The sequence below is a fragment of the Argentina anserina genome, chromosome 1 (assembly GCF_933775445.1).
Source record: "Argentina anserina chromosome 1, drPotAnse1.1, whole genome shotgun sequence".
Lineage (NCBI taxonomy): Eukaryota > Viridiplantae > Streptophyta > Magnoliopsida > Rosales > Rosaceae > Argentina > Argentina anserina.
Window position 1 is genome coordinate 18,479,881 of NC_065872.1, and position 71,782 is coordinate 18,551,662.

Genomic DNA, 71,782 nt, shown 5'->3' on the forward strand with positions numbered 1-71,782 from the left:
TATTTATCACATAGCAGACCAGATGTTGCGTATGTAGTAAGTGTAGTGAGTCAGTCCATGCATAATCCCAGTGTGGATCACATGAATGTTGTTGTAAGGATTTTGAGGTACTTGAAGTCAGCTCCAGGGAGATGAGTAATGTTCTCTAATTACAATAATATCATTGAGGTTTATGGCTTCACAAATGCAGACTGTGCTGGAAATATTACAGATCGGAGATCCACATCAGGTACTTTACCTTTGTTTGGGGTAATCTTGTTACATGGAAGAGTAAGAAACAAAAAGTGGTAGCTCGATCTAGTGTTAAAGCAGAGTACAGAGATATGGCTCAGGGAGTGTGCGAATTGTTATGGCTTAGAAATTTGATACAAGATTTGGGTATTAAGCCTATGTGTGTTATGAAGTTGTACTGTGACAACAATGCAACTATTGATATCTCACAGAATCCTGTGCAACATGATCGTACAAAACATGTGAAAGTTGATCGTCACTTTATAAAGGATAAGCTAGAGGCAAAAATCATTAGTTTTCATTTGTTCATACAAAATAGGAACTTGCCAATATGCTCACAAAATGAGTGTCTAAGAAGACATTTTATGACTCACTTAGCAAGTTAGACATGGTTGATGTGTATGCGTCAACTTGAGGGAGAGTGTTAGCGTGATTTAAGGAGGAAATCACTTGCGTGATTCAAGGTTGTGGGGGTGATTTGTTGGATTATATATAGAACAAATTATGTGTAATTAAACATCTATCAATATACAATTTTACTTTTGAGGACCTCTCTCCTTACCAATCTTGACAAAGGGCAATGATCGCAGATTAGTCAATCTTCCCAATACCGGAGCTGGAACTTTAATATATTTTTCTGTAGAGGATGTCTGGACTTTTGTTGTATATTACATTATTACTATAGATGAGAAGAAGCGAAGCAGGTCGTTAAGCTGAAATGCAGGGGTCTTATTTATGTACAGGAAGTCGATGTTGGTCATGAGATATTCAGTACATTGTGAGGGTTTCAAAGAATTGAGGGGTGCAATATCTTTGGATAATATGATTTTCAGAGGTAGTAGAAGTTAAATTGTAGCATTAGTTTTCATACTGCTGATGAGATTCGATCATATTAAGCTATCGCGATTCGTGCTGAAAAAGAGATGCTTTCGTTATGGCAGGCACACTCCAATTAGCTAAATAAATATCTGCATTGCGGGTCTGAATCTTCCTTACTGCCAAGCCAACCTGAAGATCAAGTTCCCTTTTAACAAAAGAAGCTTTCAGACGTCTGCCTCCTAACTGGTGAAATGGCATACTCAGATCGATCTCAAGTTTTTTTACTATTGTTTCTATTCGTACTCATGGTGGATGATCGAGAGAAGATGAATTGTCATCTGACTAGAGAAAACTTGAGTTTGAAATCCCATCGAGCAATCGAGTATAGTTCAACAAAACTCCTACCGACAGAGGCTTCAGGATTAAAGTCACAAAATGATCTAGTAAAGCGACTAGTTCCACCTCAGAATTACAAAGAACTCGATATATTATTGTCAAATTTTGCAAATTCACCATCTGTTGGTGGACCTTGCATATTTAAATCTGTATGTGGATAGTCCACTTATAACATGTATAGCAAACCCAACATCAACGATGTGTCAGAAAAGGTAAATTTACATCACCGAAGCCTTGTGATTTCATTTGGTCTTGTTATCATATGTATTCATTGGCCTATTTTAGCATTAACACAAAAGAATAAAAAAATGGTAAAGAAATTTGCAGGTCAAACACACGCCTATCATCATACTCTAGTTCCAATTATCAATGTTACATTACCAGAATCATTGTTCGAATTCTCAGTATTGCCAAAACTACACATTTATTTCATATAGGGGTAGAGTTTTAGCTGATATTTTCTGCAGAGCTGAACAACAACATACTTGCCACGGTTTGAAAGTAAACATCTTTCATACAAATTGTATGTGTCCATGGGTAGCAGGCTACATAGGATATCACATAAAATGGATATCAAGATATTTGCACTCCTTTCCCTGATATCACTCCGCACGTAGAACTGAATTAGGTTGTATCCCCATGCAGGAAATCCACCAGTTCCATAAGCATAGTCCGGAGAGCACTGCAAAACCATAATCAATATTGAATAAAGTCTAATACCTGCAATACAAGACACATTTAAAAATAAATGGACCGTTCATCTTAAGCAAATACTTTTGAAATGGCAGCAGACAACAGAAAAATTATTAAAACCAGGACCCAGAGAACTTCAACTAGTCAATGTAAACTTAAACAAGATAACTAAGTTGGATCTTGTAACGAACTTCCAAGCTTCAGTGATGTAAGTTTGTGAGAAGTGAGAAAATTTCAAAATCAACTCTAGCAAACTTAGACTGCATACTGGAAGGGCTAATAATCTTCCACAAAAGGAGGTTGTCATTCTTCAGCCAGAAAAGAACGACATTAACAAGATGATGAGTACTCAGTGCAACTAATGGAAGTAATTAGGTTGCATGAGTTCAACATCTTCTGAAGAGAATGAGAAATTCCTGAACTTTGAGAAAAATCAGTCAAAACACACAAAATGAAAGCCAGGTTAGTACTACACAGAAGCTCTGATACTATACTTCAATTGAGTGACTAGTTGACCTCTCGAAAAGATACCAAGTAAGGAAAGACACTAAGGACTGCATCTGACGCACTTTCTCATATAAGATATTAATAAGATACATTGTCAACCCAAATCTAGTTATGGCAACTGAGCCATGTGGGGATCAGCACTCTAACAATATAAGAGATTATTAGAATCAAGAGAGTACTGGTATAATGTATTGCAGATAAACTGTGGGATAGAGGAAACATTTTTGCTTTAGACACATTCTATGACAGTAGATGTTGGTTGGTTTTTTGGGCTTACCTTGTTTGTCATTTCAGACCTTTTTTACAATTTACCCAGATTTTGTATTGGGGGTGCCTTACACTTTGTTCGTTGGTGTTAAAATTCACTATGAACATTACAGAGAGTTCTATAGCTGCATTTGAATCACTTTCCCTGTATGAACAACATATACAGAAAGAAAAAAACAAGTTGATGTCCAATTCCCAATGTGAGAGTATATGATCTCCTCTAAGTTCATTGTACGTCAAAATCTAATGAATTATTTGATGTAAATCTTGATAAACTCAAAAGGTAAGAACCGAAGTTGAATAATACCCGCAGACGAGCAACTTCTCCAACTTGCATTCCAAGGACACCTTCATCCCACCCTACAAAATGGATTCCAGAATAAAATAAAATAAAGTTTAAAAAAAACACATTTATACATATACATATAACTAATTAGATAAAGTGCTAAACCCATACACACCCATATGCATATATCTACGTAGAAAACAAAAATTATATACCTTTTATAACCTGGCCTTGGCCAATTTTGAAGCTGAAAGGCTCCTGACCTGGGTCCTTAGTGCTTTGCAAAAAAAAAAAAAAAAATTTTCCCCAGAGACTCCGAAATTAACTATTTCCTTGAAAAAAAAGCTCTCACCTCCAAAACTTGAGATTGAGATCACCATTCTTACCTACAAAACAGCACCACAGTTAACAACCGAATCAAATCAACACCCACAGTTAAATCCATTTCTTAACGAAAGAAAAAGCGAAGAAGAACTTACCATAACCAGTGCAGTGAACAGTAACCTTCTGACCTTTCACCGGTTTCGGACCAGTCCCAGCCCTCAGAACCTCCTTCTCCATTCCCATCTCTTCTTTCTCTCGCGCTTCGATTTAGGGTTCAGCTCTCTGTATCCAACTTTACAAATGGGCCTGGACACCAGGCCAGCCCAAGATTACGTCATCAGCCCATTTCCAGCTTCTTTTATATATATATATATATATATATATATATAGTCTCTATCCAAAGTGAAGCTTCACTCTGAAATTACAGAATGAAGTTCCAATTTTGACACATTTTTCGGTCAAAATTTTTCACCATAAGCGATTCAATATTGAGGTATGTTATTCAAGATCATCTCTATAAAATTTCATCTAATTCGGACATCGTTAAGGTATTAAAATTAGATTAAATCAATGAATAAATTAAAACTGTTCAACGTGAACCGTTCATGTAAATCTCAATTTTGAAAGCTCAAACCATTGTCAAATTGGATGAAACTTTGTAAAAATGATCTTGAATACCATACCTAAATATTAATCGCTTATAGTGAAAAATTTTGACCGAAAAATGTGTTAAAATTGGAACTTCACTCTGTAATTTCAGAGTGAAGCTTCACTCTGGATTGGGACTATATATATATATATATATATATATATAAAAGAAAGAAAAAGATACTCCCAGACTCGCAGTTGCTCTCTTGTTCTTCGTTTTTTGGTCTGCGAAATTAGAGAGCAGTGAAGCTGGATTGGCAGGGGGACCCACAGCAGCAGCAGTCCCATCCCCACGGGACTTGCTTCGATCCTCACTACATGGCCCACCATCCTCCTCCTCCTAACCACCACCACCACGATCCCACCGGCTTCCCCAATCCGGTTCCCTTTTCCGTTCGCAAAAGGGCTTGGCTACACTCCAACCCTAGAGGTCTGATTCTCTCTTCTTTTCACTTGGGGCTGTGACTAGTTCAAGACTGGAAATAATGCTCTAGTGGTACTGTTGTAGCTGCATGTTGATTGTTTTGGCTGTTGCAGATTGCTTTGAGAATCCCAATCATGCTAAGCTTTATGTGAGACAACTTTCCAGAACTGCCACCGAGGACGTTGTGAGTGTTTGTTTGCCTGTGATTTTCTGTGACTGTTGATTGTGCATAGCAAGGTTGTTACTTTTTGTTTAATTTCGGTGACAGATTCGATCGTTGTTTGGACAATTCGGAGACATTGTCGAGGTTGTTATGTTGAAGGATAAGCTGACTGGCCGCCAACAAGGTAGCTTGGTTGTCGATATGTCTGTCTGTCTGTATTTTGCTGGTTATTGCTTTTGTTTCGTACCAACTGGATATGTTTGTTTCTTTATTCTGGTACAAATGTGGGGTAGTTGCTCGGTACCAACAGTGTTGTTTGTGGTAGTGTGTGAGATCTCAAGTAAGAATGTCGAATCAGCCTTAGTGTTTCTCGTGCAGGACATTGTTTTGTCAAGTATTCGTCAATAGATGCAGCAGAGAGTGCTATCAGAGCTTTAAATTGTCAGCATTATTTTCCTGGGGTGAGCAAATTTTCTGCTACATTGTCTAGTATGATGTCATCATATTAACGTGATTAATGATTTCTGTTTGTTGTCTTCGTTTTTTCCAGGAAGGTAATCCTATCATAGTCAGATTGGCTGATGGTGAAAGGGAACGCCTCGGTAATTTTCTAATGCTTATAACTTTTAATGTTGTTTGGGAGGGAGAAATCATGCATGCTCACTTTTTTTTCTTATATGATGCTGAAGAAAAGAAAGAGACTTATTTGGACTTGGATAATGAATTAATGATGAAATTATGTGTGTGGTGTATTGTATGGTTGTTGGATATAGGGTGTACTCCGGACTAAAAGTACTTTTGCAGCACTCATAACATGACTTTAATATCTGAGTTGTTTTCCATGTTTGATTGGTAGGGGTGCAAGACAGATTGTATGTTTGTGGTATTCACCTAGATGCTTCCAATGAAGACATTGCAGAAGTACGGTCTACATTTGTTTTTGTTCTTAAATTTGTTATTCCCCAGCGTAGCTAATAGCTGATATATGTATGTATCACTTTATGTATCATGTGTGCGTGCACATTGAACTATTATGTGTGCACGGTATTTCTTGTTAATTCTACCTTCATGGAATCATACTCTTGGACCATTTTTAGTTACGTGCTTTGTCAACTCTTTTAAATTTTCTGATTCATATGGTACTGTCCATGACAGATATTTTCGCCTTATGGTGTTGTTGAAGACATCTACATTTTGAGGCCCAATCGTGGTATGTCCAAATTGCTGATCCTTCAATCCTTAATTTGAATATCTGTGCGGCATATCAGTTGATGCCTCAAAATTTCAGTTGCTATTCATTTATGATGGCATGAGTACCTGTTTCGACTGGCTGTTGTGATGTGCTTTGCAGAGACAACTGAATGATTTTTTATACAAGATATTGCTAAATGTATGTTTTGACAATGTAGTTCATTACTTTCCATTTTGAAGGATCCGGTTTTGTTAAATATTCCAGTGGAGATATGGCTCTGGCAGCAATCAAAGCTTTAAATGGAACCTTTGTTATGAGAGTAATGTTTTTCAATTCTTATCTAATCTTTACCAATTATCCCATTGTAAGGTATGTACATTTGATTCACCTTTGTGATACTACTTCAGGGTTGTGCTCAGCCATTGGCTGTTCGATTTGCAGATCCCAAGAAACCAAGGGAAATAGACCGAAGGTTTTTGTCATTGTAACTCTGGTGGACTCGGTTTGTGTGTATATATAGGGAGATTCAAGTGTATGATCCTTAGATTTAAAATGAAATTAATGCCTGTGAGCCCCATCATAAATTGTTATCCAACGACCCAAACCATTTATACTATAGGCCCCATTTCAGTATAATCCTTACTAGATCATCAGCTGAACCAGGATTGCATTAGCCATCTAACTATGATCAGATACTAGAAATAATGAATTTATTATGATAATTAATTTGGGTTGACAATCTGTGATTTAGTTGATGTGTGTGTGCTTTATTTATTTTTTTTCTTCTGGTGCCAATGAACCTTGGTAGATAACCTTAAAAGAAAAGGACTGTTTGATCAAAGGACCACATTCCAGGGTTAATCAGATGGAGTTCATTTTCTTAAATGAAAAAGATTTAAAAAATGGCTTTGAATTTAGTCTCTCTCTCTCTCTCTGTATATATGTGTGCATATTTGTACTGAAACATACACCCAAACATATATGATTTCATGTACCTGATAGTCTTAGTTCAGTTGTTGGGCTGTCTTGGTGATCATGCTTGATTCCCTACTCACCCTTTCCCATATATGGTATGAGTAACAAAAACTTTGGATGAAAATTGAAAAAGGCATATGCAGTAATGTATGGCTGATATTGTTGTAGCTCTGGCTAGTTATTTCCAGAAATCAGAAGGTTTAAATATATAACTCCTCTTTTCAGGGGTAACTATGTATATAGCAGTGCAGCTGGTGGTCTGTATTCTCACGAACCAGTTAGGTACAGTTCTGTCTTAGAAGATGCTTCCTCTCTCATAATTTTGATCACTGTAATTGAGTATTCATATTTTGGCTTTTCATGCTGCAGGCTGGTACCTGATCATGTTGGAGGACAGAATTTTCCAAATGCACCTTATCCTCCCCAACAAATTTCACAACCCCCTATTCCCTATCGGGCCAACCAGGAACCACAGGTTTCTACTGTGATGCAACCAACGTTTCCTCCATTACAACCACCTTTACAGTTGTGCAGGATGCCTATACAACAAACCCAGATTACTCCAAGAAGTTCTCATTCTTCTTTAGCGGCAGTCACGGAGACACATAAACAGCATCTGAAACAATCATCTGGGCAAATTCTCGGGCAGCAACAGAGTTCTCAGGTTAGTAGCAACACTGATAAATTCTAAAACTGTCAAATGGTGGATTGAGGAGTTAAGCATCTGCAGGGTAGTATCATGAACATGTTTTGATAATTTACCGTGTGGCCGCTTCTTGTGACACTATGTTTTTGGATAAATTGTTTTCTCAAGAACTTTTTATGAGTATAGGAATGATGTCTATTTTCTGAAACAATAGACTATCGAGCATGTCTGAGGGAGTTATGATGTTAGCTTTGGTAACCCTTAGAACCATATAATAGAAAAGCTCTTACTGGTTGATGAAATGTTTGCATTGGTTGATAGAGCTGCTCTGGCTGTATGCTTCACTGTTCAGGGCAGACTGTGTAACTAAAATTGATGTTGTTACTTTGTGACATGTGCGACTTATTTTCTGCCATGGTGTGATACGGATGTCTGCGCAATTACCTGGTTGTTGGATGTTTTTGGCAATCTCCTGAAACTGTGATATGGATGTCTGCACAATTACCTTGTTGTGGGATGTTTTTGGCAATCTCCTGAAACTGTGAGTACACAGCAGACATTTTCTGGCAATTCTATTGTTGCGTTGCCTTCAAGTAATGAGACAACTACTTCTCTAGAGTGTGACTGGAGCGAACACACCTGCCCTGATGGATACAAGTATTATTATAATTGTGAAACTTGTGAGAGCAGAGTATGTTTCAGCCTTTGACCATCTTTTTAATATTCTATATTGGTTTTAAAAGATGTGATCAATGTAGTTTATAAGAAGAAACATATGATCACTGACTATGTTTTCTGATCTGCAGTGGGACAAACCTGAGGAGTTCGTTTTATTTGAGCAACAGTTGCAGACAAAAACGCAACCAAATAATCCTTCTCATCATCTTCAATCTGTGTTGGTTCCTTCTACGCAAATAGTTTGTCAAAACCAGCAGGTATATATATAGTCAAACATATGCCTTGCATCAGATACTCCAATTTCAGATGATTCAGCTAATTATGATCTTTGAAGGAGTTAGATAAGGTGCCCGGCCTTGTTGATTGTGACTAGCATGGTGTATTGTCTAGTCTTTGTGACAGTTTAGTCTTTACAATGTACTGTTATGTGATATTAGGTATTAAGAATATTTAGCTCACGTATCTTCCTCATATGAGCTGGACTAATAATTTCCCAAGTAGAACCAGTAATATTCACTTTACTAGCTTTGAGTATCAAAATTCAATGGTTACATCTTTGTGGTAAATTTGATTGATAATATTCAGTTTTATTGATTTCACTTACCACTATTGTAAGAATGGGAGAATTCCTGATTTTAGCCATATTGGGCCCTTCATTATGTAAAATGTAAATTTGGTCATACAATATGCTGTGATGTTGTAAAACTAACATGAAAGTGTTAATTGCCTGTGATTTTTTAGGAATCGAATCAGGTGCAGTTGCAGTTGCAGTCGGAAACAAGTCCTGTTGTAGGCCCAACATGTGTTTGACAGGTATGGTAATATAATTTATAATTTTCTGAGGTAATCACCAAAATGCACCTTCTAGAAAGTGGCATTTTTAGTACTTCACTATGTTTAGCCATTTCTTGTTTTGTTTTGGTTGCATTTTGCAGAGTGGTTAACATCGCACACAACCTGTTCATGTACTATGGTTGGGTTAGAGCATCAGTTGGCTGCTGGTATATTTGCCAAATTCCAACGTTATTGGTTAGCTCCTACCTCTGAATTCTGCTTCGATTGAGGAACAAGTAACTAATTGAGGAGGAATTAGACCAGCTATAGGAAGGTGGCGATGAATACTTTCAGATGGTATTAGTGCCATCTAATCAACTTGTTCTTATAAGTCAGTTATGTAACAAGAAGAGATGTATCAACTGCAGTTTGCTGACGTAACTTTGACAGTAGTTTAAACAAGACTTTCTTGCCAAGCTACTGCTATGTGTTCTCTGGGTTTAGATGTATGCAATTCAGAATTTCCAGATGGAGTAGTTCATCATGTGGTCGTTGTTGAAGCAATGACCATGAAAATGCAGCCATTTAACAATCGGAGTCGACTCTTGTTTTGTTTCTACTATCCAAAGTCTTTAGTACCCAAGCCCTTCAACTTTGAGTTGCATATTCCGTTCAAACTTCGAACCTCTTTGTCCTTTCAGTTTTTGTTTCATGATGGCTTTGCGACTGGGTTACACAAGTGTAGACACCACACGAATCAAAGGACATATTCCAACATGTCGATTAAACCATATGCCTAATGTGAAAGGGTGGTGCAACTTTGTTAGCTAGTTTTGTTTGGAACATCATATGCGTTGGATCCGTAATGCCTCCTACACGCTCCGGAGTCAGATTCCAATTTATATATTCAGAAATGAACAAGGTTCAGTGATCAAATATGGAGGATGGGCTCAATTCAATGGCGTGAAGATAACAAAGCATTTACTGAAGAGGCTCAAGATGGGTCGGTAGATATTATTCTTGTAGCATACGCAAGCATTACATATTTGAGACAGGGCATTGGATTTGCCACCCAACATCATAATAGCCTCAAAAAATCATGACTGAGCCCCAGTACCAAGTACTTACCATCTCTCTTTCTCTCTCATTCATACAAACACAATGAAATGAATGCATATTCCTTCTACCACAAAAACAAGGATATAGGACAAATGAGAGGTCAGAAGTCAGAACTTGGAAGATTTAAGGAACCTATTTTTGTGTATATACCTTTCCAGTCTTTATTTCCTGCATACCCACTCACCTCATTTTCCACCTAAAATGATGTTGAAAAGAAGAAAGCTATAAACCTTACAGAATACGATTCTAGCAAGAACATCTGTATTTTAAGTTCAACAATACTTTTCTCTAAAACAAAGTTAGCAAGCTAAATTAGTACATTAATGTAGTAATAATGCAACGGGAATATCAAATCATGATAAATTGGTAATCAACATTTCTATCTATCTGCTACCCTTGCTTCAACATATTAGAGGGGACTATGTCTTGAAGAAGGCCATGGTCTGTCATCAAAGCTGAACTTCCTCCGGGGCAGCAAAACCGCCGCTCGTTAAGATAACTCCAGCTTCTAGCATTTGGTGTCGAAAAACCCGAATTGCTGGTTTGATTATCCTCAAATAGCTGCAGTCCTTGTTGCTGTTGATAGTGGGAGAATAGGGTTCTTGGCATGAGAATGCTGTTCAGTGCAGTAGTTGGCGGAGGAGGAGGCATCATAAGAGGACTTAGATGCGTATGTTGGCCTTCATAGGTCGTCACAACTATGCCTGGATCGTTGACGCATCGCTCCACTCGCTTCTTCACATTACATGAGGCACTGGTGCACCGAAAGTAGCTCCTATTATAACAGCTTTGATCAGTTCCAGGTTAAATATATAGATAGTAACAATGAAATCTTGCTTGACATGTCCATCAAAGGTGCAGTGTAAAATGGTTTATATACCTGGGAAAACGGCTGTTTTTGACGGCTTTCTGGCCGTACTTTCTCCATCTGTATCCATCTTCTAGATGATCAACCTCACTCTTTGTCAGGAAGGCGAATCTCGGCTCTCTTGGTTTCTTCTCTGTTGTCTTCTTCTTCTGATTCGCTTTCAACCTTTCATATCACCAATATCCCAATCAATAAACACAACAAATCACCAGGCAAATCTTCTATTTCATAGATAGTATACAAAATCCCTATTTTTATCAAATTTGGAATCAGTGCTCTGAAACAAAAAATGGGAATTAAAAAACCATGTTTAATTTCTTGATCTGTTAGAAATGAGTCTCTCTCAACTAGTCAAACACTCAAACATAAAAGTTCTATAAGCAAGAAACGAACGTACTAAAGACTCACCCTTTCTTGGGCTCTGGTGGGTCTTCTTCTTCTTGTTTTACAGGGGCTTTAATATCAGTGTGCGGTTCCTCGTTCACAGCTTCACTTGAAGCAGATGAAATGGACGAGGAGTTTGGTGTTGAAGGATTGACAGAGTAATCTTTCCCCAGATCAATGGATTTAGTCGGCAGTACCTGTTGTGCACTGATCTGTGGCAAATCAAAGAGGGAATCAGCAGGACCAAAGTAGTCCTGGGTACCCAAAAGCTCCATAAACCCTAACGAGTCCTTCTGATCGCCTTGAGAGAAATCAAACATGCCTGAAAATGGGTAGCTGTAATCTGCTGTATCGCCCTCCATCTTCATCATATATTCCTTCTTCTCCATAGCTCACTCTCATAAAAGTCTAGGGAGAGAAAGTGGGTGTATTTTTCTGAGAGAGAGAGAGAGAGAGAGAGGGTAGGGTTGCCTCTGGTTTATAAGGTTTGAGAAAGACTGACTGTGGGAGCGGGCATGGGTTGGGCCTCAAAGATTGACCGGCAATTGCAGGTCAAGTTGGCTGACATTTAGAATGCATGGTTCCGACAAAGTGGTCGAGGGTTTCACACTGTGCAGGTTTGACTGGTTTAATACTTCGCCGGTTTAAAATGTGAACGGAGCTGTATGAGTGACGTCTTTCTTACGCCTTCAAACTTAAGGCTACTGAGAAAGCTTGTATGACGTCGAAATCTTCACGTATGACATACAAACATATTCCTCTGCATCATCATCATCATCATCTTCTTCTTCTTCTTCTTCTTCTTCTTCTTCTTCTTCTTCTTCTTCTTCTTCTTCTTCTTTAAAAACAAAAAAAAAGTTAGGGTGAAATGACGATTTAATATTGTGTGCGACTAAAAGGTAGCCTGTACCCAAATCACCTAGAAGAAGTACGTATTTTGTACAGTTTTCCGATTCAAACTACTGAATTTTACAATCCGATATATAGTATTATCTCTACTATACATGTGCATAATCACCGAAGACCTAGCTAGCATTCTCAAAAAAAAAAATCAACGAAGATCTAGATGATGGAAATCTAGATCATCACCATTTTCTTTTTGGGTCAATGAGATGCAATATTAAATACTAGTATGCGTAGCATGATCTATGGCCCTGTATCCTTGATCATGGAGTTATAATTATCTATCTAATATCTAACGATAGTGATGGTGTTAATTATGTAATACTAAAATTAGAGATAAGATGAGCTAAGAGCCTAAGATAGTTTCATTCACACATAGTTCACTCCAAGGATATCGATTTGGTTTAAATTCGAAAGAAATTCCCACCGACTAGATCGATATATAAGTATATAACGCTATATGTGGTATGTGCATGTAAGTTCGGTGAAGTATTATACCATAGCATGATGCAAAGTTGCAAACCCATTTTTCTACTTGTATCATTCTTCTTCTTTTGCTTATATCCTCTAGCTAGAAAATGCATCGCATGGTCCACTTGATTTCTGAAATCTCTACAGTACTCTATATTTCGGATCCAAACTTAATACTCGACACATCCCTTTAATCTTTATGCATCTATAAGACAGTGATTTTGTTTTATTTCCCATAAGATACCTCAATGGACAAGACAAGAACTTTAGAGATAGATCTACAATGTAGGGTTCTTGTTATAGTATTGGTTCGATGAATTTGAATGTAACCAAATATATATGTGCATGATAGCTAGGAGGATCAAATATATATATATATATATATATATATATATATATATATATATGTATATATACATTCATTGTGTGAAATCATATAAAATGTGTACTGCCCTACATGATGGCCCCGGCTTGCTTTTCTATCTTTGCACGCACCGAATGAATGAAAATCAAAATCTCTCTATAGAAAAGGGATCGAAAGGCTTCAAGCCACAATCGTCTTTAAACTTGTCTTCTATCTTTTGCTGAATTATATTGTGTGCGTGGCAAAGTAGGGCAAAGGTGACACACGTGTGGGTACACGTGCATGACACAATTTCCGTGTAACCCTAACTCACTTTTGCATGCGCCCGATCGATTTGTAATCAGGGTGTTTCCCGGCCAACTTCTGTTCTGTCTATTTGGCGAAAGCAATCGAGCACTTGTTCTTTGAGAGTTTGAGGAGTATATTTGTGGTAAAAAGTTCATGATAAATATATATTCTGGTTAATATTATTGTAGTGAATGATATTCATCCCGACGAAAAATAAAAAACAAAATCATTGATGCTGGCTACTGATCGATCGATCCTTCTGCATGATTTATCATTTGATACTGATCATACAGTACCCTCAACCATATAACAGGTATGGAGATAGATCAATCGCTGAGGTCATTTCTCTGTGCGAGCATGGTTTTTGCAAGAAACCATGATTGTAGTGTCCCAGTGAGCTTTACTATTCACCATATATATATGTCCTATCTCATACTGTAGCTGTTATAATTTACAAACCTTGTTAACGATCGAATATGTAGCAAGTTGATCGATTTAATCGTTTATCTCTAGATACTTAGAGTTTAGAGTTTAGATACCTAGCTAGAGTGTTATCATTTTTGATTATTTGTCACTCGATCTTCTTTTAATCTGTTTGGTTTTTGAAAATATATATCTTATATGTTGTGAACTTGTGATGGCGTAGTACGTGGTCCAAGCACAGGGAAGCAAGTCATACAACTGGATTGGTACTGTACATAATTTAGTCATGGCCGGGTGGTCGATCGATCGATTTAGTCTGTTTTTTTTTTGTCTCAACCGATTCAGTGATCAAAAGGAGCAAAAGAAGGCTGAACTCGCGATCGAGCCGACATCGAATTCTAGCTATTTTCCCGCAGAAATACATTTTTTTGCGTATATATAGCACAATTATCAGAATAATTCAGAGTATTTTGATCAACTAACTTTCATTAGAGGAGATATCATATATATCCTCAGCACAAGTGACTAGTGAGTCTATCAGGCCGGTTCGCCTCCAAGAATCAAGTAAAAGAGGTTAATTACATGTAACAAGAAATGTAAGAAAAGTAATTAATAATTAAGAGAAAGAAAAGTAAGTGCCTCAAGGTAAAATATTAACGCGGCATTGGAATATTTTAGATATCTTATAATACACGCTTTCGAGATCCTGCATTGCCTCCATCAGTGGAAGATGTTGATATGATATATGATCTATACAAACATTTGTAGGGTACTAGATGATCAAAAATAATATAAAGATAAACACTGGTTTGACCAGTGCTGCCTTCTTTCATACGTTTGGGAGCTCCAAATTAAATAAAGAATTAAACTGTTCCATATTTCGGGAGAATTACTATTCTTTCATTGTGCGTGTCTTAGCCTAATAGGTTTTGTAACGACCCTAAAATTCCGAGCTTAAAAACTCAAAATTTCAAAGTCGTTAAACACAAAATAATCTCAATGAAATCGAAATCATTTAAAATGTCACAGTGGATCAATTCTGAGTTTTCAATACAACTCAGACAAACCAATTATTACAAACCATATTTATAATCCTTACATAAAATGGAAATGTAATAATCCTCACAATCACTCACAATTCTCACAAATAAAACCACGCTGAAAACCTCACCACAAGTAGGATTCGAACGACTTCGATGCCTCCGGAGTTGTCACTCAATCTCCACTAATTAACACCTGCGGAATTATCCCCTACACCATCGGATTGGTGCACCGGGATTGTAAACACAACCCGGTAAGCTTATAACTCGTATGAGTAAAATGAAAATATAATCGCATATCAATATATACGAAAAATCACAAATCATCAAATATAAATACACTCATGAGTCAATGGACGGCCCATCTGGTCGTCCCAAAGAAATATGAAATAAAACGCTCATGAGAAATTAAGTAACCCTTCTGGTTACCCAAATGCATTTATATTACGGGTACCAAGAACGTTGGTACACATATGTTATCCCTCTCGTAATACACCGGCGATATTGGATAGCCACCCGCTACCCAACATCCAAAACAATCTGAGTACCCATGAGCAGATAACCACCCGTTACATCACATGCAGTACTAAGGCAGACAAACTAGAGCTCTAACTGTATCGTAACTTTTGCCCGGCCAAAGGCTAGGTTTCGACTTGCCAAACACGTACAATAATCTCACATCATATTGTACCAAACATCATGTCCGAAGACAAATCACATTTTAACAATCTCAATGTTAAAAATCACGTACAATATTCTCACATCATATTGTACAAATCAAAATCACATGCTCGATATATCTTGTCATCAAAATGACATCATCACAATAAAATCATAACAGTATATTATATAGCAAACTATATATATATATATATATGTATTTATTTACCATTTATACGATATATATATATAATCCATTATATCTTATACATGTCATAATTTATAAACACGTCCGAAGACAAAACGTTTAACAATTTCCATATTAAACTCACATGCTTGTCATCGAATTGACCTAATTCAGATGAATTCATAACAGTATATAATATAGCAAATTATATATATACGTACTTATTACCATTTATACAATATATATAAAATCCATTATATTGTATACATGTCGTATTTTCAATATTAAAAACTCTTGCAAATATCTTAGAATCACCACAAGGGTAGATTCGTAAATATGTGAGATTTTACTCACCTTATCGACTCGAGCGTAATTCCACAATTTCCGAAGATAATTCTTTTCCTTGATTTATCGATCACCTTGAAAAGATAAGAAAAGAATTTAGAAACATTTCGTAAACCTTTAAATGCCGAAACAGTAATAATCAGTTACTGTTCAGCAATGTTCGGTTTTACGAATTTACTGTTCATTGGTACTGTTCATGTACTGCTGTACAAATACACAAATAATACGTATTTTCTGTACGTATACATACTGTTTCCGTATTTCTGTACGTATACATTATATTCAAAATGTAAATACAATCTCAGTAAATAAAATTTACTAAATTACCTTTTACAAATTACTTTTTACAATTACTGAAAGTAATTTATATTTACATTTACCGTACGTAAAATTTAATTTACATTTACCGTACGTAAATAAAATTTACATTTACATTTACCGTACGTAAGTAAATTACCAAAATACCCTTCTGGAATACTGTTCACGCCGCCGCACGTGGCGGCGCGTGCGATACACGCGCTACCTCCGGCAGGCCGCGCGTGGGGCCCACGCGCCGACTCCGACACCGGAGCGTATCACGTCACCTCCGCCCTAAAAACCATCCTCTCCTCCTCCTCCACCTTCCTACGGTCTCCGATCACTCCTAAGCTACCCCACGCACCCCCACGCGCTGCCTCTAGGCGGCGGTAACCCTCTCCTCCATCCACCTCCGATTCTCCACAAAAAAAACCTCCACAATCAATCCAACAACATCACAACTCATTCAATTACACAACCCTTACCTCTATCACGCCGTGGAAGCACCGGAGGATCGCCGACGAGCTTGAACCAGTCGATCTGGGCTCGGTGATGTGCAGTGAGTCTCCACGACGGCGAGAGACAGTGCGTCGACCTCGGGGTCGACTGCAGGAGGCCGTGCGACGCTCGTTGTGCTGGCGGTGTGGCTCACGGACGTGCAGTGGTGGAGAATCGGCGAAGGAGTGAGATCGGTGAGGGAGAGGGAAAGAGAGAAAGGGAGCTCGGCGCGAGAGAGAGAGAGAGAGAGGGAGGCGGAAGTGAAGAGAGAGATAGGGTTTTCCAATTATGGAAACCCTAATCTCATAATTACTCTATTTATACTAGTTTCCAAATCGGAAACTAACTTCCGACGTTAATAACTTTTACGTACGACGTCCGATTCGAACGCGTCACATACTCACGAACTCGTATCGACGAGCTCTACAACTTTCGTGAAGAAAGTTTTCGCAAACGATCGACGGAATAAAAGTCGATATATACGTTGCGGAAATGTAACGTTTTTCGAATTAAACGTTCCCGTTTCTCGTTTTATAACGTCGCAACCAATCACACTCATTCTAATTAAATTTCACAATTTTATAGAATTCAAATCAAACTAAAGTATTATTTGAAGAAAAAAAATGAGGGTTATTACAGGTTTCCTGTTAGGAGATAGATTAGCATTTTCGTAATAGATTAGGACTCCGAATCGTACAGGATTGTGGTTTTGTAATGCCTATATATAGGCCCTCATATCATTCAGTAATACACAATTATTTTATCCTGAAACACGTTATCAGGCACTTTGCCCTAAAACCCTGAACTTTTTAGAGCCCTAGAAATTTTTTTTCTTCTCCACCGCCGGCCGCCGTCGTTCTCTGGCCTCCGACATCTTCCCGTCGGCGTTCCTCGTCGGCGCAGCCCCTGCTCGCCGTCGCTGCAGCCCCCCCCCCCCCCCCACTGCTACCTCTGCAGCCCCGCAACGCAGCTCCTGCAGCCCCGCTACCCCTGCACGCAGCCCTACATGCTGCCCTGCAGCCCCTGCGACCCCCCTGCAGCCCCACACGCAGATCCTGCCCTGCAGCCCCTGCGACCCCCCAGCTGCCCCTGCATGCAGCCCCCGCAGGGTCTCTTCCGCATTCGCTCCGCAAAAATATCTTTTTGCCCCGCAAGACCCCGCATCAAAGGATTCAAAATTGCTCCTCCCGCATATCTACGCAAGAAACGCGAACTGTACAAGCAAACTTTTCGCTCAAGAAAAGCTACTCCAGTCTTCTCTACCCTTTTGGGCCTATGGCCTGCCGAGTACAATAGCCATTTGGGCTTCATACTATATTTTCTTTTCCTTTTCCTTTTCCTTTTTCCTATTTCATTATTTAAATGTTCATTGGCACGTTTTTATTTCTAACGATATTTCACGTGCTCTTATAGGTAAAATCATTGCTCATCGTACTATGGTGATGACATTCATGCCGAGATGGACGATACTTTTGTTATCTACATACGATTTCGATCGTATCCTCCCAAGATTTTTATGTCATCGGACGAAGATCGAAAAAGAATTCATCAAGCAACTTCATGCATGACGATCGATTTGCAGAGCACTTTAATTATATGTGGTCTGTTTGGCAGACCAACAAGTATGTTTTTCTTAAAGTTGCTGCTTTTGAACATATATATATATATAAATTATCGGGCGCTATTAGCCTTTTTCTTGTCTTCTTTTCCGGCCTTTCTTATAACGTCGATGAGACCAAAGAGGGATATGATTCCCCTCTTGGTCGACTTTTTCGTGTGACGGTCCTGGGGGAGTCACGTTATTATTTAAAAGGAAGAAATCGATTTCATGTGGTTGCCTGAGTACACCGCTGTTTTTGGTGCGATCATGAGAATCACCGTTATGCATCGATTATTTTGTGACCATATACATCACAACCCTCCTAATTCCGGTTACATACTTGAATATTTCGATTATTCGAAACCTATATAACCCTCGTTTCTCATGTATGAGTCGTCATCGCGACTGTTATTCGAATGTTTGAGTTTTCTTAAACTCATGTCTATAAACGATAATCTCAATGTCTACGTACTCATTTATTTGAGTTGAAATTCATTACTCTGAAGCGGCACTATTTGCTGACAAAGATCCAAAAAATAACACATTCTATGGGACACACTTAAAGTGATTCAATAAACGTCTATGACGTTGTATTACCAGAGTTGACCTTGAAACATGCTCCACATCCGAGAAACACATGTCATTTTTGGCACCTGTATCTATTTCTTGAGCGCATTTTGGAGATGGAAACGTAACATTTTTCCATTCTTAAGTAAGCACATTTTTGAGCCTCAGGTTAGGCTCCGCCCAATCCGATATGCAAGATTTTGTTGCTACTGACTTTTGATTAGTCACTCTATTTTGACTATGTCTTCTGCTTACTATTTTTCAAGTATGACGTTGGCATTTCCATGATTATTGCTCGACTTTAGCTTAAGTCGTCTATTGGAATTGGAAGCTTACTTGTGTTGTATTAAATATTGGCATATTCTATAAAATTTCTCGTATTTCTTGTTTACAAGATTGACTCGTGAGAATTTTATTTGCCTTGGCTTAGCATGTATGGTCAACGTTTGCAACTCACGTGGTTTTTAAATTGGCCGCTTTTGGGTTACATGGGACCCCAATAGCACTACATTTTGATTTTGGACCTTGAAATTTAGAAAACGGACCTCGGAACGTCAAAATTGACGTCGTTTTCCCCGTTACTGTTCCGGCGTTTCCGGCAATCGGTGCCGCCGGCTTCCGACGATTTTCTTTTTCGTCGTTTTTCGTCATGTTTCCGGCATATTTCAGCAGTTCTTTCTGCCATGTTTTCCTAGTCCAAATTTCACCCAGTTTTGAGTTAATTTGACATGGTTTTCCGGTTAATTTTCCGGTTTTCTCCAAGTTGTTTCATAGCTCAAATGATTTTATTATTATTGGTGACCACCCGCACCAATTGGATGGTTTTTACCACCCAAATTGTTTGGTATTCAACTCCTCCAATACCATGTTTTTCCAACTCTTAAGTTGAAGAATGTAGTTCTATTGCCATGTGATACACTCGATGGGATTGCACATTTGTTTCAATCCCCCCTCTTACAATATCCTACGGCGTATTGTGTAGAGAAGTTCACCGTGTCGTTGACTCTCTTAATTTTCATTTTGAGAATGTCCCGCCGTGAAATCGAGTGTCTTGCTAATTGCGTAACTACCCACACTGTCCTACGGCGCATGTAGTTGTTTTACGGATCTCGTGCGGAGATTGTATTCTATATCTTCGTGCCTTGCTAAGTTTTAAAGGCCATACATGCCAATGATGGATTTTCATCTTGATATTTGTGTTAAGAATGGAGAGGAATAAATCTGTCAGATTTCATTGACAGTATCTTTTTCAAGCTTCGACAGTAGCTTTGTTAGCTTGCAGACATAGTTTTGCTTTCCTGCAGCAGTAGCTTTATGTAACTCAAGATTTTTTGAATCATGGGTTCGGTTTTACTGTCTTCTCGGTTTTGACATGATCGTTTGTTTTGGTCATTTTGAACAAGATATGATGATTCGAGTTCTTTGAAATTCACATTATCATCTATTTTTCATGTTCACGAAGCGATTGGAGGACCACCTCACCCATGCTCCACACGGTGAGGCCGAGCCTATCCGTGCCATGCACGGCGAGGCCGAGCCTGCCTATTTCGGCGGCTCCATGGCATTAAGGCCGTCGTTGGCGGCATCCCCTCATTCACAGGAGCTTGTGATGCCTCCCGTGTTTTCTAATGCCTCCATGGTAATCTCTGATGCCCATCGCTCATTTTGCAAAGCTTGTTCTTTTGCTAGATTTCAAGGAACTCCTTATTTGCTAAGGCTCCAACCGAGAACATTCCATTCTTACGAAGTATTTAAGGTGACATTAGTGGACCCTATCCAACCGAATGCGGACATTTTTCGGTATTTTTATGGTATAGTTTAAGAGCATCGACGCGTTGGTCACACGTCGCTTTGCTTTCCACAAGAAATGCTGCATTCGCTAAAGTTTTTAGCTATGATCATCATCCTAAGGGCTCACCACCCTTCCTATCTTCTCAAATCTATTTGAATGGATACCATTGGAGAGTTCACCCCCACGAATTTGATGATTTCGTTTTGCATGTCTACTGGGATCGTCGTTGAACATATTATTCCTCATGTTCATTCACTGCACGATCTAGCAGAGCTCGGACTTGGTTATGGGTACTAACCTGCCGATTTTTGCATGGGGATAAGTAATGATGTTGCATGCAGCGACACTTATTCGTTTCAGACCCACAACTTGCCAAGCGTTTAGTGCATACCATATGGTCACTGGATACGGTCCTAACGTTCTTTTCACTAACGCCAATTTGGTTAAAGTTGTTTATGTGCCTCTATTGTAGTTATCTCAATGGGTCTACTTGAAACGATTAAGTATTCTGGTTGGTTATGATTTATGAATGACCAACACTTGTCCGTTATTTCCAATCTACAACCGTTGATCTCTATCCTGCGATATTAGTAGACGGTCACTTTGATGAGACATACTTCCCGTCGTTAGGGGGAGATATGGAATGCTCCCATTCCGGTTTTAATGCCAGGAATTGACGTGGTGTGGCACTATGTCTCACTAAGATCCCGCACTACTCAAAGTAAGCAAATGTGCAATGCATTATCTACCTCCAGAAAGTCAAAGATTCGATGCTCAATGACTTTACCGATATTGCGAAAGTGACGAGATCGCACATAAATGCTGTGATATGCCGGTAAGGTTGGAACTCTCTGAATATGAGAGAATTTCATATGACCTGGTCCTAGCACTGTTGGCACCATCCCTGATAGTGGGAAGGAAGCCATCGATGGCACCATCGTACGCTGTGGTGTTGTCGGCGTCCGTGGTATTGCACCACAAAACAAGGGCGGCAAACGCAAAGATGGACTAGTTAGGGTCATAGCTTCGGTCTTGGCTCCGACCTAGATAAGGAGGAGACCATTATTCTCTGGAATCAAAACTAGAAAGAAGCGAAGTGCGTAGGCACAAGTATTTCGCCTATCATCAAGAGACATTCTCTAAACATGTGTATCAACTAAGTTTCTATGGGACGCTACAGACTCCTTTTGTTGATGTTACAGAAGAATAGAAATCTCACGAATTGATTGTATACAGCGCACGCATGTCTTTAATGGATTGATCTCCCATGATTGATGATGTATTCGCTTATGCTCTTATTCCGTTATAAAGCATCAACGATGAGCAACTTGACCGAAGTGGAAAGAATCAATACAGGCTGAACTCGACTTGTTATGTTGGTCGTTGTTCGTAAGTGTAATGAGAAAGATGAAGTCATGCGATATATGTAGGACTTATGGCGCAAAGATTGTCTCATTATCCTAGTATTGACTACGATGAGTTATATTCTCTCGTTATGGACATAATTGCTTTCCGCTACTTGATCAGGAGTAGTGTCCATGAAAACTGATTTGCAGCATATGATAGTGGTCATAGAATATCTGTAAAGGGATCTTGACAAAGATATGAGAGTGCCCGGGGGACTTTAAATGCCTCTAGACCACAGAGAACTTATCTGATCAGATTGCGACGTTCGAGAGAACGTAGTACAATCGGTTGTAAGGACTCATACCCATATGTGTTCATATGAAAGCTAATTCTTGATTCTCTATTTCGTCTAAGTATAGATGATGAAGAGATTCAATGAGCTATACATTCATACATGTTAGTGTTGTTGGGACATTATTGCTTTCATTATGACGTGATTAACTATGCGCCTATGCATTGTCATTAGACTTGCATTGCTTCTTTGACATGGGTTTAGTTCTACACTTAGTGAACCAACACAAATCCTATCCACACCAACGCCGCCAGCAGCTCCAGCAATATCAACGTACGCCTTGGTGTAGCAGTCGACACTGGTAGCGTAAAAGATACGTACGGTTCCGCTTCGAACCAAAATCAGTCCTTCATTAGTCCATTCCCCCATTCTTTTTGCGAAAGACACATTGAATGTGACAAATCAGAATCTGTCCAGTTTCGTAGGTCAACTTCAATGAGACCTACAGGACAGCTCGCTCGATGAAATATGGTGAAATTAGTACCTTTGGAAAGGTCTATGTGTCTACTTTCCAGAGATACCAACCATTTGTTCATAGCTATCATATTGAGTGAGTTATGGCCGTTTTAGCAAAGTAGAACAGTTATGTCTGGAAAATTGCAAGTCAGTCAACTTCGACAAAGCACTGTGAACTCCTCCGATCGGATTGGGTTGTGAATCTTATGTCACTGGAAAGCCACGGGTGTCTACTTTTCAGAACATTTTATGGTTCGCTGATACCTATTTTGACGACGAAGTTATGGCCGTTTAAGTGAGTGAATGTCATTTTACCTGAGAATCTAATTTTCATTGCAAACTCTTGTTTTGAGTTGTTATGCAATCTTGTTTCCTAAGATCTAAGTTTGGCTAAGTATAGCATGCATGATCTAAGGACGTGTGGCTAGATTAATGATTAATCATTGGCCCAAGACTACGTTTGAGAAGCATGTAATGAACGTTATATATATTGTTCTTTGTACTCCATGATTATGGCACTAATCAAGGGGAGTTGTTTCGTAGACTTCAGGGGGAGTCTACCTCACATGATGCTATCAAATATAGACGGTGCATTGTGCTCTTTTTCCCTTCGATCAAGCTTTTGTTTTTACCCAAGAGGTTTTTATTTTGCTTGACAAGGTTTTTACCGAGGCAACGATGTGTGCACCATGCATCCTAGGCATGCGACACAAGGGGGAGTGTTCCGGGAGAATTACTATTCTACCCTTGTGTGTGTCTTAGCCTAATAGGTTTCCTGTTAGGAGATAGATTAACATCTCCGTAATAGATTAAGACTTCGAATCCTACGGGATTGTGGTTTTGTAATGCCTATATATAGGCCCCCATATCATTCAATAATACACAATTATTTCATCCTGAAACATTCCCTTAAATATATGGACTGGCTTTGTTTTCTTCTGCCAAGTCTCCTCCTTCCCTTACAAGCTCAAGATATCCGGCAGTCACGCCAAGATTTGACCATGGTCACCTGTCGCATATCTCATATCTATTTCCGATCAATCTCTAATGTGAACACTGAAGTCAATTGGAAGAGAACTAGATATGCGCTCATCCTAGTGTAGAGTCGTTTATAGTCCTTAAAAGATGAGCCCTCGAGTCATATATATATTGATTAGAGATACGTATTTTATTCATTATTAATTAATTTTGGATTTAAATCTCAAATCACTTTATCATAAGGTTCACCAAGATTATTTCTTTAACAAGCAATGAAGCAATAAATTCCCTTACTTGTGATCTATCTCCATTGAGTCCTTAATTTGATATATATGGATGAGATTAGAAGAATGTTTAAAGAAATTCAGGAGATTGAGTTTGGTTGACTTTTTCTCCTAGTCAGACTAATATAGTTGCTCATATAGTAGCTGGCTATGGTTTTGAGACAAACATTCATCTTGAATGGTTTTGTGAATGCTCTGGAACTCATACGGGATGCCCTGATGTACGTCCGTAATTGTATATAGTCTTAATAATATCTCTTATTTCCTTAAAAAATAAAAACACAACAAGCAATGGCCCAAGGCCCACTGTTTGCCCGTCTTCCTCAACCTGGTAGGTCGCCCTTCCATTCATCTAGGGTACGTTCTGCAGCATTAAAATGGTTTAGGATCGAATTCTCTTTGATTGCTATGTACGGTTCAGCTTTTACATATCGAACTCGAAACCTTAATCCAAGATGATAAACAATAGTATTCATATTCTAACTAAAGCTTCTTTTTTAAACAGTAACGGATCTAGAATCTGATTATGATAGCGGTGAGACCATGCCTTAAATTCTTGAAGCATATAAACTTACAAGTTAAGTTCGTGTCTTTTTGAGTAATTTAAGTTATTGATGAAGATATGTACTACCTTAAGCTAGCAAATATTACACGAAGGTGTAATGATCTTTGGTATCTGAAAATAAAATTTGTGATTGAGTACTTGTTAAATACGGAAAATCATTAACTACTAGTGAATAAATATTGCACCAACTTGTTCATTTCTCATTTTCTCATGTATGCGATGTCGAGCTACGGAGCTAGGGCACCATACTGATTACAACATCTTCAATTAATGTTCATTGAGAAACGAGCACTGATAACACAACAAGTGGTTTCAGTGGGTTCCCACTGGTATCTCTGTCTTAGCTTACCACCAGGTCAGGAGTTCGAACGCTGAGGGACACATTAATTTCGCTGAATTTGCAAATGTGGCCAGGGAAGAGGTGCAATGCTCCTTCAAACGGGGTCCCGACAGGGATTAGTCCTTCAGTCAAAGGCATGTGGGAAACCCTGCTGACAATCCGAGGGAATACCTCAGAAGGTGTCCAAAAAAAAAACGAGCATTGATCGAGGTTGTTCGACATCCCAGCCCTAAGGGGCTAGGGCATTATCAACATCGATCCATATATAATTTACTGTTTATACTTAATCTGGCAATGGAACGTTATACTAAGTGCCCTATCTTTCCCGCACTATGCCATTTTTACACTTAAGCAACAAACTATGATCAAAATCACAAATTTCATCGTTTAAGTAACGCTTAAGTGACAACTTAATAATATCGTCACTACAATTGAAAGCCGTCGCTTTAAGGTCACTTAGGCGATGTGCAATGACATTCGTCGCCCAAATAATTTTAAGCGACAAACTTTTTCCGACAGGGATAAAGTGTATCGCCTTAAACCACTCTTAGGTGACAAAATTTATTTGCTTTCGTCGCTTTAAGTTTTTTTCACTTATATACCCAATGGGTGGACCCCACTTTTGGAGTCTTTTCGGGGGGGGGGGGGGGTTGCTATTTTAGACCCCATGGTCATTTTCTTGTACCGTCTCCTATCCAAGATTTTCAAAAGGCGGCAGTCAAAGTTCACATTTTTAAGTTTTCTTGACGATCAGACGACCAAACCTAATTTTAGGTTATTTTCATCCCAAATTTTAACCATATATTTTAATATATGTATATTTGACATCCAACGGTCAATTATTTCAAATGACTTACTTTGTTGATTGAAAACTTAAATAGCATGTTATGTTGCATAACCTTTGTACTAGGTTAACGAAAGAAGTTGTTCTTTCTTGAATGTGCTATTTGGAGTTGACATCCGTTGACTAAGTTTTCTTCGTTGATTCCATCACCATCACCATCACCAACCCGCAAAACAAGGGAAGCGAACAGTGATGTAATTGTTAAGAAGTCTGAAGACCAACCCATCAATTTGTTAATCACCTCACCCGACCCATTTCAACAAAGGATTGAACTAATCATCCAATCAAATATATATATATATATATATATATATATATATATCAATCTAAAACCGCCAATATTATCGATCAAACATAAATCAATCTTAACTCGTTCATCGAACACCGACCAGTTCGACCCAGATGACGTTCACAACCACATGACTTTGTTGGTTCTTCAAATCAATATCAATTTGCTTACCAATTACCAAATCAATTGTTGGATTGAGAGAAACCCAAAACAACCCAGAATTTGAATTTGGGTACTGGATAAAAGCAGTTCAAGGAGACCGAAGAGAAAGAATCAAGCAAAGGAGAGTGAGGAAGAGAACTACGACTGATGAGAGCGTGTTTTGTGGAGAACAAACCGTACCGGAATTGCATTATATCACAACCCCTCTTTCAGTCTTACACAATCCTCCCAATTTTGGTGTCGCTGTGAAAGGAGACTTTTGAGGTCTTTTTGGTGTTACACAATCCAATTTAATCTAATGCTTAAATCAGCCAAACATGGGACATCGCTTATTGTGTTACGTAAGCAGTTCAGTCCCAGCCAAACCCACGTAACAAAAACGCTGTAGATATGTTATGTACATAGAATAATGTGGATGATTAAATTTTGGACCGGAATGGGCATCGTTTTGCTATCCGATAGTCGAAAAAACTGAAAACACTGTTTACATGCCTTACGGATGGACCCCAGTTTCGGGGCTTGTTAGGGGGCATGTTGCCATATTATAGACCACGTGGTCATTTCCTTATACAGTCATATCCGTCGTTGATGAAGATTTTCAGAAGGCGACGGTCAAAGTGTATTTATGTGGTCAAAGTGCATGTTTTTTGATTTTCTCAACGATCGGACGGCCAAACGACGCCCGTACCATCCCAAATTTTACCTATGAACCATAATAAACGTATATTTCACATCCAACGGTCACTTAGTCCAAAGGACTTACTTTACTAATTGAAAACTTAAGTAGCCTCTTATGTTGCATAACCTTTATACTAGGTTAACAAAGAAGTTGTTATTTCTTAAAGACACTATTTGTAGTTGATATCCGTCAGAAAAACTGACAGTTAGATGTGGTATGCATGTAAAATAATGAGGATGGTTAAAATTTAGGCCGGAACGGACGTCGTTTAGTCATCCCATCATTAAAAAAACTGAAAACACCACTTATATGCCATATGGGTGGATTTCAAGGACCTTTGGGGGGATTGCCATCCATCCTATGGTCTTTTTTTTTGGGGTCAAATCCTATGGTCATTCCCTTCTAACATCCCTTTCCCGTTGCAGAGGATAGTTTCCGAAGGGTGGGAGTCAAAGGGGTATTCGTGTGGTCAAAGGGCACTTTTTCTGTTTTCTCTACGATCTGACGGCCGAACGACGGCCGTTTCATTCTAAATTCTCCGCTACCGCTCGCCGAGAAGCCGCCGCAACTGAAGCTCAAGCCGTCTTGATTGGAAATTCCTAGAATTCGGAGCGTGCCCAGGCTCAACTGCACCCCGCCAACAACTCCGACTCTCTTCCCTACTTGGACATTTTCGACGAGCCCAAGCTCATGGCTACCCCTGCCCAAGTACCACTCTTTTAGTTTCTCTTTCTTTATGAATTTGAAATTTGAGGAGTTTGGTTTTTTTAATGCTTTAGTAGTAATTAGAGGGATGGTTTTACTTTTACATGTTAGTATTGGTTTCATTGTGTTTATATTGAGCTTGTAATGTTTGGTTAATTGTGATCCAATGGTCGAACCAGGGGGAAATATCAGTATCGTACAATGAGCATAGACCAAAGAAGCTGCCTCCGGATTTGCCCTCATTGCTACTCCACGGCAGAATAGTGTATATTGGCATGCCTGTAACTTGTTGAGCCTTGGTACTTCCATGTAGTCAGGTTAGTCAGGCTCAGAATTTATCATGTTAGTCAGGCTCAGAATTTATCGGTATGCTCTAAGTGAGACTGATATGTATGAATTGATTCTTTTTCTTCTTGATCAATTATTCCTACTCATGTATCCCGAATGCTTACTATTCAGGTTGGCATGGAGTCAGAAGGTTTTGCCATCTATGATGCGATGATGCAATTGAAAATGAGGTAATTACATTTTACCTCCTCTTGCATTTTACTACGCTTAGCTAGTTATAACCCCTGTCTTGGTGGCAGTGATAGTGTTGGTGTTCATTGGTGGGTTTTGAGCTTCATAGTGTTTCTAGATCAGCGACTCTGCTATGGCAGAGATGCATATCATCGATGTGGACTTTAGCAGTGTCTGAATTTGTTGCCTTGGTGTACTATAACAATGACTTGGTGTGAAATATATCTACATTAGATTCACATTCAGCTAGATTGAACCACCTCATAGAAATTGGTCATAGAGGAAGAGGAAATTGGTCATTGGGTTAGAGTAGACCTGCTAGCTTGTCAAAATTAAGCTTATGTTAGACAAATTTGAAGTTTACAAGAATTTGTGCTAGAGTAGGCATCAATATGTTTTGAATTGGTTTGGTTTTGAAGCTTTGATAATGCCAATAGAATTAAAGCGGGGGTCTAGCTTGTGCTGTAGATCAAGATGTATTGGTGTGTGTTTTTGAATGCTAACATTTGTTTGATTATTCACTTAAGGCGGCTATGAAATGGGATGAGGATGTCAGTATCTTCATGTTAAGAAGCTTATTGGTTTTAATATCGATGGTTTACCATTGATACTTTGATCATATAGCTCATGTAACTCTGCTCACTTATCTCATGTATTTCCTCACAGGTTTTTGGTCTTGAGTATGACCTGGATCTCTTCAACATGTATGTCCTACTTTTTATCCTGGATACAAGTTAATCATCTAATAAAGCATGCATTTGGAAGTCGGAGTTTTGAGATGAAAAGTGACTAATGTTCATTTTCCAGTTGACCATTTTTTTATCACGACTGATATTTTATTTTGATTCCTGTTCAATATTAGGGGAGCTATGGAAAACAAGAGTTTGAATGTAAGATTTCTATTATTATTTAGCCTTGTCACAGTGGATCAGTTCCAATCTTTTAAATAATTATTAAATTAATCTTAACAGATCTTCAATTCCAAAGTTGTCTTGGCATCTCCACAAACTGCTTTCAGATGGAGATTATGCTGCCATTTTGGGAGTCATTGGCCATGAGGTTTGTTTATTGCTAAGCCACATCCTATGATAATATAAGATGAATGGAACAGGAAAAAGTTTGTTCTGATCCTTCTCTACCTTTTTATTTTTTATTTTTTTTATCTTTTGCAATATTTCCATAACTAGACTGGGAACATGTTAGTTAATCTACAGTACATTTTATTTTACTATGGAGGATATGTATGATGCATCCTGTTCTGTGTGCCTCCTTCCCTTTTTGTTTTCACACCCTCAGAGCTTTCCACTTTGCCTATACCTACACTTTATATCTGTTCAATTCTTTTTGAAGTCTATAATCTGAAAATCACTGCATATGTTCAATGTGGGTTCAGCATGTTGCCATGTACATATAGGGGTGGGAGCAGCACTAAAAAAAGAGAGGGGGAGCACGGTAGCCCATCATCAACACAAACTCAGGAGCAATTCAACATCTCAAAGGACGATTCACGTTGCCAGAGGAGACCCAACAGTTGGGAATATAGTTGCAGGGGCTGTTTGAATTGTGTTCATTTTGGTAACAAATTGTACAGAACACTCTTTAGTTGGGAGCTAGTGAAAGTACAATTGGAAACACTTGTGTTCATCTTGGAATGTCTTGACATGGAATGGATTGATGCACATTCTGTTTATTCAATGAATTTTGTACATTTCGTTGTGAAATGCAAATTTGGGATGTAAATGGTAGATAATAATTTTTTTTAATAAAATCAAATAAAGCGACGGAGTAAACCATATTTATCGCTTCAAGGCTAAGGCAACGAATGTACATCTCTAGAAAATCTAAGTGACGGACCAATACATTAGGGATTCATCACTTTTGTTTTTTTTTTTCAATTGTTGCTTAAGTTGTGAAAGTCCGTTGCTAAACATTGAAGAGACAATGTAAAGTTGTCACCTCAGTTTCCACTTAAGTGACGAAGTTTGCTCTAGTGGTCGCCTAAAAGCTATAAGGATGGGACCGAGATGACGATTCTTAGCGACGGATATGTGGTCGCCTACGACTTAAGCGACGAATATCCGGCCTGAAGCGACCACAAACCTGCATCGCTCAAGTGGAGATATGGCGTAGTGTTGTCGGTCTGTAATCATATCTGGAATCACTCATGAGGCAATCTAGCTCTAACTCTACGCCTTAGTGCTGATATCCATACGACTATATGGAATAAGCTAGCTAGGCTAAAGTCACCGGTCAAGGACTTGATGATCGATAATCACCCTCCTTTCTAAAGTACGTCTATAAATTTGGCTCTTAGATAATCAACATGTATACATAGATCGAATCTACTCAATCTGTGTATACCACTCAATTTAGTTAGAGATTAACTTCCCATAAGAAGCTTGGACAAAAAAAAAATCAAAACGAGCATTCATATTTTTACAGATCATGAAGAGTTGCATTTGTCGGTACCGAAGTTCTCTTCCAACATATTAGAAATTAATTCCCCAAAAAAATGCAAATATATAAGTTCGTACAGTAAAATTACAGAAATTCTTAATCAACCATTCAACAAAATCACCATAATACTTTTCACACAGAATAAATTAGAGGGACCAAGCTCTGTGGCATGTAATTAAACTGTTGCCATGAGTTTGAGCATCTATGCATGAAAATCAACTTTCAAGCAAGCTACTATATAGATCACAAGAAATTAAATAAATTGAAAGAAGAAAAGAAAAGAATACGTACTATTCTCTAATTACAGAAACGAATGAGTGATTACTCATTAGAACCTGCCAATGCCTTAACCATTATCTGCATGAGCGTCACTCTACTTTGCAAAGATAAAATGTAATCAGCTGTCTCTCTGAAAAGTCCGTCCAAACCCTTGACAGACTTGGAATCACTGTTCGGAATCAGTCTCTTCAAGGTTCTCACCCTTCTTCGTATCCCATTGTTTTCCCTTCTTGCTCCAAACTGGAGGCTTCTCCTTCTCTTCTTCAGAGTCCTTTTACCATCTGCTCTCTTCTTGTTCTTCAAAACCAGTCCACTTCTCTTGGTGCTCGTCATCACCACCCTCTGTCTTGTTCCTTGAGGAACATTGTTCCACAACGCCCCATCATCAGTGCATGACTTTTCCTCATTTTCTTGGACCATTCCCTTCAAATCAAGGGAAACAAAGTGGGGATGCTGATGAGAGTGTCGACCCATGATGTTTAAAGCAAGAACTAATTATCGTTTTGTTTTTCACTGCTAATTCGATCAAGTATCAACTTTGGTTGAGAACACTGATGAAAACAAAACCCTGTATCAGAATTGGAAGGGTTAGGGGGGCTTATATACGAAATATTTGGGTTGGCCACTTGGCCGGCCGGCCATTAAAGATTAGGGTAGGGCTGGCAGGACAATTTCACAGAAGGCCTCCAAGAGAATTGGGGAATTATTCAATCTCATGGTGCCAAGTGTCCCTTAGTTACTTTGAGGCATGTTCTCCACATGGAACCACATGATTCTTCTTTCATATACAGAACCACCTAATTGAAGCTAAGCCACCTTATAAGCCTCAACAACACCACCACCTTCCATCACCACCCATCCCATGAAGAACACCCTGGATTATTCTTTCTCCCACTTTCAATTCAATTCTTTAGACAATGTGAATTAGGGTTATGCGGGGTCCTTAACATCCTCATTCCAGCTCAAATCAACAAGGCATTTCAGATTTATAATTAAACTTCTTAATAGGCTAGTTAGGGTTCATTCATGTATGGTGGTTAAGCAGGCCTTGTTTCATGGCAGGAAACCTATAATAAACAAAGCTATAATGAGGAGGGATTACTAACTTGTCCATATTTGAGGTTGAGAATAGGGTGGACATATTAGATCTTAATGTTGGGATAAGGTAGATTTGGTTCTGACATTCACGAACCCCAAATTGCATCAAAACGATGATTGATGTCTGGAAAGTCTTGGAAACCAATTCCCAAACCATGTTTGTAACATGTCTGCATCATAGTACCCCCACGAAGCTTAAGATTTGGACAACCTTAGAGACAAAGATGCATGCATCTAATTCTGTCAATTCATTTTCCTACTTTCGGTGGAGATACCCGGGATTTTGATTGAAATTTATATTGAACAATATATCAATTAATTCCTTAAATTTAAAGATGTATGAGGTCAGCAGAAATTGTTTCTCCATGCTTGCACTAATTTTTGTGATAACACAGGTCGATTATTACTTTATTAGCAGTGGTGAAACAAAACGAAATGAGTCTCGAAATATGATACACACGATCCTTTATAGAATTTCTTAGCTTTATTCCGATTTTGTGATTATGTCTCTTTCCAAACTTATAGTAGATTCTACAAATCAAATGACCAAACAATGTAAGTAGAAATTAATGATCGATTTGTCATCGTTGAAATTCTTCAATTATAAGAAGATGAGAAAAGAAAACACTATAAATATGTACGAGTTAAACCAAATTAAGAAGAATTAAAGAATGAGAGTAGATTTGTATCAAGAATTTCGTTGATTTTGCTTCAGTTTTAATTAACAGATATAATTAATCGAATTACAGCAATTAGTCCTTTAGCTAGGAACCAAAGTAATGGAATTGAAAGTCACTTAATATACAAGAGGTACTACGTGGTTGCAGAACTTTCGCCTCCAGACCAATTATTTGCAGTGTCTAACAGCAGCTTAGCATGAGCCAGAGAACATGAAGCACATGCGTATATGTGCTGCCGCTGGCTACCTATAAGCATTTGTAATCATAATATCTAGTTATCTGGCCAGCACTAAACAGATACACATACAAGTCCATATATATATATATATGTAAGATGGAATGGTTCTTAATTATGCAACGTGGAAAAACTTAGAACAGGTCTCATGCTTTCACATACCAACGACGGTTGCTGCTAGCTAGGCTACTTAAATAGTTAATAATTATAAGGTTTGAGCTGGCTGATTATATATTTTAAGGGACACAAGGATAGGAATGTGTAGATCGGCAGTGTTTTGGATCATAATCCCTTTTCGGGCTGTGGTTTACTCAATGTTATTGACTTATTTCCACTTAAACTAATGGTGATGAAACTAAGTTTACAAACCTTGTGACGGCTATGCACATGCATGTATAAATCATCCTATCCCATATAGGTGATGCAATACATTATTGGGTCGATCCTGGATCTCCTTTCTCTCTTTGCTTTGTTTCATTTCAATTTGATTACGTTCTCCGTGGTTAGAAGGCAGGTAAATTAATTGTTGTCATGCACCAGAAATGTTTGTAGTCATTGCTATGAAGTTTGTATATCTATGAAATTTAAAAGTCCCCAGTATTCATTGTAGACTTATATGTATCATGATAAGATTAGGTGTACATTCGACTAAGATTTTAAAAATAAATCCCACAAACTTTTTATCAAAATATCATTGATACTTGTGAAATTATTAACTTAATAATAATTATGACTGTGATTTTGTAGTGTAAATTATACACAATGAAGCACGGTCATTGGCTTGCCCAAAGAAAGAGTGTCGATTGCTGCCAGTAAGTTATACACAACTACTTGGAGAAGCTCGGAGCCGCATCTTATTATCTCTATACTCGAGTTAAACTAATTTACTTTTGAAAAGAATTCAATCAAAAGATTGCCATATCTATGGAATATGAATACCGGCTGAATGCAATTGAATCAATATTTATTTAAGTGGAATAAACAACTAATTAACACATTTTTAACTTATAAAAACCGGAAACCTATGAGAAACATGCATGTATGCATGTATCGATATGATATAAATGTGAATCTTGCGTAAAGTCGAAGGAAACAAACATCTTGCGTCTATCGAACGTCCAAACTCTCCAATGTTGTCCAATACCAGCATGCCCCATTTTATATTATTTGGTTATGATTTGTATTAAACTTAGTTCTGATCTAGTATGTACGCGTGTTTCAGAACTCTCACTTAGTTACATGTTTTACACAATGTAAATAAAAAATGTAAACCGCTCAAAAGTTGAATAAACAAATCAAAAACAAGTTACAAGATGCACACACTACTCAATTATGACTACTACAATCAATCCACTTGCTTTCTTTCCTTTGATAATTTCCGCCAAAGATGGAGTGTAGATATCAATTACACTCACCTTGAGTGTGAAAAGCAGGTGCTCGCAACAATATGGTAAACATATCTGCTATTTAATTTCCAATTGGAACGTGAGCCTTCTTGACATCTCTCTTTTGAATTCTTTCACGTACAATGTGACAATCCAACTCAATATGCTTTGTTCTTTCATGATAAATTGGGTTTGTTGCTATGTGTAAAGTAGCTTGAGTTGTCACAAAATAATAATTTCAGTTGTCGGCCAACATGTATCTAAGCCAAACTAAGACAAGGTTGTCAAAAGTCCAAGGGAAAACAAGTCAAGCCCAAACATGGTCTTCAAATAAAACATGCATGTGCATGTTATGACCCAAACATTTTATCTTTTCTTACGATTTTATATTTTTAACAGTATCGAGAATTGTTTTAAGTGTAGCGACTTTAAATGTTGACTTTTAATGCATTTTTTTATCGAGAAAACTTCATCCACGAAAGTTGTAGAGCTCATCGATATGAGTTCGTGGACATATGACATGCCCAAATCAGAGTTCATATGAAAAAGATACGAATCAAAAAGTGTAAGTGGAGTAGTTTTTGAAATTAGTATAAATAGGGAAATTAAAGTGAGAAAAAGGGAGAAAATTAGAAAAAGATTCAAATTTTTGGTGAAACTGTTCACCAATGGTTTCTATTTATTATTTAGTTGAACTACGAGTAGTTTGATCCCTCTAAAATTGGTATGTAGGCAGCCTGACTAAGTTTGGGTGCAGCCACCATTATTTTAGATTAGATATTGGTTCTTTAATGACCTAATTTGGGTTTCAAAGCGTAGATACAAGTGGGGTTGTTACAGTGCATCTCATAGTTTTTCACAAAGGATAGCAAGAATGTCTTGTATCCTAGTTCTAGGTTTCTTTTGAGTCATTGTTCTTTCTTAAAGTTAACATTGTTAAAAGATCTTGTGCTCTTCAACCTTGCAAATCTACCTAAGCAATGCATCTGCCTTGGTGTCTGAGTCTGGTCTTGGTTGAGAGATCCCTCTCATCCCGGTCTCAAATTTTTTGAGATCTCAAATCCATGATACACTAATCTATGCCCTTTGCTGGGTCAAGTTTAGAGCTAGAGTCAAGTTGTTATTTACCTTTTGTCTTGAGCCGACTTGGTCATTATGTGAAAAAATGGCCTCAGCCATATTTGTCTTGTTGTTGATGGTTTTTAGTAGATTCCATTACATGTCTGTTTTATGACATCATGCCATGGGGAAATGTCCAAATAACTTGTGTGAATCTGCAAGCAGTTGGAGTGTGCCCAAGTATGAGTATATCCTCTGTCTATATATATGAAGCAAAATGCTCTTTGCTTGGTTAGTTGAGAAAATTGAGAGTGCATTTTATTTAACCAAAATCATTTGCATGTTCCTGGTGTTATGAGTCTTCCTCTGTTGACTGTAATTCTCAAGGTTTGAACAAACAACAAAACATCTATTTCATCATAATCATATCATTGCATGTCATGGCGGATGGGCAATGCAACCATTTCACGAGAAGGCTTTCTAAGAAGGGCTGGCTATCAATTGGCTGGTATCTATCTGACTAGCTTCAGTGCATTGAGGTTAAGTAGTACTCTAGAGACTACTTAGAGTCTTAGATAGGATACAAAGAGGTTTCGATATCCTGATGTTGCTACAAACTTGTAAAAGGTGAATTAATACATAGTGGAGTTTTTTGCCATTTAAGAGATAGGGTCACACAATTTTTTCCCAGATATTTAGGGTTTATGCAAGTAAAAAACATCATGGTGTTATGTTTTTCTTTTAGCAACTTCTATTTCGTATTTGTTAAACTGCTCTTCAGGTTACCAAACACTTCTTCAAGTTACTAAGCACTTGTGGTATCCCTGAACACAAATAAACGTGAAAAGTTGGTACAATCATACTCAACACCCCCCCTTAGGACCTTCAAAAGCATAACATGATATCATGCATAGTTGCATCGGATAATATTTGGAAATAAAAGACTCCTAGCGAAAGATCAAAGGCGAGGGTCTGAAAGAGTTCACGATCCAATTCATTCCCTTAAATCGGATGGCACAAGGTGAACTGCTTGCTGATGTGCTTTGCTGCTATCATAAATTGTTGTCTCCACTTTCCATAGTTGAGCATCAATTCTTCAACTCAACACCAATATATACTGGGAAAGTAATATCAAGAGAAGAGCCTCTGTGAGTTGCTTACAACAATAATATGAGCATTCTTGAATTGAAGGACTGCATGATGAACTAACTTTGGAATCCCAACCTAGTCACCCCAGTGAAGTCACAAAATGCAAGAGGGTGTTTTTGATGCATTGCGACTAGGCCCAAAATCAATCGAGGAAATGATCAAAGATCGACTTTATTGTGATAGTTTGATGGTAACTGTACAACAACAAAGTGAATCCATTTCGCAATAACGAGGCTTACAAGTGAATGTGGTGAGGGTGCCTGAGAGTTTGGCAGAGAGAGGATTTCATGATTCTAAGATTGGATGAAAGTTGGGTTTGAAGAGACGAAGCATGATCTCTTTCTTTAGGTTTCTGGGTTGTTGTGGGTTGTTTACCAGTGGCAAGGTTCTCGGCCTTTATAGACGAGGATATGGAAGAACATTGTTGGTAAGCATTTTCATTTGAGGTAGATGGTTGCTATATTTTTAAGATTAATTTCCTCCATGCAACCAAATTGGTGAAATGACTATGGGTTTTCGCTTGAATTGATAAGTTGTAGAAAGGCGGTGCACAGTCTAGGACAATGGCTTTTTCTTGGACTCTTACTTCTGTGATTATGGCATGATTGGGATTTCTTAAAATCAGGTAAGGAGCTTGTGAACACTAAGGTCTATGAGTCCATGAGGGGGTGAGAATTGAAAAGAGATTATGAAAGATGTGGATGAGAATCTTTTCCATGAATTCAAGGATGATTAGCAGAATTGATCACTGGTCCCAACAGTAATTTGACTAGAACGTGATAACTAATTTAGGAAGAGTATGACTTTATGGATCTATGAAATATGAATACCGGTTGAATGCAATTGATTCAATCAAGTAATTTAAGTGGAATAAACAACTACCACACACATTTTAAACTTCGAATTTTTTTATGAACGGTACATAAAAATATGGCGCTCATAATTTCTACACACGAAATTACAAAATATAAATATTAGTACGCCAAATTTAAACCTCGACCCAACATGTGTACATGTTGTGAATAACTACGTTAGTACCCATGCCATTATGTATTTGTCAAAGGGTAATATTGTACTTTCATTCACTTTATTGACCTTCTGCCTTTGCAGTTTACACAGCTCAAAACCCTCTCTACCTCCATGGCCGTAACCACCTCTTCTCTCCCAATTTCTCACTAGAGACTAAACCATGCATGATTATATTTCCACACCACCTTCCAATTAAACTATGATCTTAGATTCTTAGACCACCGTCCAATAAGATATAGCCATGTCCCATAGCAAACCTATCCCGGGCCGGTCCAAAGTTTTCAGGGGCCCAGGAAAAAAAATTGGCCCTTCTTATTCATATAGAAGAAGAATGTTTAAAAATAATAAAATTAATTTATGAAAATAATTTCATTGAAAGTACAAATATCTTATTTATTTATTGAACATTACGTTTCTAATCTCATCAAAATAAAATGTTTAAAAATAGATCGGTATCAAACCTACTATCCTTTTGGTTTTTTATGTTTACAAACACATACCAGTTACAAAAATATACTTTTATGAATGTTTGAATTGGGACAAGTTTCACTAAGCCCAACCCAAGATAATAGAACTATAAAAGAAAATACAAATAGACACAACGCCTAAGCGAAGGAAATTAGTACAAATGATAAAATAAAAATAAAACAACAAAGGGAGTGTCGAACCCATCACCTCAAACCTGTTTTTCTTGCAATTAAAACAGGTCAAAAACCATCTGAACTAGAGCATTAGTCATGTTATGTGTCATGCTGTTTTAATTTATTCACTACCAGTTTCTTCACTAGACTTGTAAAGAAAAAAGGGCCCTTCCAGCCAAGAGGGCCTTGTGCGGCAGCACCACCTTGACCGCCCCAATGCCACCCCTAGACCCATGCTTTTCCTTCAGAACAAACTCCATCAGCGAGCTGTCATATTCGCCTTCTCAGTATGAGTCTTCTTCGTATCCAACGACTCAGATATACCAATCCAAATGGCCTTCTTGTTCGATTTCTGTAGAGGTGAATCTGCTGAGGAGAAGATAAATTAAGATGGTGGTGCCTAGCAGTTTCAGGTTGAAACTCAATCTATTGATCTGCAAGAACAATTGTTTGAGCTTTTACACAATGGAGTGAGTAGGAATGATCGAGGAAATTAGAAGGAATTGGGGTCGGACCTTGGTGGATTTCATGACGAAGTTTGCACGGGGTTCTTAACGAATGCTTCTTGACATATTGAAAAAGTAGTCAGTAAATAGTGAAGCTCTAGCATAATGAAAGAAGAGAGCTGAGTGTGCAGGGTGCCAACAATGAGAAATTGAGAGAAAAAAACTGAAGAGATTCAATTACCCTTTAAATTATGACACCTGTCATGAATGTAATAGCATAAGAAACGACGTATACGTATGTTGGGCTGAACGTTATACCTGATGTTTCAAAATTTATGTTTCAAAAGTTGATGTACAGAAATTCATACCGGCCCTTTTTCATGTACTATTTCTAAAATTTTCCCTTTTAACTTATAAAATCGGAAAACTATGAGAAATATGAATGTATGCATAATGCATGTATCGATTTGATTTAAATGTGAATATACACGTCCACCAATCCGGAATCCAGTCAAGAACTCGATCTAATTCGCCACCATTATGTTGTTGAGATTTGATCGATATCGCCAATCATATTCATAAACTTTAAGAAAGAGTACCATTTGTTTCCAATGTCATGGAAAAACAGAAAAAGGTAAAGATTGTAATAGCGAAGTAGGGAACGAATAATATGCACCACGGAGTGTAGGCACTGTTCAATATTTTATTACTATCAAGACAATCTTAACCTTTCATTTATGTAAATAAGTACTGTAATACCCTGAAAGTTCATATCTAATTTCTAATGAGTTCCTTGATATTATTAAGTTGGTCATTGTTCAATTTTATAGACGAAGTTGGAAACGAAAGGGTTCGAAAGATTAATTGTTCGGAAATGTTTAATTTGACGAGTCTAAGAGTTGACTTTTCACTCATCGGGTTTCTTAGAAAACTTCTTACATGAAAGTCGTAGAGCTCATCGATACAAATTCGTGGACACGCGGCACGCCTAAATCGAAGTTCGTATAAGAAGTTACAAATCAAAATGTATTTGGACATTTTTAGAAAATAGTATAAATAGGGGAATTAAAGAGAAAACTGGGAGAAAAATCAGAATTTCGGATCGGGTACTGTTCATGCCAAAAAAATCCCAGAATTTTCTCTCTCCGAGCGGCTGACTTTGGGCCGTCGGATCTCTGCCATCCGGCCACCATAGAGCAGCGCATTGGTCATGTTTGAAAGGTTGCTGCGTCCCCTGTCGATTGGTGGTAGCGTCACCTGCCATCTCGCCGCCGTTTGTCAGCGGTGAAGCCCGGAAGTTCCTCAAAAAATGCATATTTCGCCGAACTTTAACTCGTCGGATCTCCCTCCTCCAGCAATCAATCGGTAAGATTCTTGTCCCATTTTGAAGGTCTCCTTCCATACTACAAACCTTCCAAAATATTTATCCCAAATCGTTGTGTGCTAGGAGAATCAAAGAAAATAAATCATAGGTTTTAAATTGAGGCTTTTCGGTTTTTGTTAAATTGCAGTGTTTAAGCTCGGAATTAGACTTTGTGGTGAACTAGGAATTTGTTAGGAATGTTATTTAGATTGTGGTGGTGAAATTTGGTGGTCATTGGTGGCGGTCGGTGAACAGTGGCATCACATGAATAGTACTGTGAACAGTGTTCATGAACAGTTACAGTGAACAATACTCTGTAAACAATAAATTTGAACAGTTTTAGTAAACCAGTAAATTTAAACAATGTTTAGTAAAACAATAAAATATGAACAGTGTTTTATGAACAACATTTGGCTGTACTGAAATCGTCACTTGATATGTTACGTATCATTTTCTAAGTATTTTATCATGCTATTAGGTGGCCAACGAAATGAGTGAGGAAACTACTTTGAGTGTCGTGGAAGTTGCACGCAGGAAATAAGATGAGTAAACCTCACAATGATCATCATGATCGAAGTAGTATTATAATTATGAAGTCACCATAGTTGTTGCATCACTAGTTTATAAAAATTATTTAAAAAATATGTTTTGGTTTAAATTACATGAACTTGATCGTCTACGGTTCATGGGTAAGTGAAACGCTATTTTAATAAATGATTTTGAAAAGGTTTTTGTGATTATGGATTATGGTGAATGTGAGTAAATCTCACTATAACGAGCCTACCCTTGGGGCGACTCATATTTATGTTTTCTTAAAAAGATCGAACTATGACATGTATATAATGTAGTAGGTTGTGTATGTGTATAAAATGGTAAATACGATACATATATATAAGTTGTTATATTATATACTGTTACATTCTTATTTGCAAATGAATTATATTGTGGCAACTATATTTATTTTATTTGAGCAAGAGACGTTTGTTGTAGTACAATAACATGAGTGGATTGTTATTGTACCTGGGTTTAACATTCGGTTTTGTTAAAACGTTTTCTGTCTTCGAACGTGTTTTTCTGTCTTCGGACGTGTGTTATGTCTTCGGACGTGTTTTTCTGTCTTCGGACCAGTCTTTAGACGTGTTGGCATGTCAGAACTTAGCCTTGGCCGGGTGAAAGTTACGATGCAGTTAGAGTTCTAGTCTGTCTGCCGGTGTACTGACATGAGAGGTAACAGATGGGTTACCAGCTTATGAGTACCCATATTTTTGGATATTGGGTAACATATGGTTGCCCAATGTCTGGCGGTGTACTAGCATGAGGGGTAACAAATGAGTACATGAGTCTCATGAGTACCCGTATTATAATTGTATTTGGGTAAACATATGGGTTGCGTGATTTTCATGAGCACTTATATTTTCAGATATTATTTGACAACCAGATGGGCCGTCCTGTGACTCATGAGTACATTTATAATTAAATATTTTCAGTATTTTCTTTTGTATTTATATACGAGTTATATTGTTATTACTCATACGAGCTGCAAAGTTTACTGAGTTTGTGTTTACAATCCTGGTGCACCTATTCGATGGTGTATGTGATAGTTCTGCATGTGTGGATTAGCAGAATTAGAGGATTGTCGCTGAAAATTGTCGGAGATTTCTTTATGCTGTTTGTGGTGAAGATTGAGTGAATTCTACATTTTCATTGATTGTGTATTATTCAAGTTGACTAAGTCATGATGTTGACTCAGTTTTGATACACTGTTATGATAAGATGATTTCAATATACTTGAGATTGTTTTAGAGTTTTCATGGTTTCGAATTCGAATTTTTATCATTCGAAATTCGGGGTCGTGACAAGTACTATGAATCACCAACCATTAGATCAAAGTTTTCCATCAACAGTTGGTTTAACATTCTAACGTTTGTTGACGTTTTTTTGTGTATAAAGCAAAAAACTCATCTCTACGTTTTCACCTTCTCTCTAAGTGGAATACCATACGTACGGTTGTGTATGTATATTAGGCCTCTCAACTTTTGTGAATTCTCTCCAGTGTCCTACTACGTATCGGGGAACAAATCAACGATGGAACTAGTTTCCTACTGTTGGTCGAGCACGTAATGATATCCAATCAAGCAACTACACTATAGTAATATACCATGAAATCAAGTTGAACGAGTAACCAAAGGTTGTATATGATATTATCATAATTGATTAAGATTCCCACATAAATTTCATTATTTTGTTCCAGATTACGATTATATCCTAAATTCTCCTAAATTCCTAACAGGGATTTCAATACGTAATATCCTAATCCTTTTGATCTTAGATCTCCCTTTTGTTTTTTTTTGTTCTATGATTGAAAGTCTTATATATTCTCTGCTTTTTTCAACCACTGCATCTTCGTTAAATTTCTAACCATCGAAAAAAGAACAACAAATCATGACTTCATTCCATGTTTGGATAAGTCTATTATATAAAGGGTACCCCTTGTATAAATATAGAACATGATCCAATTTTGTTAATCACAATCATGTAAACTCTAACTCACCCTTTTGAAAAGGGTTCAGTCATATACTACTTACCCGTTTAGTGTCACACAATTTGACGATCTGCTAGCTATGCTTCCATCGTGAAACTTCCAAATTCTAGTTACTGAGTTCATTATTGGGAGAATGTTGTCGGTAGGACAAGATTAGTGTCGGTAGGATGTTTAGTGTTTAGTGTTCTGTTCCGACTCAAACAAAATTGCTCAAATCAATTTAATCAGATATAGTCATCACTCACTCGTCTAATTCCCACTCACTTGACTAGCTAGCCTTTCTTTGGATAAACCGACATCCTCTTTTGTTTTTTGTTTTGAAATCTTTAGTCTTTACTATGCAGCTATTCGAAGCTAACTTCAACACTTCAATGTAAAAAAGCAAAGTCTATATCAATCATGTACCTCTTCTTTTAAGTATCTAAACGAAACTTATTCTATTTTTTTTTTGGACAAGAAAACTTATTCTATTGATTAGTGGTTGAGATTTGAAATCAAAATGCAAAAAGCACATCAGAAATGCCTGCAGCTTGTTCAATCCAAGGAATAGTCATGCTCAATTTGCCATCAACATACCACTCAAAAGCTACCTCAGCACCATTCAAACAGCATTTCTTTGGTGACTCACTTGAGTATGCCAGGAAATCGCCTCCACCTTTAACTTTGATCATGGCACTAAACTCAACTGCAGTACTTTTGTACTGCAACTCCTGGAGTGTGCCTCCACCGTTGAACATGTTTGTGAGTCCAATTGGCGCGAACTTAATGCGGCAGCCTAGCTTTTTAACAGGCACGAAGCTCAATATCTCAAACGAAGATGGCTGGATGACGACTTGAATTGCATCGGACTTTGGGGTCATTAGGCAGAGCTCCTTAGCCTCATTGAGATGGACAACATACTCTTGAGCCTCCCCCAAATGGACTGCTTCCAACTTTTGGTCCCATTCAATCTCAGCAACATGCACAAAACAAGAGATTGGCTTGTAGCATTCTGAGTGACCTTTAATCCTTTGCTCCTTGGGGTCCCAACCAGCCCCTTGACAATTGAAAGCTCCAATGACACCGCCATACTGTAACAAGTAACATGATTGAGTTTTACTCTCAGGATAGTTCATCAACTTATTTAAGAAAAAAACATATACATGTAAATGCAGATAGGGAAATACCTTGTTGATGTTCCAAATTTTCAGGACAGTCTTATCATCAAATAAAGGGTTCTTGAAGAGGCAGTCCCTCGTCGGAAGGGCAAAATGCTGGCACTTAGGAATGGTACCATCCGGGAAAACAAGCTTTTTAATAAGATCAAAATCATGCCCTGAAACTGAATCACTAACATAAACTGGACCGCCACAGATTTCTCTAGAACCTGCATGAAATTTAGCACATAAATGGTCGGATTGAAACATATCCCAATCAGGCTGTATCATCTGACCCATCCACAGGCTGTTGTAGGCGCAGTGGATCATATGAACTCCTTGTAACCAGTAGACTCCCATTGGATCTCCATTCGGATCTTGAAACCAAAAATCATCACCTGCAACAGAAGACACAATATCCATGGACTCATTAAGAATCTCTTGCGGTTGTCGAATGGATTTCTTGGACTGATTAGGTTGTATTGACAGAATATCAATTTATATAAACTTTCTTACCGACTCTTCCAATAGAGATTTGCTTTGTACCAAGAAAGAAGAAGTCATTGCATTGCTGCATGCTAGCAATAAGTCCAGTCCCATTGAAGTTCTTCTTAAGAGAACGAGTCAGACCCTTGTAATAAGCCTTAGCAAGCTCCACACGACCTCCATATTCCTCAGATACATATTCAAGCGTCTGTACAGAGGAGTCACTTGTTTGAACAATCAAGAAATTACAAAAGTGTATATAGGTAATAAAATGGTGATGAGCAGAAGACTTACATGAATAACATCCACTTTGACTCCAGTGATACCGACTTCAGAAAGGTAAGAGTGCATGGAGTCATAGAAACTATCAGCTTGATCAGGATGCACAAGCCCAATCCCACCCTCGACGATTTTCACCACAGCGAGATCAGTCATCGTGCCGTCCAGTCCGGGTGAGACTTTGCAAGGAATGATCTTTGAACTGAAATGAGTTGAACCTGGCCTAACACCACCCCAGGCACCGCAAAGAGCATGCCATACATATATATCATCCAAACCTTTAAACTTGGTTCTCAAGTCACCTGTGAAAGCCTTCATTCCATTGTTTTTTTCACCGCAAAAACTACTTCCACAGCCTTCAGTAGTAGCACTGCTTTCTCCTCCACCAATGATGTCATTCAACTCTCTCTTCAGCTTCTGAATCTTTGTTTCGAACACAGACAACTCAGTGGCTCCAGATTGAAGGGCCTTGTAGCGATCTTTCTCGGCATGCTCTATTTCAATTGCCTTGGAAATCAACAGTTTTGGCTTTCTGGGATCAAATGAAGGAGCATCAGGACCCAACATAGAGCCACCTCTGTAGTTCCTGAACTTCTTGCACTCCTCAAATCTGTGAAGCCTAGCTGTCATTTGAGTCCCACCAAGAACTAGATTTTTCGTGTCTTCCTTCAGGTCCTCATCATCCATATTGATGCTTTGCCAACCATCATCAATGATGAGAAACCGCGGGGATACACCACCTTTAGCAAATTCATTCACTCCATGCCAGACACCAACAGGTTCTACAGATAAATAGAACGCATCCCAAGTGCACCAACCGAATTTGTTAACAAGATTTGGAACTGCCTTCTCTTCCAAGAGCCTAAAAGTATTGAGATGGACTCTTAGAGCACTGTAAGCTTCCTTCATCAAGTTGTAAGGATTGTCAGAAGCATGAACATAAGCAATGGCACCGAAGTTTGACGCTTTCACTTGACTGGAACCACTCTCAGCACATATCATGACATGATCGTCACTGCCAGGATGAAGAGCAGACCTAAAGTTGGCTTCAATGATTGGTATGATTATAACATAGGACTTGATCTCCGGGACGTCTAAGAGCACCCATTGAGTTTCCATTTGCAAGTTTGAACCCGAGTTTCCCACCCACATAGTAGACCACCATGTCTTGAACCTAAAGATGCTAAGGAAATCTCTGTTACTGAATTTCCCCAAGGAGTTGAGCAGCCTATCTGAGGGAACCTCCTTGTTGAATCCAAGGAAAGCACCCTTGTGGGACGAGGCGAGAACCCGCTGTAGCAGAGGAAATGGAGCATCAGAAGATTGGTAGGCAGAGTGGAAGTGACTGAAAGTCACATTGCTTGGAACTGCAGAGAGCAATGGAACACCTTTGACACTAAGCTTTCCATTAGAGAGGTCAAAGTATTTTCCAGAACCCCCGGGCTGGAAGACATTGCAAACTGGAGTGATAGGATCATGAGGGGGTGCCATGAGGACGACAAGAAGATGAAGAAGGTTATGTAGCTGGTTATATAGCTAGGCTAGGATGGAGATTTGCAGAAGTGCAAATTAAGAAAGCAAGTAATGAGTGTGATTATATGAGTTGGAAAGAAGAATGATATGTTTGAAAATATAGGGGAGGCTGTGGATTATTATATATGGACAGAAATCAGAGGGGGAAATGGATACGTGGAAGTTAAATGGAATTATTAGAGAGTTTTTTTCACCAACAGTCTCTCAACTCTGGTGTACCTACCAATGTGATACCTCAACTCTTAATCGTACCAATGTGATACCCAGACTCTAGTATTGCTATCATTGAAGTACTTCCGTCAGTTTTTTTCAACTTCTCCGTCATCTTGGTGACGTGGCAAGTACGTGAGGCCCACAAAGAGGGTTAAAAGACAAAATTAACCTCATCTGAGAGGAGCAATGTTTTTCCTGCCCTTTACCTTGAGAAAGACACCTAACAATTCCAATTTTGGCGTCAATTTTCCCTCCATACTCCTTAATTTGTATCTCTTATCTAAACTAAAGAACTACCGCCAACTAGTCGACCACAATCTGATAAAACCTAGATCAATCTCATTTTCTATTTTTACCCTAGCACTTGTTAAACTAACATAATAAATATAGAAATTTATATGGAACATCTCATTTCCACAATCTCATAAGAATATAGAAACACATAACTAACGAAATTCAAATACATGAGTTAAGTACCATTAGTTGCCACCTTTTATGTTGATCTGCCATGATTTTTGCTTGTAAGAACTAATGGTACTTAAACATGTAGTTGAATTTCGTTAAGTTATGTGTTTCTATATTCTTATGAGATTGTGGAAATGAGATGTTCCATATAAAATTCTATATTTATTCTGTTAGTTTAACAAGTGCTAGGGTAAAAATAGAAAATGAGATTAATCTAGGTTTTATCAGATTGTGGTCGACTAGTTGGCGGTAGTTCTTTAGTTTAGATAAGAGACACAAATTAAGGAGTAGGGAGGGAAAATTGACGCCAAAATTGAAATTGTTGGGTGTCTTTCTCAAGGTAAAGGGCGGGAAAAACATTGCTTCTCTCAGATGGGGTTAATTTTGTCTTTTAACCCTCTTTGTGGGCCTCACGTACTTGCCACGTCACCAAGATAACGGAGAAGTTGAAAAAAACTGACGGAAGTACTTCAATGATAGCAATACTAGAGTCTGGGTATCACATTGGTACGATTAAGAGTTGAGGTATCACATTAGTAGGTACACCAGAATTGAGGGACTGTTGGTGAAAAAAACTCATTATTAGAATATAGAATCAAGTTTCTTGGGTTGCTCTAGATCAAGGGTCGGCTCTTTAGTGTAGAGAGCGTGTGCATTTTCTGATTTTTCTCAATAACCTCATTCCTTAAAAAACACACCGACCCCATGGATAGGATTCAAAGTAATAGTTAAATACCAGAAAGTTTAAAGGTTCATGACTTACATATATATGGGGCCATGACTTCCATGAATGAATGCATGAGAGGTGTCGTAGTTTATGGGGCGTTTGTGTAGACGTAGGAACTACTGGAAGTTTCAATCTTTATGATCTTTTAGGAGTCGGTTTATAGTCCAATTTGACTTAATTAGATCATCTTAGAATAGAGATAAAAGTTTAGATGAATATTCTGAAGTCTGAACCAATAGAGAGCTAGAAGCTCGGAGCAAACAGTAACATCATGGAGCTAGCAGCATAGGACGTAACTAACTGAGCTGTTACGTGGGGACTGGTGAGCATTTTATCCAAACTAAAGTGAGAGCTATCCTCGTAGTCGTAAACCTGTAAGAAACTTCCAAGAGATATATGCTGCTCCTAAGTCCTAAGTACAACTAACATTCAAAATCGACTACAGAAGGAAATCGACAGACGCATTCAAAAAAAAAATTCGACAGAGAGAAAAGTATATCTTTCTTTAAACTGGATGCCTGAATTATTTTTACTTTCAAGGAATCTGAAGAGGTAATCATGTATTCTTCTCCTCCTTTATTCTTTCAATATAGGTCGTAAGGTTGCTATTCAAAGCCTTCTACAGAGCACGAAACATGGAGAAATCTTGCAAGTCATAAGCTGCAACAGAATAATAAGTTCAGAACTAAAAAACATTGAAATGCCTTTGTATTCAACAGTCCCATTTCACCAAAAGAGGGTGGCATGACTGGAACCTGACTGCTCTTTAAACACATACATTTCTTCGTTTACAAAACCTTTCGAGCAGGTAACCTAACAAAAAGGAGCATGGTACTTGCGTGACATCAAACTTATTTCAAGGATCCGGTTATATGATATTTAGCTTGGCCTTATTTATAATATAGTGAGGAATATAACCACAGGGCCACTATCACAAAGATGTGCTTAATCTATCAGAGTTCACTAATTCCACAAGCATACAACAATGACAGACCACCTTACACAATGAAAATTGGTGTCCCATGCCTCTAAAGTCACTAATTACATGATGAACACAATTATTATACTTGAGGTCGAAAGTACCTAGTGATCATGATGATTGATTTTAAGACATGAAAGCAAGCATCTTGCACCGAGTGCATCATGAAGAAACTCCGGATCCATACGGTAAAAGTGCAGCAGCCACAATCCTACCTTCCTCATTCAGTATGTTGTAAGTTGATATTGCATTTCTCTGAGACAAAAATAACAGAATATTATGACTGGTATAAGACAACGGACTAATCCAAATCAATTCCAACTGGAACAGTAATTGCTATATTAATTTTTCTGGGGTCTCCACATTAGAAATTAAAAAGTGCGAAAGTCGCGCAAAAAAGGGCTTAACACAGTGAATGTAGACATATATTTAATCACCGAAACAAAAATGTGCCACAAATTTGAGGCTGTATTCAAGTTCGAGCAATACATGATTACCTCTATATCATATTGCTTCCTAGGACCTGAATATTGGGTGCCTGCTGTTATACCAGGCAGAATATTTTGGAAAAACAAAAAACGAGTGTAGCAGCAGAAATTATAGCCACAAGGATTTAGGAAACCTAACATTTGTAATCAAGAATTCTTTTCACATATATGTGTTGGTAAGGATAATCAGCAGATTCCCCTAAAAAAAAAAAGAATGATAATCAGCAGATCAATCAAAACATTAAGAAACCACCAAAACCATGAACCCCAAGAATAGATCAAGTTATATAAGAAAGATAAGAGAAATGATGAGACATACCGAGTCAACGGCTTCTAACTTCATTCCTGTAGACCGAATGAAGCGTCGTACTTCAGGATCTACAGGTTCAATGTATCTCCCACAGCCAAGAATCAAAATCTCTGAAATAAGATCATTAGAATAAGAAGTCAATGAAAAGGAAAAAAAAATGGCCACGAATTAGTAAAAATAAGCACAATAGCGTCTCAACACATGTCAGAAGAACAACGGTAAACACAATAAAGAACATTCCGAACAAAGGGCAACACAACTAGCATTATATGCAGTACTAGGACAAGGTTCAAAATATGCATAAGATAGATAAGATAGGTGCCGTCTGTTGCAGACCTCAGTAGATATGACATTTTTTCCTCAGATGACGAGAGAGAGAGAGAGAGAGAGAGAGAGAGAGAGAGATTATAGCATCTTTGCTTATTCAGCAATTCCCTATATGTTTATGTCTCTATATAACTCTTCAACTCTTTGACAGAAATTTTCTTTCATCTGCTCATTTAATATATTTCTTTGACCCAAAACAATTGAAGGCATCCCCTCTTTCCCTCAAATTGAAATTCTTCTTCTTCTATGAAGCAGATTTTAATTTCAATTGCCAACCAATGCAAACATATTCAATTACATCCAGCACTCAACCAAATATTGGCAGAAAAGAGACTCTATCAAATGGACATTGATGGCAAAAATTGAAGAGAGAGACAATGAGAGATGGTATGATCTTCGGCTTCAAATGTTTTCTCCTCTTACTTGTGAATCTCTTACGCCTTCTCAAATTAATCTCCCAGATTCATCACCAGTGCCTAAGAGCGAGAAAAGTGTGGCATCCTACCCTTCTGTACTTATGTTACTTCAACATCTAAATCTGCTTTCTATAAAACAGACTTGTTTTGTATTTTCTACAAATACAAAAGGTCAAACTGAATATGCAATTGAATCAGATTATTGGCAGAAAGAAGAGATGATCAAATAGACATCCATAATGAGAATCAAAAGAGGGTGGTTGGGTAATGGAAAGGGGAGAGAGAGATGTAAGATCTCTGCTTCTTATCATTAACCTCATACAATCCCATATGTTATCTATTGATGTTTATGATGTTTCTCAATTCAATGCCCTGGTTTCGTCCCCAACTATATATCTAACAGAAATTTTTTTGAGGTTCTCCCTCGTCTCTCTATCAAAACCCTCATTCTACAAGGACAGCTAATCTCAGAATCTCATACCAATGAAGTCAACAATACAAAATCATCATGACCTGAATTGGGACTTATAGAACTGAACATCTCTTGTCAGAACCAAATGAGGGAGAAAAGGATTGTACGCACCAGAGGCTTTAATATATTATTAGCAAATGCCATATAATACAAACTAAAAAGGTGTTGACTATTTACGTAAAGATTAAGACGCATCGTTGTCCACAATCTTGTTTAAAATGCTTTGTCTAGGTAGAACTTAGAACTAAGATAAAGCTAAGAAACAATACTCAGAATTAACAATTATAGTTTTAACCATAAACTGCAGTTTCTTGGTCTCAACCGCCTAGCAATGCAAGAATTCAACGTACTGCATCACAATATCAGCAGAAAAGAGGCTCATCAAGTGGACATCCACGGTTAATATCAAAGAGAAACGTAACAACCAGAGATGGTAGGATCTCTTAATCTTAAAACATTTCTTCTTATTTTTTACTTTAAAATCCCTTTGCAACTTCTCGTATCAATTTCCCAGAACTTGCTAGGCATCCTACCCTTCTGTTCCTTCAACATATTAATCCTCTTTCTATGAAATAGACTTATATTTTCTACAAATTCAAAAAGCAAACTAAGACTGCTATTAAACCAAATTACTGGATAACAAAGGATCTGTTGGGTTTGACAACCATTATCAGATTCAATGGAGAATGACAATCAACATAGGGCAGATTCCTCTAACTGTTGAGAAAAGAAGTAGGGAGGGAGGGAGGATTAGCATTGTCCCATTGCAATCCCATATGTTTAAACTTCATAAATTCATAATGTATAATTTTTTTTTTCATTTTAGTGACGTATTTTCGTCGCCAACACCAGCTACATTTCTAACAGCGGGAAGTCTGTGGCATCCAACCCTCATCTACAAGACAGGCTAATCGTGAAACATAAAATATCACTATATAAATTACAGACTTATGGAAAAGGAACATGCATTCTTAAAATCAAATGACAAAGAAAAGACCATACATATATAGGATCTAAGAACATTTCAAACATGTCATACGATACAATCTCAAAAGGTGCTGACTTTATACAGAAGCCAAGTAACAAAAAGACTCAAATGCACCACCAAAATCCAAAATTTGTTTCGACCTTGTCTGTCTCCTTAAAACTGAAATAAAGCTAAAAACACAATTCTCAAACATACTAAACCAAACTGAAGTAAAACACCACATGAGAAACAGAACAAGAGAGAACACCATTACCTGGTACAGGCCGCATAAGCTGGAACATTGACAAGCTGCAACACACAACACAATTCAAAACAGCTAAAATACAAAACACCAAGTTGAAGAGAAACCAAAAACGAAGTGAGAAGTAAAGACCTGTCGGGAGTGATGTCAGAGAACTTGTTGGGAGCCCAAGACATGAGCACGTTGCCAATACAGAGCAAGCTGCCCTCGTAATCGATCCCATTCACCTTGAAACCCGTCTCCGTGTAACCTTGAAACCGCAGCTGATCTTCCGGCACGTTGTCGATTAAATTGATCTGATCGTACAACGAGAACGCGCGTCTCAGCGACGGTAGCGATTGCTGGGCCCGGGTCTTCGGGTGGGCTTCCTTTCGGAGGCTCCGAATCAGATTCGGTAACGCCCCCGCCACCGCTCCTCCTCCTTTCAGCCCCATTTCTCTCTCTCTCTCTCTCTCTCTCTCCAGCCTTATATACCATTTCAGTTGCGGAAAGACGGAAATACCACTGAGTATGATAAAGACGTATATACCCTTAGGTTCCTAAAAGCTACTTGCATTTCAATTGATCCTTCTTGCATTGTTCTTCAGCTCCTGATGTAAGATTTTGGCCTCTTCAAAATTCTGGGTTGTATTCAGTTCAATCTGTTTATCACCTAGTCTTATATATTCCGGAATCTTTGGAGCATGCTTATTAATTTACTTGTAAGTGGGCAGTTTGTGCTTGGTTTGCACATCCTTTTGGTTCTCATGCTCCTTGTGCAGCATATAATCTCAGTTGACAGATGGATTCAATGAATGCTTAATTGCCATTTACATGAGGTTTTGGATCTTCCGAAATTTTTTCACACACATTTCGTTTTTAGTTTAGAATATTTGGAACTTGGAAACATCGTTGTAGTTCAGATTTCGACACACTAGTCCGGATCCTATTGCAGTTTCCCGGAGCGCTTTTTGGTCAAGCAAATGAGTTTATTTTCGCTAGACAATTGAAAATCTTCTTCTTTTCTCTCCTCTGGAAGTATTGTATCTACTTCTGCAACTGCTTTGTGGTTTCCACCAGTTGAAGGTTTGTTTTAAGTATTTTGTTCACAGATGCCACTTGGAATTCAGCAACTCTTGTTTCAAGCCTGGCTTCCCTTCTCCGGGATTCTACTGGTGTTCTTATAAATGGTATGGTTTCACTTGGTAAAGCTTTATCAGCCGAATGTGTTCTGGATCATGTCATTTACTCTAGGGATATGTTGTTTCAGAGTCTTTTCCTAATTGCATGTAAACAATGGTAGACAAGTTTTCTTTAGTTTACATGTCTGCATCAATTGGTCCCTATGATTATATAACCAAGTAGGTCCAGGAACATTTTGGTTGAATTGAAGGGCAATTTTCCTCTCAAGTTCTCATGTATTGACTTAAATCATTCTGTCTCCATCCATTTGCATAAAATACTCAATATACTGTGACTTATATTTATAGCAATTTGCAGATATATAACATGCTCACCATTGATTGCATTATCCTAAGAGTTGTTATCTTAATGGCTGCTTCTTCCTCCTCATCTTCTTACCGCTATCATGCTTTCTTGAGTTTCAGAGGTGAAGATACACGCAAGGCCTTTGCTACACTGCCTTGCAATTATCTGGAATACACACATTTAGAGATGATGATGAGATCAAGAGAGGAGCAAATATTGCACGGGAGCTGCAAAAAGCAATACTTGAGTCACCTGTGTCTATAATTGTCTTGTCCAAGAGCTATGCTTCCTCAAGATGGTGCCTAAACGAACTTGTAAGGATCATGGAACAATAAAGAGCTTCCGGTCACCAGGTTTTGCCAGTTTTCTACGATGTTGATCCAACGGATGTGAGAAATCAGAGTGGGAGTTTCACCAAAGCTTTTGCCAAACATATGATCGAGCAAAAAATTGGTAAGGTGGAGGAGTGGCGAAGAGCGTTTGGCGATGTTGCAGACATGGGAGGCTTGGTTTTAGGAGATCAGTGAGTATTTTATCCTGTCTATGGTCAATTTAACTTTTCCTTTCAAGCATCTGTGATCATGTAGAGTATAATATCTGTAATAGGCCAGACATGATCTAAATTGATTCTTGGTGCTTAGGCATCTTATTCATAATACGATCACCATTACTGTGAGGATTATAATTAATTTCAACAGTTCATTCATCATATTAGAGTTTTGACATCTCAATATTTTTTTAGGTATGAGTCACAGTTCATCCAACAGATTGTTCATGAGGCTGAGAAAATGTTGAATGACTCGGCATTTAATCTCTGTTCCAATTTCGTTGGAATGCCTTATCGTGTGCGACGCCTGAACATGTGGCTGAAAGATGGATCCAATGATGTTGATATAGGTGTGATATGTGGTGTTGGTGGAATTGGAAAGACCACCATTGCCCGATTAGCTTATAACCTGAACTTTTACAGATTTCAAGGTAGCAGCTTTCTTGAAAATATAGCTCTACCTTAGAAGAACAAGAAGAACATGGTATTATCGACCTCCAAAGGAAAGGAAGAAAATGGGCGATGAAGACGGTGATCACCAACGAAGATCAATGAGTACCAGTTGGGTGCCATCGTTCGAGTGCGAGGATTCGCCAACAAAGAGGTTGGGTTTCCTGTAACTTCTCCGAGCTTCCCTGCTCTGCCCTATACACCACATTTTTAGCCTGGACTCTCGAATCTTTGCTTCTCGGGTGGTGGCGAACAATGCAGCTTGCGTTGCAGGAGATGCCCTCCCGTAGGGCCCAGCCGCCCGAAAGAACCTACTAATACTGTCAATAACAGCAAGAACAAACTAGAAGATGATGATGCTTCAGAGTGTGGACCTTCGACTTGCCCTGTGAATAGCTCATAGGAGTGATATATGCTATGATGAGCCAGCTGATTTCTGGGTTCTTGCTTTCTAATTAGCTTAATTTCTGAGGGAAATGGTAGGCACTTGGCCAATTACATTACATGTATGCGTGCATGAATTAAGTAACTCATTCTTGTCATCATATAAGTAACTCATTCTTCTCATCATACTTTCATGTTCTTAATTAGTTTGTGGTTTTAATGGAGTCTTTTTGGTTTTGGTACAAAAACAACCAAGCACTCAACCAGATAGAAAACTAGGCCTCTGGGACAATATTATTAAATGAAATGAATTTAGAAGCTATCTTTGGATCTCTTTATAGCCCCGTACGTGCATGATCGAGTTCATCTGTTGAGAAATTAATGATCGATGACATTTATGCGTAATCGCATCTGCGACGGATTTGTCAGTTCAGTTATGTCGTTGAAGCTAACTGATGTAGAAAGGCTTATAACAATTAATGTTGATGTCTTGAATGATCTTCAAAAGTCTTTAACCTTCCACGAAAATTTGTATGTACGTGTAATCCCTCGAATTTTTTGGTTTAAAAATTATATATATTTTTAGATTATTAAACTTGGAATTTTAGTAAAAATCGCATGTTTCGCTTTCTCGTCGATGTCAAGTAAAACGAAACTGATATCGGAAATTTTAATTGAAAAACGTTACGTTTTCTATAACTCGAGAATTGACTTTTATTTCGTCACTCGTCTCTGAAAACGTTATTCACGGAAGTTGTAGAGCTTGTCGATACGAGTTCGTGGACACGTGGCGCACCTTAATCGGACGTCGTATGTGAAAGTTATTATCGACGGAAGTTAGTTTATGATTTTGGAAGGCTATAAAAGGATTTTTTTTGAAACTTTCCAAAAAAATCAGATTTTTTCCTGAGCTCTCTCTCTCTCCTCTCCCTCGACCCTTGTTTCTCTCCAATTTTCTCCGTCCTCTGCCAACCGAGTACGACACCGCCGGTGTCGTTGGAGTCGCACGGCCGAGACGCTCCGACCCATTAAAGCAGCGACCCACGCCGCACTGTGACGCGTCGCCACCGAGAGAACCCAGCAGCAGCTTCGACGAAATCGACGGCGCCGGTGACGCAGGGGCTCAAGGCGGTTACGGCGAGTCCTCCTTCCAACTCCTAGGCGCGATTCCACCGGCGGTGCGGCTCGAATCAAGCCGCTTCAACTCCGATCTCTTCTCCCCGATCTGAGATCTTGCGGCGGCGATTGCAACGGTTTTCAGGCCGGTTTGGGACGAAATGAAGGTATGGTTGTTTCTCTCTCCTTGTGATCTATGTTTTTCATGTTGGAAGTTTGTTGATTTGAGGACTTTTGGGCGGAGGTGGTGGTGGAGCGTGTGCCGCCGTCTGTGAAGTCACGCACGCCTGTTTGGGTGGCGCGTGAGGCCCACACGTGGCTACTATAATTTCGTGAACAGTAACCTTACAAACAGTATTTCATGAACATTGTTTTATGAACAATAACTTGTGAACATTGTTTAACGGTAAAGAATCGTCGCTTGTGAATTTTACGTATCGTTTTTCTAAGCAGTTTATCATGTTATTAGGTATCCGACGAAACGAGTGAGCGAATTATTTTCAATGTCGTGGAAGTTGCACGCAGGAAATAAGGTGAGTAAATCTCACTATGATGAGTCTATCCTTGGCGGTGACTCATATTTACTATTTCTTAAAAATATTGAACTATGACATGTATATAATATAGTGGGTTGTGTATGTGTATAAAAATAGTAAATACGATACATATATATGGGTTGCTATATTATATAATGTTACGGTTTTATTTCCAAGTGAGTTTGTATTACGGTGACTATATATATATTGTTGTGCAAAAGTCGTTTGGTTGTAGTACAATAAACATGTGTTGATTGTTGTATTGTACGTGGTTTTAACATTGAGTCTTGTTAAAACGTTTTTCTGGTTTTCAGACGATGTTGGCAGTAATCGGAACCAAACCTTGGTCGGGTGTCAGTTACGATCAGTGAGAGATCTAGTCTGTCTGCTGGTGTACTGCATAAGGGGAAACAGATGAGTTGCCTGGGTCTCATGAGTACCCATGTTTTTGTGTGATATTGGGTAACAGATGGGTTTCCCAGTATCTGTCGGCGTACTGCATGAGGGGTAACAGATGGGTACCTGGGTCTCATGAGTACCCGTGTTTAAATGTTATTTGGGTAAACAGATGGGTTGCACAATGTCTCATGTATACACATATTTTCTAATATTATTGGACAACCAGATGGGTCGTCCAGTGTCTCATGAGTACATTTATCTTTAAATGTTATCAGTTATTTTCTTCTATATGCGATATGTGTTATAATGTTGGTTTACTCATACAAGCTGTAAAGCTTACTGGGTTTGTGTTTACAATCCCGGTGCACCTATTCGATGGTGTAGGGGATAGTTCTACAAGTGTGGATTAGCAGAATTGGAGGTCTTACTCTGAAGATTTTCGAAGTTTATTTCTTCTATTTGTGGTGAGGATTGAGAGAATTTTATATTTCCATTGTTATAATACTTGAGTTATAAACTGAATATGTATTAATCAAGTCGACTGAGTCGTACTATGAACTCGGTTTCGATACACTGTTACTATAAAACTAGGCAAGTTTGGAAGTCCAATGGCTGAGTCTACTAGAAAACTCTGATCACCCGGTAAGTTATTATTTATTTCACTTCTCTAGTACTTTTACATGCAATTTTACTAAATATTATTATGAATCAGATTTTTTTTATTTACTTTTATGTTAGTGTTTTGGTGGGAAAATATGATACACAAACACCATAGTTGATGAATTTTGCTACTAGGATCTTTTCCCTTACTTGTAGTGCATCGGAGTGTGAGAGAAATTGAAGTACTTTTGAAAAGGTAAGTCTTTCTTTTATATATTTAAGTTGATAAGATGCTAGTTTACAATTGCTAACCTATTAAATTGTTCATTATGATGTTCAATGTTAATTGTAGATTCATACAAAAAGGAGGAATAGACTTGAACACAAGAGGCTGCATGTTTTAGTGTATGTAAAATATAATATTGCTCTAAGAGATAGGACCTTGAAAAGAAATGCTACAATGACCGATCCAATTGTTGTGGAAGAAATTTAATCGAATGATGAATGGATAACCGAGATAGAAGATCCGGTTCTTCCCACCAACTTGAATTGGATCGAGGAAAGTGTGGATCATTTATCATTGGATGATGAGGCGGTAAGGAATGTGCCAAGTGGTACATATGAAGGTAGCATTATTGATAGAGAGCCTCGTCGTCATGAGCTTTCTCCTCCTCATGAGCCTACCCCTCCACATGCGTCTTTTCTTCTTCGTGAGCCTCCCTCTCCTCGTGCACCTACTCCTCTTGAGCATACCAATTCTCTTGATGAACCAATCGTTATGTACAAAAGCAAAATGAAATCTAGTCAACAACTAAGTGCAAGGAAGTTCTTCAAAAATTCTATGTTCAACTAATTTTAGTAATTGGTAACATATGTATTCAAATAAGTTATGTACTTTTATATTTAATTGTTTGTCACTTTTTGGTGTAGGTAAGAGAAAGACCCCAAGAAAATCAATACACCTTTTGATGATACCAATCTCTTCTACCAAACCTATGTTGGTGTTGGAGGTGATATTGTTAGAGTTGTTGGTGTTGGTGTTTGAGGTGATGGTGTTGTCTATGGAGGTGATGGTGATAGTGGTGGTAGTGCCACTTTAGATGATGATATTCTAATTGATGATGATAATGATTTTGAAGCTTGAAGGTAGTTCAAACATTGTTCTTGTTTTTGTTTTTATATATTTTAGGACTACTTAGTACTTTGATATATAGATTTATGTTACGCAATGTGACTTTGGATTAATTGAATGGTTTTGATATGTATTTGTTATGAAAGAATGACAATTTATCATGTTTATTTTGGTTACAAATCATGTTATATGCATAAGACCAAAGTTCGAAAAAACACTAGGCGGTAGCTGGACGGATAGTCACCGCCTAGCGCTTAGACGGTGCCTAGGCTGTTTTGAATTATTAATTTTTATTTTATTTTTATACATGTATATAATACAATTTATATGATTAAAAAAATATAATGAGTAAAAAACTGCTTAATATTAATGTTCAAAAATCAAAATAGTCTCAACTTATCCAAAGTTTATACCATAATATTAGAATTTTTAAACAAACGGTAAATATTTGTTTACAATCACAAATGGCCTAACCCCCTAATCCAAATAAATGAGATTAAAAAACAATTAAAAAGTCAAACCGCCTAGGACCGCCCAAGTCCACCTAGGACCGCCTAGGCGGCCGCCTAATCACCCGACTGCCGTAGACAACTGAATAGCCTAAAACGCAACGGTGACCCGCTGCCTAGCGCCTAGGCGGCTGTTTTTTAGAACACTGCATAAGACCAATAAATGCATAAGATATGTTTTTATTCATAATGTTTACGCCTTTTGCCCCAACGTTTATGCCTTAGGCTTTTAAAACAGTGCTGTTATTTAAAATCATACAGCCCCAAAAGAGCTTAATGGCTTACCATGAGATGTGAAAGATGTGAATTAACAAACTTAACTAAGAGTTGTGAAAGAATTTCATGATGGCTTACCATGTACTTGCAATTAAGCAAAATGGGGTAAAAAAAACCTCCATGTCTGATTGTAGGGACTATATATGCCGTGTTCTTTGCCTCACAGGTCTCAACTATTGGTGTGAATTCATAACTCTGAAAACATCCCTTTATTATACTCCCTCTCATTCTTGCTCCAACCATGAAGCAACACATTCATCCACTTAGTGTTTATAAAACTATCAACTGAGACACCACCTATTAAACACAAAAAATCAATCAGTTTTCGTAGTAGGTGTGACAGGTACTAATACTAAAATTCCATTGGATTCAGCACATTGAACAGTTTTATATATAATTCATAACATACAAAAATATTATCATTTCTATGATAGGGAACGTATAACGTGCTACTTTCAATAGCTGGAAATTCACATTGTAAGAATTTATACACATTTATGTAATGAGACAAAATGGCATCAACAACAACATAAACTGTTTATATAAAATAAATGTAGTAAGATAAAATCTATCTTCTCATAATGTTGTATTAAGCTTAAGTTCCAATTCAGTAACGAGAGCACCAGAGATCACATATGAATATAAGAAACCCAATATTTTAGTAATGAAATTACTTCTGATATGATGAAAGAGGAAGTGCTCAAATCATTATTCATGTGACTTAACTGAACCAAAATCAATGAACAGATTGAATAAAAAAAATGACTCTGAAGCCAATTTAGTGGTGACAAATTGTGAACTTTCTAATTGAATCGAATACTCTATCAATAATCTTTTTCTCCCAAAAATAGTACACATAAATCTGATACATCAATAACGATTCAAAAACACAAGGAAACACACACATGCAACAGAATTCACTGAAGTTAGGGCAAAGCTACAATCACAATCATCATTCAATCCATTCCAAACAGTCCAACATCTAGAAACAAAGCCTTTAAACACCCAAAATATTAATTTTCATGAAGACACCAAATCGAGGTGAGCAACAATAACTCAGTAGGAGGCAAAGCTTTGTAAATATAGGTCATCACATGTTACTTACCTTACATAAATAACCAAACGGATCTCTGATAATGCTGACCATCACACTGGCCGGGAAGAAGTGGATCCTCCAAAACTTTCTAATAACCCTTTAGCCCATCCTAATTGCCCTAGCAGTCATTAATTTATAGGTTGGAGAATTGAAAACGAAGACAAGTCGAAACCCATGAACTTTTCAGCACCCTAAATAAATTTGAAAATTTTGATGTTCAGTTGTACTGTCTGATCAATAACCCTAGAGAGTTCAAAAATTAACACAAATTCCATTGAAATAAGAACTAAGAATGAAGAAGATGAACTTGGAGAATTTTCCAAATTGTATTTTTTTTCAGTTGAACAATGTTTACAAAGAGAAACTAAATAGCAAGAGAAAAAGAAAAGCTATCAAGTTAACAACTCTAAGCTATTGAAATAGTAAAAGGCTACACTACATACATAATTAGAAATTAAGGAACAAAGGAAAGATTGAGAGACAAGAAACCAATATTTGCGGAGGGCAAATCTGCGGGACAAATCTGCATCCATGATCCAGCATTAAATGCAGCTGAAGAATACTCCAAACGACATGAACAAAAACTGCATTTAACAAGAAAAAGACACTAAGGGGTCAAAATGACCACCAACCGGCGAACCCACCTTGCAAGCCTCGCGAACAATACTGCGAACACTTTGCATTTCAATACTCCCCCTCAAGCGCATGCTAGAGAGAAACGATAGCCAAGATTGACCAATAAACGATCAAACTGAGCAAAGAGAAATAGTTTGGTAAATATATCTGTTAATTGATCACATGATCTTACATACTCAGTGACAATGATACCATATTGAACTTGATCTCGGACAAAGTGGCAGTCAACTTCAATATACTTAATACGTTCATGAAAAATATGATTTGCTGTGATATGCATTGCAGCCTGATTGTCACAATGAAGAGTAATAAGCAAGGAGCACTGAATACCTAGGTCATCAAGCAAAATTTATAGCCAGATGAGCTCACAAGCAGCTGAGGCCATGGCTCTATATTCTGCCTCTGCACTAGAATAAGCAACCACATATTGTTTCTTACTCTTCCATGTAACAACATTTCTACCAACAAAGGTGCAGTAGACAGTAGTGGATTTTCAATCAACCACGTTTCCTGCCCTATTTGAGTCAGTGAAACCCTCCAACTTGAAATGATCATGCTTGTGCATCATAATGCCTATAGTGATTGACCCTTTTAGATATCTCAGCAATCTCTTAACCATATTATAGTGATGCATAGTTGGAGAGTGCATGTACTGACTTAATAAACTCACTGCATATATAATGTCAGACCTAGTAATAGTGAGATACATAAGTCTACCTACCGGCCTCTGAGAATTGGTAATGTTATGAAATGGTTCACCTTCTGCTTCAAGCTTGTGCTGACTTGGGAGAGGGGTTTTGCTGGTTTACTCAGCCATATCAATTTCTTCTAACAAATCAATGATGTATTTTCTCTGATTCAAGAGCATGCCTGAAGGAGTATGATCCATTTCAATGCCAAGAATGTATATGAGATAACCGAGATAATGGAGAACATAGCATGTAATGTGGACTTGAGAGCTTGAATCTCAACTTCACTATCACCAGTAAGAATAAGATTATCAACATAAACCAGAACAATTAATTTTCCAGCCTCTCCACCTCAAATAAACAAGGATGAATCATCAGCTCCACGTTTAAAGCTACACTAGAACAAGACATAACTAAGCTTAAAATACCAAGCCCAAGGAGAATGTTTAAGACCATAAATGGCTTTGTGCAATTTATAGACCAGACCTGGCTCATGCTCTTGAGGATAACCAGGTGGAAGTTTCATGTATACATCTTCCTCTAAGGCTTCATGAAGAAAAGAATTCTTCACATCCATCTAGAAAAGGGACCATCCAGAATTAATAGCAATAGACAAAAGAACTCTAACCGTGTTTATATTGGCTAAAGGAGCAATTGTCTCTTTGTAGTCAACTCCAAAGGTCTCAGTAAAACCACGCACCACTATTCTTGCCTTACACCTCTCAACTTCACCATTAAAGTGAAACTTGGTTTTGTACACCCATCTGGCACCAACAACTTTTTGTCCTTTTGGTGCTGGTACAATGTTCCATGTTTGATTGTCATCTAAGGCTTTGAGTTCTTCTTCCATTGCTTGCTTCCACACTACAGACTCATTAGCTTTAGCAAAGCTTCGAGGCTCAGTAACATAACTGATTTTCCTTATAAATGCAGAGTATGAAGATGAAGCATTGTATGGAATAACTAAATTTCCTAGAGGATGCTTAGGTTTATAAACTTCAAACCCTTGAAATTTTGTATGAAGTTTCCTAGTCAGACTAGGATTTCTTCTCGGAGCTTGCAACTCTTGAACCTCATGATTATCATGATCAGACTCATCATTATTGACATCAAATTCATCATCTGAATGGCTTGTGTTCCTCTCAGAAGAAGAAGAACCAAGTTGTGTAGGACTTTGCATTGCTGCAGAGTTTTCTACAGTCTCTGTACACCTCCCTGCAGCCCCTGCAGGCATATCTGCATGCCTCTCTGCAGGCCTATCCGCAAGCATCACTGTAGACCTACCAGCATGCATGTACACATGCATATCAAATAGCTCCCCATGAAACATATCATTCTCATGAATTTGCAAAAAAAAAAAAGAATTAAATTCATCAAATCTGACATCTCGAGTCACACAAATTTTTTTTCTGAAAATTGGATCATAGCACTCATATCTTTTTTGAGATGATGAGTATCCCAGAAAGGTACAATTCAAAGCTCTAGGATCAAGCTTGTCTCTAAGGTGAGGTTGCACATGGACAAAGCAAACACAATCAAAAATTCTGAGATGATCAATGCTAATATCCCTGCCCTTCAACACTAAATAAGGAGATTTAAAACCAAGAACCGTTTAGAGCAGTCTAAAGATGATGTATGAATTTGTTTGAATTGCACTAGACCAAAATCTCTTGGGAACATTGGCTTGAATCATTATAGCTCGAGTTTTTTTTCCAAAAGATCTCTAATTTTTCTTTCAGAGACACCATTTTGCTAAGGTGTATAGACACAACTTGTTTAATGAAAAATGACATGCTCACTGAGGTAATTTTACATAACACTTGGGGTATATTATGTGCCATTGTCTGATCTCAACATGCATATATTTAAAGAAAAATGGTTCTTAACCAAATTATTAAAGTCCTCAAAGCTCTTCTTTACCTCATTTTTATGTTTCAACAAATAAACAAATGTGGTTCTAGAAAATCATCAATGAAAGTGACATAATATCTATAACCATTAAAAGATTTCATTTTTGTAGGTCCCCATACATCAGAGTGAACAAACTCAAACTCTTTAGAGGCTCTAGAAAGAGAATTTGGAAAAGCTAATCTAGTAGACTTAGATTTGTGACAAGTCTCACAATCTGAAACATGTTTACATAGATTAGGAAACAAGTGAGATAAGAGATGAGTTTAAGGATGAGCTAGACGCATGTGTCACAGCTGTTGTTAAGTAGATGACTTCGATTCAGCAAGAAAACTCTTTGCAAAAGTTGCAGATGTGGAAATATAGTACAATACATTCAGGTAAAATCCCTCACCAATCTTCCTCATTGTCACTCAATCTTGAAATATGACATTTGGTGGAGAGAATAAAACCAAACAGTCCAACGGGTGAGTTATCTCCCGACATATAAGAGTTTGAAAGGGAAGGATGGTACATACATGACACATCACTGTTTATGATCAGAAAATAAATTCATATTTCCCTTTCCTAAGATAGGCACTCTATTCCCATTAGCAACTGACACAAAGGAGGGTTTTCAAAGGAACATAAATTATTTAAGCATGAGGTATCATATCTTATATGATTTGAGACACCTGAATCGACAATCCAAAAATCATGATTTTTACTGAGATCAAGGCAGTAGAGATGGCACAAATGATACTTAGAATTTCATCTCTAGAAGCCAACTTTCCATCTGCTAAATAACCAACAAATTTGCCTAGCATTGCTGTAGCATCCTCAGGATTAGCATTACCTTGCTTCTGCTGCAAGAAAGCTGCATCATAGCTTCTGAGCAATCTCCCTCAGACACATTGGCTCTAGCTGTTGGAATCACCTTTATCTTTTTCTTCTGATCCTTGGATTCATTGTTGAATTTTGGCTTTAACTCAAGATGCAAAATCCAATATGTTTTCTCCTCATGACCTATACCAGTCCTACCAATGGAAATGCAATGAGTACATTTAAGATATGGCCTTCTTCCCTTGTAAGGTCTAGCATTTGAACTTGAACTAGCAAATGCCCTAGCTTTATTGCTTTGTTCATTCACTGATACATCAACTCTCATTATCTTCCTCATCTCCTCTCTCTATGTATAGTATAACACACTATTTGTAGAGAGGGAAGCTCTGGTGACATAAGCAAGTGACTCTTCACATCATCATACTTAGAACTTAAATTAGCAAGCAACAAGAAATTAAGATCCTCTTCAGCCCTCTTTAGCAAGATCTTTCTATCAGTAGTAAATGGGCGATATTGATCTAGCTCATTCCACATGGTTTTCAAACTACCAAGATATAGAACAAAGCCAGAATTACCTTGCTGTAGCTCAGCCATCTCTTTCTTGAGCTTAATGATACGTGTAACATTATTTAAGTCACCATATAGGTCTTTAACTTCTTTCCACAGTTGCATAGAAGATTCAACATAACCAAAGATCTCACGCATCTTTGGTTCTATGGAATTTAATATCCAAGTCATGAGTAGTTGATCCTGAGCAAACCAAGCAGCATATTTCTTAGCTGAGGTTTAGGGGATGGTGACTGAGTCATCAATGACACTGAGCAACCTTTTGCCTCCAAGTGCACGCTTGATCTCTCTAGACCAAGATAGGTAGTTGTGCTCATTAAGAAGAGTAGGAACAAGTTAAATGTTGGTGTTGGAGTCATTTACATCAGTTGTAGATGGTGTAGAACTTGAAGAATCTCCAATATTGCCACCTCTAGTCATGTTATAAATAACTGGAACAACAACAGATTAAGGCGAAGATGAAAAATGGGAATGGAGTGCGGAAGCAGTTCTAATTGAAAGCCTGCTCTGATACCATATTGAAATAAGAACTGAGAATGAAGAAAATGAACTTGGAGAATTTTCCAAATTGTATTTCTTTTCAATTGAACAAAACAGGTTATAAGGAGAAACTAAATAGCAAGAGAAAAAGAAAATCTATCTAGCTAACTACTCTAACATGTTGAAACAGTAAACAGACATCACAATACTACAGGTAGAAAATTCAACTGAAAGTTTATATTCCTCATATTTTATTCAAGAAAAAGGTCATGTCGAATGTAGTACCTCAACTATATAACACAGTTATAACAAGTACTTTTCCAAGATAAAATCAGTAGCACATACAAGTAAATCTGATATGCCTGCAAGAGTGTGCCCAATTAATAAACAACAAAAAGGAATAAGAACAATGTGCTTATATCTAATGAAATGGTAAGAGCCTTGACTTCAGTATTTAGAAACAAATCAAATGAAATTTTTGATGAAGCTAAAGTATACATACCTTGATAAGAAACGAAGTCTAATCTGCAATGAACATTAAATCAATCTAATCATACAAACAATAAAATTTTATATTCGCACAATAGAAAACAAAGTATGAGACATATGAGCACAAACATATCAAATTCACTGAACACCACCACCAAACTGAAATAGAAAATTTACCTAACACAAGTAACAAAGCCACCCAGTCGTTCAAAATCCACCATCGGAAATAAAAAGGCAACACCTCTTGATCAAATACGACCAACTACAATCACAATGACAATGAACCACCACCCTTTCTTAAAGGACGATTCGTTCCAATGGTACCTGACGTTTCACATCTTATAAACTTTGGTACCTAATGTTTTACAAACTTCATGTCGGTACTTCATGTTTAGACCCCGACAAATTTCTGTAATTTTGGCCGTCAACTCCGTCACAGAGAAATTCAAAAAACAAAAACACGTGGGGTGCTTTAGGCAATTCCATTAAATTAGAACTGACCTAAACTTAATTGACCCTAATTTAGCCGTACTCAACCACTCCTCTCTCTCTCTCTTGTCAAAAAAACCATACTCTCTCTTATTTTCAAATATGTAAGACAATCCCAACTTCTCTCTAATCCCTTTCATTCACTCTCTATCTTCGATCACATCTATCTCTTTCCTCTGTGCGATATGATTCTCTAATTCCGGATAAAAAAAGTGTAAATCTTATTTGAAGATGAGTGGAACTTTGAGGCACTTTTCGTCTCTCTGGGGATCCACCATCATACACATGTAAATTTTCCTTTCTTTGACAAAATTAGGGCTGGGCAAAGTCGGTTCGGATATGTTTTTGGCCCAAACCATTTTCGAAACCGACCCAATCGGTTGGGCCAAAACAAAAGCCGAAACCGTATTTGAATGAGTTGGGCCGAAAATTTTGGTTTGACCGAATTTTGAATCGGGTCAGGTTCGGTTATGGTTTTAACCGAATTCATTGTAAATGGGCTGATAATTCGACCCAATTGCAAAATTTTAAAATTTGCATGAGGTGGGAGTTGAAACCCCTACCTCTTAGGTGTAGAGAATGGTAAATAACCATTGCCCAAACTTAATTCTTATTATTTTATGTGTAAACAATATATTTAGTAACTTATAATGAATTTATTATTATTTTTAATATATAAAAATTAATTCGGTCAGTTCAGTTTATAAACAGTCAGTTCAACCTATGAAACCATTTTCGAACCATTTCATTTCAGTTTTGGATTTCTTGAATCCATTTTCCAATCCATTTGAAATCGATTCGGTCGCCAAACCATATATTCAGTTCGGTTTGGTCGGTTTATCCATTTACAATCAGTTTATGCCCAGCCCTAGACAAAATGGTATACCTTTATGGCTCTTTTATAGAATCAATTGGGACAGAATATATTGTTTATGTACTTTTATGGTTTTGTCGAGGGTTTGAGGGATTTATTAAGCTTTGGGTGTTTGCTAGTTTTGTCTCCATGTGTAATAATTAATTAAGCTTGTATTCGTGATGTTGAATTGGATTGATAAACAAAGAGATGAATTTGGGTGCCGGGTTGGTGATGGGTGTTTTAATATTAGGCAATTTGGGGTTTCAAATGTTGAAGGTAGGGTAATAGAGTTGGGGTCACCATGAATTATTATTTTTATTATTATTTTATAAATTTAGGTGTTTTCACTGTGAAAATTCACCATGGGGGAAGATTTCATAGTAAGATGGGCTTACAAAGGGTCTATAAAGGAGGTGAAGTGTGCTATGTTGATGGAGTTGGCCACGATAAGATATTGTTGACATTGATACATTATTGGGCTGATGATTTGGGGTACCAAGCACCCCCAATTGAGTTTTGGTGTAGGAGGGTAGTGGATATTTACCTATAACAACTGACCCGAAGGCATCTGAGATGTGTGGTATGTCTCCCTTAGGTACATGATGTTGGACTTTTACATTGTGTGTGACAGTCCAAGGAGGATGTTCACTGAAGACGAACTTGGAGTATATGAAGAAGATCTAAATCATACTACTTTCATGGGTTGTATGATTGATGATGTTGAAGAACGAGAGCCCACTGTTGAAGATAAGGATGTTAAAATGGCTAAACTGAGAGCTGCCAAGGGCAAGCAGTATGTGCAAGAAGATAACAATCTAGTATCTAAGAAAAAAGGGCAGAAAAACAAAAGTACTTGCAATAAGCCACATAAGAGGTAAAAATTAGGAATGGAGGACAAAGAAAAGTACTTATAGAAACCAACCAAGTACGCCTAAAAACTGTGATCGAATAAAAGAACCAAGTGAAGGTAATATCTAGCTTTGGCTTCGTGTAAGTTTTCATAGTTTGATGCAATTTTGTTTCCTATGTTCATGGTTTTCTAATGATGATTTAAAAAAAATTGGTATCCTAATGATTTTTAGGTGAAGTAGTCCCACCTCCTGGAGTTGAAAAGTTGCCTAAAGTATATTATTCACAAGTGTATTGCAAATTGTGCGAGAAGACAAGTCATAACAAGAGGAGATGCTTAAGAAGGCAACATGTAATACTCCTTTGTTAACGAAGTATGTGGTTCAGTGAATGGTTTGTGGATTTTTGATTTGTCTTGTGTATATTTGAATGGTGCAGCAGCAAGAACCTCCAAATGTGCAACAACCACCTCATAATGTTTAGCAACCACCTCAAAATGATCATGAAGTACTTCAACAATCTACTTAGTGGTGCCGAGTATATTATTTTGAACTCTTTAATATACTTGTAATTGAGAGCCTAGCATGCTAGACGATTGTTGGTTTAATGGGATGTCGTATTTAAATTAGAAAATATTTATTGATGTTTAGTGCGCTCCCACATTCAGTTGCCTAATGGGGTTTTTGAATGTTGAATGACTGTATTTTGACATTAATGGAAATGCAAGCTTTGTTTGATATTTTGTCTTGTATCATTGTATATAGGATCATTTTTTAACAAGGGATATTATACAAGAACTAGTTTTGTGTCATGCCTCAATACCAAATTGATATTAAGTATCCGCTATGATGGATTTGGCGGTAAATATAAAGAAAAAGAAGATATGGCAGGAAAAAATGAGGACTATTGGCTATGAATTTGGCATAATTTCAAGGACCGAGAGAAATGGCAAGAAAAAATTAGAACAATTGGCACCATAAACCTAATAGACGAAATTATCTTCGTAAAATTGACAGATAACAGTTATGTAACGAAGTTGACGGCCAAAATTGTAACGACCCCAAAATTTCGAGCTTAAAAACTCAAAATTTCAAAGTCGTTAAACACCAAACAATCTCGATGAAATCGAAATCATTTAAAATGCCACAGCGGATCATCTCTGAGTTCAAAATACAACTCAGTCAAATATTATTACAACCCAAATTATAATTCAACATTATAACAAATGGAAATGTATAATCCTCACAAGATAGTCACACAAAATCCTCACACAAGCTGGAGATAAATAACTTCAAGTCCTCTGAGCGGTCCGTCAATTCCCGCTAATCCACACCTGCGGAGTTATCCACTACACCATCGAATTGGTGCACCGGGATTGTAAATACAAACCCGGTAAGCTTTACAGCTCGTATGAGTAAAATGAAAATATATAACTCGCATATCAATATAAACGAAAATCCAGAAATCAAACAAATATAAATGCACTCATGAGTCAATGGACGACCCATCTGGTCGTCCCAAAGAAATATGAAATAAAACACTCATGAGAAATTAAGTAACCCTTATGGTTACCCAAATGCATTTATATTACGGGTACCAAGAACGCTGGTACACATCTGTTACCCCTCTCGTAATACACCGCCGATATTGGATAGCCATCCGCTACCCAACATCCAAAACAATCTGAGTACCCATGAGCAGATAACCACCCGTTACCTCACATGCAGTACTACGGCAGATAGACTAGAGCTCTAACTGTATCGTAACTTTCGCCCGGCCAAAGGCTAGGTTCCGACTTGCCAAACACGTACAATAACCTAACATCATATTGTACCAAACATCATGTCCGAAGACAAATCACATTTTAACAATCTCCATGTTAAATCACGTACAATAATCTCACATCATATTGCACAAATTAAAATCACATGCTGGATAAAATCTTGTCATCAATATGACATCATCACGATAAAATCATAACAGTATATCATCACGGGTACTATTCACGGTTACTATTCCGTATTTACTATTTATGTATTAATATACACATACATATCCAATACGTATCGTGTACGAGTACATACTGTTTTACGTATTTCTGTACGTATAAATACTATTCAAATGTACATACTGTCTCAGTAAATAATAATTACCGTATTACCCTTCCAAAATTACTTTTTACATTTACCAAATGTAAATAAAATTTACATTTACCAAATGTAAATAAAATTTACATTTACCGTATGTAATTCACCTTTTTACATTTACCGTACGTAAAAATAAATTACAAAATTACCCTTCCTGAAACACTGTTCACGCCGCCGCACATGGCGGCGCGTGGGGTGCACGCGCCACCTCCGGCAGGCCGCGCGTGGCGCTCATGTGCCACTCACTGTGGCAGCGCGTGGGGCACACGCGCCGATGCCAAACACGGCGCGTATCACGCCACCGCCGCCCCAAATCTCTTCTCCTTCCTCCCCTCTTCCTTCCCACGGCGTCACACCGTGTCTAGCCACCTCCACGCGTCCACACGCGCCGCCCAAAGCGGCGGTGTTCATCAATCCTCCAATCCCGAAACATCAACCCAAATCCAACCAATTTCAATCCCACAATCACACACAAGCATCAATCACTTCAATTCTTACCTAGATCGTACGGTGGAGCTGTTGGAACCCGTCGGAGAGGGATGGATCGTCGGTGGAGCTCGATCCTTCAAGGGGGCTTGCATCGGCTCGAGTTGCGTAGTGATAGCTCACATGCGGCGTTGGGGGGAGGAGAGGGGTGTGGATCGTGTGCTCGTACCGGTGGAGGGCTGCTCGAACGGCGGAGGGCTGGAACCCGTCGTTGCTGGGCTCGGCGGGGTTCGACGATACTTCGCGGCGACGCTGGAGCTTGTGCCATGCTCGGTGGGTCGTTGTGTCGGGCTGCTGAGCGCCTTGGAGCCGGCGGTGAGGAACACCTCCCTCGGAGGAGGGAGATCGAAGGTGGAAGCCGAGAGAGAGTGAGGTGAGCTCGGGTGAGAGGGAGAGAGAACGAGAGAGAAAAGAGAGAAGTGGGAAAGGGAGGCGGGGTGAAGGGTTTCCGAAAATGGAAACCCTAATCCCACAATTTTTCTTTTTATACCATTTTTTCAAATCGGAAACTAACTTCCGTCGTTAATAACTTTCTCGTCCGACGTCCGATTCGAACGCGTGACGTGTCCACGAACTCATATCGATGAGCTCTACAACTTCCGTGAAGGAAGTTTTTACAACCGAGTGACGGAGTAAAATTCGATCTATACGTTGCGGTAACATTACGTTTTCTAATTAAACGATCTGAAAACGTTTCCGTTTTCGTTTTGAAATGTCACGAACCACCAACTGTCGTCTTGAATTAATTTCACAACTTTAGCACTTTGAAAATACTCGACATTTAGTTTCGAAAAATTCGGGTTATTACAAAAATTGATAGCTAGGCTTAATTTGATATCGAATATATATATATATTTCAAGGATATCGATCGATTCGATTAGTTTCGTTATTGTGTGTGAGGCTAGCTGCAGCACCTGAATCGATTAGGGTTTGTATTCCTTTTCTCCAGGGTGCGCTGATATGGACTACAAAGAGTTAGAGAAGGATGATCCTGATAATAAACAAGATGCTCAAACTTCTTTGAGTGGCAGCAACCCAGATATTGTAGGTCAGTAATTATGATTTAAGTCGGTGAATTC

General features: G+C 38.0%; 7 protein-coding genes and 1 long non-coding RNA gene across 10 annotated transcripts in view; 3 read left to right on the forward strand and 5 right to left on the reverse strand.

Moving 5' to 3' along the window:
- Positions 1-1,973: 1,973 nt before the first annotated feature.
- Positions 1,974-3,805, reverse strand: LOC126785979 (peptidyl-prolyl cis-trans isomerase FKBP12-like). Its single transcript, XM_050511680.1, is given in 6 exon segments — positions 1,974-2,080; positions 2,083-2,128; positions 3,221-3,273; positions 3,415-3,476; positions 3,552-3,585; positions 3,679-3,805. Coding segments are annotated over 6 exon segments (315 nt in total). The 5' UTR covers positions 3,767-3,805; the 3' UTR covers positions 1,974-2,048.
- A 559-nt stretch (positions 3,806-4,364) lies between these two features.
- Positions 4,365-9,552, forward strand: LOC126785897 (flowering time control protein FCA). Of its 3 annotated transcripts, none has more exons than XM_050511576.1 (15): positions 4,365-4,601; positions 4,709-4,779; positions 4,864-4,942; positions 5,137-5,219; positions 5,309-5,360; positions 5,615-5,679; positions 5,914-5,968; positions 6,190-6,269; positions 6,358-6,422; positions 7,151-7,207; positions 7,295-7,589; positions 8,125-8,262; positions 8,378-8,506; positions 8,991-9,062; positions 9,185-9,552. In XM_050511576.1, the coding sequence occupies exons 1-14, from the start codon at positions 4,490-4,492 to the stop codon at positions 9,057-9,059; spliced, it is 1,350 nt and encodes a 449-aa protein (XP_050367533.1). In that variant the 5' UTR covers positions 4,365-4,489; the 3' UTR covers positions 9,060-9,062; positions 9,185-9,552. The 3 variants fall into 3 exon arrangements, with proteins under 3 accessions (XP_050367533.1, XP_050367548.1, XP_050367541.1); XM_050511591.1 differs by having other exon boundaries at positions 9,009-9,062; XM_050511584.1 differs by having other exon boundaries at positions 8,128-8,262.
- Positions 9,553-10,278: 726 nt separating this feature from the next.
- On the reverse strand, positions 10,279-11,822 carry LOC126791140 (WRKY transcription factor 23). Its single transcript, XM_050517549.1, has 3 exons — positions 11,419-11,822; positions 11,023-11,175; positions 10,279-10,917 (listed from the first exon to the last, which is right to left on the reverse strand). Exons 1-3 carry the CDS (start codon positions 11,781-11,783, stop codon positions 10,533-10,535), a joined length of 903 nt encoding a protein of 300 aa, XP_050373506.1. The 5' UTR covers positions 11,784-11,822; the 3' UTR covers positions 10,279-10,532.
- A 17,312-nt stretch (positions 11,823-29,134) lies between these two features.
- Positions 29,135-30,009, forward strand: LOC126797224 (uncharacterized). The gene is made up of 3 exons (XR_007672435.1): positions 29,135-29,239; positions 29,321-29,408; positions 29,743-30,009. It is a non-coding gene; the product is annotated as an uncharacterized LOC126797224 (long non-coding RNA).
- Positions 30,010-31,014: 1,005 nt separating this feature from the next.
- Positions 31,015-31,636, reverse strand: LOC126797408 (transcription factor UPBEAT1). Its single transcript, XM_050524044.1, has one exon. It carries the CDS (start codon positions 31,557-31,559, stop codon positions 31,128-31,130), a length of 432 nt encoding a protein of 143 aa, XP_050380001.1. The 5' UTR covers positions 31,560-31,636; the 3' UTR covers positions 31,015-31,127.
- An 11,540-nt stretch (positions 31,637-43,176) lies between these two features.
- LOC126785130 (stachyose synthase) lies at positions 43,177-46,277 on the reverse strand. The gene is made up of 4 exons (XM_050510741.1): positions 44,629-46,277; positions 44,365-44,542; positions 43,879-44,246; positions 43,177-43,782 (listed from the first exon to the last, which is right to left on the reverse strand). Exons 1-4 carry the CDS (start codon positions 46,102-46,104, stop codon positions 43,207-43,209), a joined length of 2,598 nt encoding a protein of 865 aa, XP_050366698.1. The 5' UTR covers positions 46,105-46,277; the 3' UTR covers positions 43,177-43,206.
- Positions 46,278-48,311: 2,034 nt separating this feature from the next.
- Positions 48,312-52,227, reverse strand: LOC126796265 (uncharacterized). The gene is made up of 4 exons (XM_050523087.1): positions 51,905-52,227; positions 51,785-51,819; positions 49,338-49,438; positions 48,312-48,785 (listed from the first exon to the last, which is right to left on the reverse strand). Exons 1-4 carry the CDS (start codon positions 52,204-52,206, stop codon positions 48,693-48,695), a joined length of 531 nt encoding a protein of 176 aa, XP_050379044.1. The 5' UTR covers positions 52,207-52,227; the 3' UTR covers positions 48,312-48,692.
- A 19,389-nt stretch (positions 52,228-71,616) lies between these two features.
- The window catches only part of LOC126803324 (uncharacterized), a 721-nt gene continuing 555 nt past the window's right edge, over positions 71,617-71,782 (forward strand). Inside the window, exon 1 of the mRNA XM_050531113.1 lies at positions 71,617-71,751. Coding sequence (XP_050387070.1) covers positions 71,664-71,751 — 88 coding nt within the window. The 5' untranslated portion in view covers positions 71,617-71,663. The remainder of the gene's footprint in view (positions 71,752-71,782) is intronic.

Bases quoted from the DNA above. Each gene is read 5' to 3' on its own strand.
- LOC126785897 (XM_050511576.1), top strand. From the start codon at position 4,490: ATGGCCCACCATCCTCCTCCTCCTAACCACCACCACCACGATCCCACC. The intron at 5,969-6,189 runs GTATGTCCAAAT...TCCATTTTGAAG, and splicing joins CATTTTGAGGCCCAATCGTG to GATCCGGTTTTGTTAAATAT. The intron at 7,590-8,124 runs GTTAGTAGCAAC...GTGAGTACACAG, and splicing joins GGCAGCAACAGAGTTCTCAG to CAGACATTTTCTGGCAATTC.
- LOC126791140 (XM_050517549.1), bottom strand. From the start codon at position 11,783: ATGGAGAAGAAGGAATATATGATGAAGATGGAGGGCGATACAGCAGAT. The intron at 11,176-11,418 runs GTGAGTCTTTAG...GTGATATGAAAG, and splicing joins CCACCAGAGCCCAAGAAAGG to GTTGAAAGCGAATCAGAAGA. The intron at 10,918-11,022 runs GTATATAAACCA...CTGTTATAATAG, and splicing joins AAAAACAGCCGTTTTCCCAG to GAGCTACTTTCGGTGCACCA.
- LOC126797408 (XM_050524044.1), bottom strand. From the start codon at position 31,559: ATGGGTCGACACTCTCATCAGCATCCCCACTTTGTTTCCCTTGATTTG.
- LOC126785130 (XM_050510741.1), bottom strand. From the start codon at position 46,104: ATGGCACCCCCTCATGATCCTATCACTCCAGTTTGCAATGTCTTCCAG. The intron at 44,543-44,628 runs GTAAGTCTTCTG...TCCTCTGTACAG, and splicing joins TCAAAGTGGATGTTATTCAT to ACGCTTGAATATGTATCTGA. The intron at 43,783-43,878 runs GTATTTCCCTAT...TACTTGTTACAG, and splicing joins AAATTTGGAACATCAACAAG to TATGGCGGTGTCATTGGAGC.
- LOC126796265 (XM_050523087.1), bottom strand. From the start codon at position 52,206: ATGGGGCTGAAAGGAGGAGGAGCGGTGGCGGGGGCGTTACCGAATCTG. The intron at 51,820-51,904 runs GTCTTTACTTCT...TGTGTGTTGCAG, and splicing joins TCTGACATCACTCCCGACAG to CTTGTCAATGTTCCAGCTTA. The intron at 48,786-49,337 runs GTATGTCTCATC...TTTTTGTCTCAG, and splicing joins AGTTAGAAGCCGTTGACTCG to AGAAATGCAATATCAACTTA.